This window comes from Panicum virgatum, chromosome 2K (genome assembly GCF_016808335.1).
Source record: "Panicum virgatum strain AP13 chromosome 2K, P.virgatum_v5, whole genome shotgun sequence".
Taxonomy (NCBI): domain Eukaryota; kingdom Viridiplantae; phylum Streptophyta; class Magnoliopsida; order Poales; family Poaceae; genus Panicum; species Panicum virgatum.
In genome coordinates, this window is record NC_053137.1 from 35,273,185 (window position 1) to 35,345,273 (window position 72,089).

Sequence of the window (72,089 nt, forward strand, 5' to 3'; positions counted from 1 at the left end):
ATATCGAACGTGGAGGATTACTAGGGCTCGAACAGGGCTGTCACCACCCGCCGGCTACCTCTACAAATCGTGGGTATAGTTGACATCAAGCATCTCTTAACTAATCTAGACACCATGTCTGCACTAGTAAGCGATACTCTAGTGTCCCGTGTGGAGCCCCCACCCTCCAGATGGACAGATATCACACTAGAGCAAACATATGAATATTGGAGCAGTTGATAGAGTTCTAAGGCCGATATGTTAACCATCGCAAGCACAGGGCGATAATGCAATGCAAGCATTGAACAATAACACAACCAGATCAATAAGCATATATCCGATAACTCAGAACATACTTCGAGCAGATATCGGTAACCATAGTCTAATTCTATTACAAACAACCGAATATTACAAGAGAGAGCTAGAGATGAACCCATACCAGAACTCTCGAGCAATTCCGGTGAGTCTATGACTCCTAGACTTCTCCTAAACTCCACTAAGCCTAAAGACTATACAAGATGAGCAAGAGAGGAGAGGTAAGTGGTGTGTGTGTGTGTGTTCCAATCTCTACCCCCTTGTATTTATAGCAGGGAGCCACGGGGTGAGACCCTTGCAACTGACCTAAGGGACCTATGAGGAGGCGACACATGGCATGGTTGAGGTGGTGCGGCCCACGGGCCTGGTCGGCCAATGGTCCAGGGGCGCCAACCGCCCCCAACTTCGCCCAGCAGGCTGTCCTAGGTCTCCTTGTTTGGTCCGTGTTGGTCTTGGTCTGTCTTGGCTTGTCTGAGCTGGGTTCTTGAGCCACTTTTGGTCCATTTGAGCCTGAATCGATGCTCTAATATTTTCTGTGATTTTATGTTGGGCCAAAGTGTGCTTGCAACCTGCATATTAGCTCAAAAACACAACTTGCATTTCCTAGTAGGTGAAGTGTGGTTTAGGGACTTTATTGGATAAAGATGCGTGTAAGAAATGCAAACTCTCATGATTTTCTGATCAAGTTGACACCTAGAAATGGTCATTAGTGAGCGTCAACAACGATCACTACCTGGTCATGCCGGGTCGTCGTCCTTCTGGCGAGGACGGTCGGCTGGGTCGCGGCGATCCTTGTGGCGGCGATAGGCGTGCTCGGCGTCCTCCATGTCGGCGTTCTTGTTGACAACGGCCATCATGTCAGAGACAGTCTTGGGGTTGCTCTCGAACATCTAGCTCCGTAGTTCGATGCTATGCAGGCCTTGGTGGAAGTGGTGGATCGTGTCCCTGTCATCAACCTCCATAATCGTGTTATGGTTAGCAAAGTACCTCTTGTTGTAGTCACGCAAGGACTCAGAGGGAAGCTGGGAGACGCTGGCCAGATCCCATCTAGTTTTGGGACCTGGGCAGGCTAACTGGTAGTACTGGATTCATACGGTGCAGAGGTCCTGCCAGCTGTTGATCGAGCCGGCTAGAAGGGCTTCCAACCTGTTGAGAGCCTGGCGGCTCATCATGACTGAGAAGTATGCCGCCATAATGTCATTGTTGCCATTAGCATCTTGAACAGCGATGGAGTAGGTGCGCAGCCACATCTTGGGGTCGGACTCGCTGTCGAATTTCTCGATAACGACCGGCTTGAAGGTCACGGCCCACTGGTTGTAGTCGTTGCCGCGAGGTTCGTGATCGCGGTTGTTGCGGTTGGCTCCGATACGCCGTACTCCTCATCGTAGCGGCGGCATCGCTCCTGCTCGGCAGCGTCCCGCTCTGTAACACCCTAATTTAATTTCCAACATTTATTAATAAATTTAATTGGCTTTATTTGAATTTCTAAGGTTTATTATGTTTAGTCTTGCATTTACTCTAATTTTGTTCCTCAAGTAATTAAAATTTTATCTAGGTTTAAATATTGTTGTTGCATTCATGCTGATGCATAGTTTTTAATTGAGTGATTGTGGTTTGAATTCAAACTTGTATTTGAATTCAAACATGTTTGTTTGTTTTAGAAATAGAATAGAAAAGAAATAGAAAGGGAACCAGCCCAAAACCCACACTGACCCGGCCCAAGAACCCCACCGGCCTAGTCCTTCCCTCTCGCACCTCCCTCACTCGCGCGGGCCCAGTCCGCTCTCCCCGCTCGGCCCGCACCCGGCAGCCCGAGCCGGCCCAGCATGCGCCCCGCCCTCCACGCGCAGCCCAGCCAGCGCCACATCGCCTGTCTCGCTGACCAGCCGGGCCCGCTCGTCAGCGGCCTCCCCTCCACCTTCCTTCTTCCACCTCACGCCCGAACTCCTCTGCTCCGCTCCGCCCGCACCCCCTCGCTGCCCCGTGGCCCTGCTCCGCCCAGCGCGCGTGCCCGAGGTCCACTGGCCAGCCCCTCCGAGCGCCCTTCTCTTCTAGAAGTTTCCCCCACACGAGCCGGATCGAGCCAGAGCCGTTGCCGTGATCCCCGCCCGTAAACCTCGCCGGTTTCCTACCTTGGCACGGATGCCGAGATCTCCGGCGCCCCTCCTCTTTAAACCACCCCGCAGCTCCCTGGAAACCCATCCTCGTCCCCAATCCGCAGTCGTCGCCGCCAACCCCAACTCGCCGCGCCTCACAACTCCGCCCGGAGCAGAGCACCGCGCCGCCGGGGGTAAGTCTACCCGACCACTCGATTACTCGCCGCCGGTGGCCATTGGCCTGCCCTGACCCACCTTCCAACCTCGCAGCATGGCACCACATCATTTCGCGAGATCCAGGAGCACGGGGGGCGACCTGCAACAACTTCCTCCGCAAGCGCTGCCCAACGCCGCCTCCCGGATCCCGCCACCGGCACTGCTGCACCACGATTCCGCCCAATTCTGAGCCCGGTGAGCACCACCCCGATCCCCTCTTTCCCTTGCGCTAGCTCCCATAGCCCGTAGGTCACCCCTGCAGCGAGGACACCGACGCCGGTGTGCCGCCGTCGTACAGAGCCGCCGCGCCATGGCAAGCTTCCACGGCACTGCACGTCTAGCCCTGCAGAGCGCACCAGAGGGTGTGCCGCGCCTTGCGTGTGCTCCCTGCCCCTTTTGCACCCACAGCGCGACACTGGCACGGCCCGAGTGCCCTGCGCCGGCGAGCTTCGCCACGCAGCCCCGCCGCCGTTGTAGCGCGCGCCGCTCCGACCCTCCTCAAGCCCAGCATAGTGTCCAGGTGGATCACGCATAGCGTGTTGACCATCCCAGACCTGAAGCCGCGTCGATTTGAGCCCCGGAGCGGCCGATTTGGGCCAAGTCCGGCGAGCCCCGCCGCGGGAAGCCGTCTCCGGCGACCCAGCGCCGCCGCTCCGCGCTCCCTTCACCCTGGGCCGCCCGATCTGGAGGCAACGGCCCCGATTAGATCTAGAGCCCATCAAACCCGAGCCGTGTGATCGCGATCTAACGGCCCAGATCTAAACATACCGGTTCGCCCTGGCATTTTTATTAAAGAGACCCTGAGGTTTTCTTTATTCAACCCGCGGTCCCTGGTAGTTCAAAAATACTTCCAAACCGGTCCTGTTTTATTCACTTAGCCCCCAGTGCTCTTTAGAAATACAACTCACTGTCTAGAGCCGTCGGTTTTGCAGGTTAGCCCCTAAAACTAAGGTTTATTTATGTTTAAGCCCTTGGTTTCTGGGCAAAAACCCCCTGGAACTTCAGTTTTCTTACAAATAGGTCCCTGGAACTTGTTTTTGGCCTAGATTTTGCGTTTTAGCTCCATTTTAGGCGTTCATTATGTCCACGCGATCGTGGTAACGCGTAGAATAATTCTAGCCTAGTTTTGTGTGCTATTTTAATGTATTTTTGTACTGTTTCTTAGTTTTTGCTATTATTTGCATGTATGTTTATGTGTGTATTGTTTTTGGCTATGTGTTCGTGAGTAGACGTTGAGCTACCGGAGGAGCCCCAGTACCAGTACCCGGAGCAGCCGTCTTCCGACCACTTTGAGCAGCAGCAGGAGCAGTACGAGGAAGGCATGTATAACATGAACAACCTATAACTTTTAAATATATTTTCATACTGCATTTTAATACTGTATGCCTATAAGGACTTTCCTAGCCACTTTATATCCTTTATATATATCCTTGGGTTGCATTCTGGTTAGTTGTGCTAGGTGCCGCTCTAGAACACACTTGATCCAGTTTTAATTAATTTGATTAATGGTTTATGCAACTTAATTCTGAGAGTGGCCCTCTGTGTTGGCTTGAGTGGCTCACGTCTCGTTAAAAATTGGTTTTGTTAGAAACATGGTTTAGGGGGCCAGCATGGTGTTTAGTGCTTGGTTGGCCACTCTCCATAAGGACCGGTTCATAGAGCGACAACCTGGGACAACAGCGCTACCACAAGACTAGAATGGGACGGTCTTGGCTTACTAATTAGGTCTTTTTGGTTTGGAGTAACTTACCTGCGGGGCAAAGGGTGGTAAGCTTCAATGGTCCCTGCTCCTCCGGCTTGGTCTGTGCTTGGTTTGCGCACCTGTGCTTGTACCCCCGTGAGGTGGGCCCCATCGTCGCCGATCCAACTCTTCGCGGTTACGCCTTACCAACGAGATTCTTTGTAACGGCCTCGTAGTGAGTTTGCTAGCCATCTCACCTAAGGAAGTGTGATGAACAACTAGCGTAGCTCACGACTTGTGGGTAAAGATGTGCAACCTCTGCAGAGTGTAAAACTGGTATACTGGCCGTGCTCACGATCATGAGCGGCCTAGATCCTCCTTTTGATTAGTGGGGTTATCTTCCTTTGACGAGGCAGGTTTCCCCGGGTGGCTCGGTTCGGTTTGGTTCTCAGTAGTTTCTTAATTAATTCTGATTAATTACTATGTAACTAGGTTAATGGTAATTCATCAACTCGAAGTAAATAGCTTTAATAAAATTGTGCCAACACTTAAAAGCTAATGCAGTTGAGTAAGCCAACCTTAGAGCCTCATAGTTTGTGTTATACTTGTTGAGTACAAGTTGTGTACTCACTCTTGCCCCTTCTCTACTTTTTCCTCTTGAATACTCTACTGCTGCTCAGTTCCTGCTGACGCGAGGGAGTTGGCTCAGCGCTACCAGGACTACGAGGACTTCTAGGCATTCGTCTCCCAGGCAACGTCCCTGTGGCGCCCTGCTAAGCTTCGGAGAGTTTTTACCGTATTTGTACTTCGCTTCCGCTGTATCAGACATTTTTGTCATTAATGTAATAAATAACATTCGTACTCGCTTTATTATATCTTTTTACGTGATATGTGCTGTGATATATTGTTCATTCTGTTGTATATACGTGTGACTTGATCCTGGCACGTATATGATTGCTCGGTTTATGTCCTTTTATAAACCGGGTGTTACATAGTGGTATCAGAGCCATATCGACTGTAGGACGAAAGCCTAGATAGAACTGGACGAGTTTTTGGACTTCTTCTCTCCAATCCTTGCCTGCTGAAACTATTTTACTATTATACCCCTTGAATTCTATGACTTTTACTCGTCTTGCCTTGTTTTCTCTCTCTAAAGAATAGTTTTCGTAGATTTTGGCCTGAATCAGTCATCTGACCCCATAAGTATCAGCTAGGTGACCCTTTTATAATAATACGATAGCACGTTCTACGACGCGTTGTGTTAGTCGAGTCGTGTGTAAAACTCGGCTAAGTTGTGAATTTGTATGCTTGTTATTATGCTACATGTTTGATTTGGATTTTTTGGATGATTGCATAGTTTAGTAGTTAAATTTGTTTAATGAAAATCAGTCTTAAGTTAAAGTTAATTAATTAATAAAACAAGTTAAATCGTTGGGGGTAAAACAGTCCACTCTATCCTGTCTACTTAATCATGTCTGAGACTTTTTCCGCAAAGAGTTATCATATCCATCTGAAGTTATTCTTGCAATATCCTTACTCATGAAATCTTTTGTCCAAATCAGATGGTGAACACTAGGCGTGGTTTTGACCAGCAGGGGCAGAACAACCAGGGTACTGGGATCCCGATGCCTCAGCCTCTGACCCCGGAGCAGTACTTCCAGCTCCAGATGCAGATGATGGCTACCCTGAACAACACTGTTCAGGCACTTCAGCAGGCTCACACTCAGCCTCCGCCTCCTCCACCACCGCAGCCCCACGATAGGCGTGCCGAGTTCCTGAGGGGTCACCTGCCGATGTTCTCTCACACATCCAACCCTCTTCAGGCTGACGACTGGCTCCGTGCAGTGGAGCGCCAACTGGACATCGCCCAGTGCGTTGATCGGGAGCGAGTCTTGTACGCAGCAGGACAGCTACGGGGTGCAGCTTTGGACTGGTGGGAGTCCCACCCAGTTCAGGACCACGAGGCTCTCACCTGGCTCCAGTTCCGGGAGCGGTTCCGCAGCCACAACGTCCCCGTGGGCGTTATGAAGATGAAGCAGAAGGAGTTCCTTGCACTAAAGCAAGTAATCTCAGATATAATCATTCAACGTTTCCTTTTGAGCTAATACCCCCTTGTTCTATTCTTCTGAATCATGAGTTAATCTTTCGATATCTATCTGTCTTTTTCACTTCAGGGGACTATGACGGTCACGAAGTATCATGATCGATTCCTGCAGCTTGTTCGCTATGCCCCTGCCGATGTTGCGGATGATCGCAAGAAGAAGGAGGACTTCATGGAGGGTCTTGAGGACTACCTCTAGTACGCACTGCTCAACCTCCTCTTCGACGACTTCAACCATCTGGTTGACAGCGCGCTCAACACTGAGCGCAAGCACTTGGAGATGGAGGACAAGAAGAGGAAGATTGTCCCTGTTGCTTCCGGCAGCAACACCCGTCCTCGCCTCCAGCCACCTCAGCAGTACCGGCCTCCCCAGCAGTACCAGCAGAGGCCGCAGTAGTACCCACCTCGACAGCAGCAGCAGGCAGGTCAGGGCCCGAGGTTACCGGCACCTCCGGCTCGTGCGCTCCACCAGCTCCGCCAGCACCTCAGGCTCAACGGCAGGCAGCTCCTCCTGCCGGACATTAGGCTCAGGGACCCCCTCGCACTTGCTATCACTGTGGCCAGCCGGGGCACTACACCAACTCTTGCCCCCGGATGGTGCAGTGGGGACAGCAGGGGCGCCCAGCTCAGCCCAGGGCACCACTTCAGGGCAGAGTGAACCACGTGATGGCCAAGTCAGCGGCCGAGGCTCCCAACGTGGTTATTGGTACGTTCATGGTCAATTCATATCCAACTACAGTGCTTTTTGATACTGGTGCTACGCATTCATTCATTACTCAGTCTTTTGTCGAGCAACATGGTATTCATACTAGCACATTAAAGAGGTGCCTGTTAGTATCTTCACCGGGAGGACAGATGAGATCTCATACTTTCTGCCCCAGAGTTAGTGTATCCTTGAGGGGAGTAGAGTTCAGTACAGATCTGATGGTGCTAGACACCAAGGGCATCGATGTCATTCTGGGGATGGAGACTCTTGCTAAGTGGGGAGTCCGGATAGATTGTGCTCAGAGGACAGTCTTATTGTCGGCTTCCAGTGGCCAGGAGGTTACTATCAGTGCAGTGGAACCTTCTGGATTTCTTCATCAGATGGAGGCTAGACCCACGGATGGTATTCACGTGGTGTCTGAATTCCCGGATGTCTTTCCGGATGATTTGCCAGGTATGCCGCCTGAACGCGACATCGAGTTTTCTATTGATCTCTTGCCTGGCACAGCTCCTATTGCAAAGCGGCCCTACCGCATGGCACCTATAGAGCATGAGGAAGTCAAGAAGACTATTGATGAGTTGCTAGCCAAGGGCTATATCCGTCACAGCTTCTCTCCTTGGGCTTTTCCATTGTTGCTAGTAGATAAGAAGGATGGCTCGAAGAGAATGTGTGTGGATTATCGGGAGCTGAATGCAGTCACTATCAAGAATAAGCATCCACTGCCCCGTATTGAGGATCTCTTCGATCTGCTTCGAGGTGCTCGTATATTCTCGAAGATTGATCTGCATTCGGGTTATTTTCAGCTGAGGATCCGTCCTGGGGATATTCCGAAGACGGCATTCACTTGCAAGGACGGGCTATATGAGTACACGGTCATGTCCTTCGGCTTGACTAATGCCCCGGCTTTCTTCATGCACTTGATGAACATGGTTTTCATGGATTATCTGGATGTCTTCGTGGTGATCTTCATTGATGATATTCTGATCCTCTCCACGACAGAGGAAGAGCATGAAGAGCATCTGAGACTCGTGTAGCAGAGATTGAGAGAGCATCAGCTGTATGCTAAGTTCAGCAAGTGCGAGTTCTGGATTGACGAGGTTCCATTCCTCGGTCATATCATCTCCAAGGGAGGTATTGCAGTTGATCCGAGCAAGGTGAAGGATGTGCTCGAGTGGGAGACACCGCAGATAGTGAAGGAAGTCCGGTCATTCTTGGGCTTAGCAGGATATTATCGGAGGTTCATTGAGAATTTCTCCAAGATCGCAAAGCCCTTGACTTCCTTGCTAGAGAAGAATGCGGCATTTATATGGACTAATGAGCGTCAGATGGCCTTTGATGAGCTGAAGAAGAGGTTGACTACGGCGCCAGTTCTTACTCTGCCAGACTAGAGCAAGAGGTTCACGGTGTATTGTGATGCTTCGAAAGATGGTCTTGGTTGTGTACTGATGCAGGAGGGCAGAGTGATAGCTTATGCTTCACGGCAGTTACGTCGGCATGAGCTGAACTATCCCACTCATGATCTTGAGTTAGCCGCAGTTGTGCATGCTCTGAAGATTTGGAGGCATTACTTGTATGGGCAGCAGTGTGATATCTACACTGATCACAAGAGCCTCAAGTATATTTTCACGTAGAATGAGCTGAACATGTGGCAGAGAAGATGGTTAGAGTTGGTCAAGGACTATGACCTGGAGATTCACTATCATTCGGGTAAGGCCAATGTCGTGGCAGATGCTCTGAGCAGAAGAAGCTATGTCAACATGGCCGTTGCTTTCCAGATGCCTCCAGAGTTATGTGAGGAGTTTGAGCAGTTGAGTCTGGGTTTCTTGCATCATACTTCGAGTGTAGCATTCGAGGCAGTGCCCACTCTAGAGGCAGAGATCCGGCAGCATCAGAAGGAAGATGAGAAGCTGCAGGAGATCCGTGAGTTGCTCAAGAAGGGCAAGGCTCCTCATTTCAGAGAGGATGATCAGGGTACCTTGTGGTACAAGAACCGGATCTGTGTGCCAGATGTGAAGGATCTCCGGAAGTTGATTCTGAGTGAGGCCCATGATACAGCTTATTCTATTCATCCGGGCAGCACGAAGATGTACTATGATCTGAAGGAATGTTTCTGGTGGTATGGGATGAAGCGTTCAGTGGTAGAGTACGTGGCTATTTGTGACACCTGTCAGCGTGTCAAGGCTGAGCATCAGAGGCCAGCAGGTCTGTTACAGCATTTGAAGATTCCAGAGTGGAAATGGGAGGAAATCACTATGGACTTCATCGTTGGATTGCCTCGTACTCAGAAAGGGTACAACGCCATATGGGTAGTAGTGGATCGTCTGATGAAAGTTGCTCACTTCATTCCAGTGAACACTACTTACTCCGGTGCTAGACTTGCAGAGTTGTACATCTCTCGGATTGTCTGCTTGCATGGTGTGCCCAAGAAGATTATATCAGACAGACGATCTTAGTTCACTTCACGGTTTTGGGAGCAGCTTCATGATTCTTTGGATACGAAGCTACGATTCAGCACCGCCTATCATCCTTAGACAGATGGGCAGACAGAGAGAACCAACCAAGTGTTGGAAGATATGCTGAGAGCTTGTGCCATTCAGTACGGTACTAGTTGGGATAAGTGCCTGTCATATGCTGAGTTCTCATACAACAACAGCTATCAGGCCAGTCTGAAGAAATCCCCCTTCGAGGCATTGTATGGCAGAAAATGCAGGACTCCTCTCTATTGGGATCAGATTGGTGAGAAGCAGCTCTTTGGCCCTGATATTATAGAAGATGTAGAGCAGATGGTACAAGCTGTGCGGGAAAATCTGAGGATTGCACAGAGTAGGCAAAAGAGCTATGCAGATGGCAAACGGAGAGACCTGACTTTCAGTGTTGGTGATCATGTATACCTGAAGGTGTCTCCGATGAGAGGAATCCGCAGGTTTAATGTCAAGGGGAAGTTAGCACCTCGGTATGTTGGTCCATTCAAGGTGCTAGAGAGAAAAGGCGAAGTTGCTTATTGCCTGGAGTTACCTCTCAGCCTCTCAGGAGTTCACGATGTCTTCCATATATCTCAGCTGAAAAAATGTCTGCGAGTACCCGAGGAGCAGGCACCACTAGATGGAGTAGATGTGCAGGAAGATCTGACTTATACTGAGCATCCAGTGAAGATTCTGGAGACATCAGAAAGGGTTACTCGGAACAAGCGCATCAAGATGTGCAGAGTTCAGTGGAGTCACCACAGTGAGGATGAAGCTACATGGGAGCGAGAAGATGAGCTGAGGAAGACATATTCAGATCTCTTTGCTAGCCAGCCCAGCTAAATCTCGGGGACGAGATTTCTTTAAGGGGGTAGGGTCTGTAACACCCTAATTTAATTTCCAGCATTTATTAATAAATTTAATTGGCTTTATTTGAATTTCTAAGGTTTATTATGTTAATTCTTGCATTTACTATAATTTTGTTCCTCAAGTAATTAAAATTTTATCTAGGTTTAAATATTGTTGTTGCATTCATGCTGATGCATAGTTTTTAATTGAGTGAGTGTGGTTTGAATTCAAACTTGTATTTGAATTCAAACATGTTTGTTTGTTTTAGAAATAGAATAGAAAAGAAATAGAAAGGGAACCAGCCCAAAACCCACACTGACCCGGCCCAAGAACCCCACCGGCCTAGTCCTTCCCTCTCCCACCTCCCTCACTCGCGCGGGCCCAGTCCGCTCTCCCCGCTCGGCCCGCCCCCGGCAGCCCGAGCCGGCCCAGCATGCGCCCCGCCCTCCACGCGCAGCCTAGCCAGCGCCGCAGCGCCCGTCTCGCTGACCAGCCGGGCCCGCTCGTCAGTAGCCTCCCCTCCACCTTCCTTCTTCCACCTCGCGCCCGAACTCCTCTGCTCCGCTCCGCCCGCACCCACTCGCTGTCCCGTGGCCCTGTTCCGCCCCGCGCGCGCGCCCGAGGTCCACTGGCAAGCCCCTCCGAGCACCCTTCTCTTCTAGAAGTTTCCCCCACACGAGCCGGATCGAGCCAGAGCCTTTGCCGCGATCCCCGCCCGTAAACCTCGCCGGTTTCCTACCTTGGCGCGGACGCCGAGATCTCCGGCGCCCCTCCTCTTTAAACCACTCCGCAGCTCCCTGGAAACCCAACCTCGTCCCCAATCCGTAGTCGCCGCCGCCAACCCCAACTCACCGCGCCATACAACTCCGCCCGGAGTAGAGCACCGCGCCGCCGGGGGTAAGTCTACCCGACCACTCGATTACTCACCGCCGGTGGCCATTGGCCTGCCCTGACCCACCTTCCAACCTCGCAGCACGGCACCACATCGTTTCGCGAGATCCAGGAGCACGGGGGCGACCTGCAACAACTTCCGCCGCAAGCGCCACCCAACGCCGCCGCCCGGATCCCGCCGCCGGCGCTGCTGCACCATGACTCCGCCCAATTCCAAGCCTGGTGAGCACCACCCCGATCCCCACTTTCCCTTGCGCTAGCTCCCGTAGCCCGTAGGTCACCCCTACAGCGAGGACACCGACGCAGGTGTGCCGCCGTCGTGTAGAGCCGCCGCGCCATGGCAAGCTTCCACGGCACTGCACGTCTAGCCCTGCAGAGCGCACCAGAGGTGTGCCGCGCCTTGTGCGTGCTCCCTGCCCCTTTTGTGCCCACAGTGCGACACTGGCACGGCCCGAGTGCCCTGTGCCGGCGAAATTCGCCACGCAGCCCCGCCGCCGCTGTAGCGCGCGCCGCTCCGACCCTCCTCAAGCCCAGCATAGTGTCCAGGTGGATCACGCATAGCGTGTTGACCATCCCAGACCCGAAGCCGCGTCGATTTGAGCCCCGGAGCGGCCGATTTGGGCTAAGTCTGGCGAGCCCCGCCGCGGGAAGCCGTCTCCGGCGACCCAGCGCCGTCGCTCCGCGCTCCCTTCACCTTGGGCTGCCCGATCTGGAGGCAACGGCCCCGATTAGATCTAGAGCCCATCAAACCCGAGCCGTGTGATCGCGATCTAACGGCCCAGATCTAAACATACCGGTTTGCCCTGGCATTTTTATTAAAGAGACCCTGAGGTTTTCTTTATTCAACCCGCGGTCCCTGGTAGTTCAAAAATACTTCCAAACCGGTCCTGTTTTATTCACTTAGCCCCCTGAGCTCTTTAGAAATACATCCCGCCATCCAGAGCCATCGGTTTTGTAGGTTAGCCCCTGAAACTAAGGTTTATTTATGTTTAAGCCCTCGGTTTTTGCCCAGAAACCCCCTGGAACTTCAGTTTTCTTACAAATAGGTCCCTGGAATTTGTTTTTTTCCTAGATTTTGCGTTTTAGCTCCGTTTTAGGCATTCTTTATGTCCATGTGATCGTGGTAACGTGTAGAATAATTCTAGCCTAGTTTTGTGTGCTGTTTTAATGTATTTTTGTACTGTTTTTAGTTTTTGCTATTGTTTGCATGTATGTTTATGTGTGTATTGTTTTTGGCTATGTGTTCGTGAGTAGACGTTGAGCTACCGGAGGAGCCCCAGTACCAGTACCAAGAGCAGCCGTCTTCCGACCACTTTGAGCAGCAGCAGGAGCAGTACGAGGAAGGCAAGTATAACATGAACAACCTATCACTTTTAAATACATTTTCATACTGTATTTTAATACTGTATGCCTATAAGGACTTTCCTAGCCACTTTATATCCTTTATATATATCCTTGGGTTGCATTCTAGTTAGTTGTGCTATGTGCCGCGCTATAACACACTTGGTCCAGTTTTAATTAATTTGATTAATGGTTTATGCAACTTAATTCTGAGAGTGGCCCTCTGTGTTGGCTTGAGTGGCTCACGTCTCGTTAAAAATTGGTTTTGTTAGAAACATGGTTTAGGGGGCCAGCACGGTGCTTAGTACTTGGTTGGCCACTCTCCATAAGGACCGGTTCATAGAGCGACAACCTGGGACAACAGCGCTACCACAAGACTGGAATGGGACGGTCTTGGCTTACTGATTAGGTCTTTTTGGTTTGGAGTAAATTACCTGCGGGGCAAAGGGTGGTAAGCTTCAATGGTCCCTGCTCCTCCGGCTTGGTCTGTGCTTGGTTTGCGCACCTGTGCTTGTACCCCCGTGAGGTGGGCCCCATCATCACCGATCCAACTCTTCGCGGTTACGCCTTACCAACGAGATTCTTTGTAACGGCCTCATAGTGAGTTTGCTAGCCATCTCACCTAAGGAAGTGTGATGAACAACTAGCGTAGCTCACGACTTGTGGGTAAAGATGTGCAACCTCTGCAGAGTGTAAAACTAGTATACTAGCCGTGCTCACGGTCATGAGCGGCCCAGATCCTCCTTTTGATTAGTGGGGTTATCTTCCTTTGACGAGGCAGGTTTCCCCGGGTGGCTTGGTTCGGTTTGGTTCTCAGTAGTTTCTTAATTAATTCTGATTAATTACTATGTAACTGGGTTAATGGTAATTCATCAACTCGTAGTAAATAGCTTTAATAAAATTTTGCCAACACTTAAAAGCTAATGCAGTTGAGTTAGCCAACCTTAGAGCCTCACAGTTTTGTGTTATACTTGTTGAGTACAAGTTGTGTACTCACTCTTGCCCCTTCTCTACTTTTTCCTCTTGGATACTCTACTGCTGCTCAGTTCCTGCCGACGCGAGGGAGTTCGCTCAGTGCTACCAGGACTACGAGGACTTCTAGGCGTTCGTCTCCCAGTCGACATCCCTGTGGCACCCTACTCAGCTTCGGAGAGTTTTTACCGTATTTGTACTTCGCCTCCGCTGTATCAGACATTTTTGTCATTAATTTAATAAATAACATTCGTACTCGCTTTATTATATCTTTTTACGTGATATGTGCTGTGATATATTGTTCATTCTGTTGTATATACGTGTGACTTGATCCTGGCATGTATATGATTGCTCGGTTTATGTCCTTTTATAAACCGGGTGTTACACGCTCGCAATGGCGGTTGTTGATGCGGGGTCGAAGATTGCGGTGATCGAGGCAGGCAGGAGAATCTGGCTAGTCGACCTCTTCGTCCTGGCGGTGAGGGTGTACCGAGCGGTTGGAGCTCGATTGCGCCCGGTAGTTGGAGTACTCCTTCCTCAAGCCCTGAGTTTGGGCTGTTGCAACATGGAGACGAGCACGGGCTTTTGCAATCTCAGGAGTTTGAGGAAGATTCTCGATTACCTGGAATACGGCGGCCATGTTTGCAGATGGCGTGGCGAAGACTTCATGGCCGTTGTAGTCTAGGACGAACTGATTCTCGAGGTTCCTAGGCCTTGGTGGAGATCTGCATAGTCGTGCAACCCAGGGGTTGCAATGCTTGTAGTTCTCGAGGTCTTCTTCACCCCGGAGGATGGCATCATCATTGGCCTAGCGCTCGGCACGGAGAGTGTTGCGGCGAAGGCAATCTTCCCGATGTTGATCGTCCTCGCCGTCGAAGGACTCAGAGTCAAGCGAGACGACTGAGATCTGGCGCCGACCGTCGGAGCTATTGCAATTGGGAGGGAGGGTGAAGACGACGACCTGATATTCGGCCTCAGGGTGCGAAGGGGAGTCAGATCGGATCTATTCCGAGTCGAACTGATCCAACTCGGTGATGCGCACATTACCCATGCGTACTCGGACCAGGTTCGAGTACACTACCGAGTTGTTGTAGAGATCGTAGGGCGCGGAGGCCAGATCGCATGGATGACCCAGCACGTTCTTGCCGAGTTGAATGCACTCGGCGATGGATCTGGTAATGCGATCTATCCCAGAGATGAGATCGTCGTTGGAGATGATAGGGCGACATGTTGCCCTGGGGCGAACGACTGGAGGATCGTTGATGTTGAGATCGGAAACTCGATGAGCGATGGAGCTTTGCGCCGTCAGATCAGATCTGACGCTTGTGGAGTTGCCGCTTTCGGTGCTCGAGGGGCTGGTGGGTGGGTTCCTGAGAACCGTAGTTTCTGGGAAACTACCGAAGGTGAAGGAGAATCTGGTGGCAGCCTACATCTGGATGCTGACACTGGTGGAGAAGAAGACGCCGGATCTTGATGCCATCGAACTCGCTGCAAGGACTCTTGAGAAATCTCCCCTACCTGGCACGCCAACTGTCGGATTGCTTATCTGGCAAGTCCACCAGGGGTATGCCCGGCGGTAGATTTGTAGGTGAAGAGGGTATTCCGGAGCCAAGAGTCAGATAGTTGCATGATGACACTAGGGTTTAGACAGGTTCGGGCCGCTCAAGAGCGTAATACCCTACGTCCTATGTTTTGTGTATTGTATGAGCTAGACGACGATGAATTGATGATCTATTCTCTATGGGTCTCCCCATGACCCCTTTATAGGCTTGGCGCCGTGGGTTACAAGTAAGGGTGGATATCTACTCGAGTTGTTACATGGAATCCGGTCAATTGAGATCCCTAGATATCCGAAATCCTTTTCCGCGCATTGATCCTGATCCTTGGAGAAACCTTTCGACATCCAGCCGAGTGCCTGTCTGCCAGGTAGTCATGCAGAGTGGTCTGGCCGAGTAGGTACCCAGTCGGGAGATAACTACTCGGCTGGGAGGTACCCTGGTGTACATCCGTCCAGCCGCCGAGTACTAGAGGGCTGAGTTGAATCCTGATGGCCGACTTGTTGCGAAGTTCTTCAGTACTCAAATGATGAATCTTGTCCCTCTTTAATCTTCAACGGGATGCGCTCCTGGGCGCACCTGTTGGGTGCAGCCCCCGATCCTCAGAAGGTTTCGAAGAAGCTTTTTGAGGGTCAACAAAGAAGTCTTGATCCTTTGGAACACCGAGTTGTGAAAGCACTCGGGCTTTCATGCTGCCTTATCGTATTCCCAGTCATACATCAGACCAGATTTGATTCTAAAGTCACAACATCCAGCCCCTGAGCAGGGATGCTGGCGGAGTCGCGAAGACACGCCGGGTAGTTTGCGGCGCCCAGCCCCCGAGCAGGGTCGTTGGCGGAGTCACGGAGACACGCCGAGTAGTTAGCGGCACCCATCCCCTGAGCAGGGTTGCTGGCGGAGTCGCGGAGACATGCCAGGTAGCTTGCTGCGCCCAGCCCCCGTGCAGGGTCGCTGACGGAGTCGCGGAGACACGCCGGGTGTCAGATTGCTTATCCGGCAAGTCCACCAGGGGTATGCCTGGTTGTAGATTTGTAGGTGAAGAGGGGATTCTGGATCCAAGACCTAGATGGTTGAGAGACGATGCTAGGGTTTAGACAGGTTCGGGCCGCTCGAGAGCGTAATACCCTACGTCCTGTGTTTTGTGTATTGTATGAGCTAGACGATGATGAATTGATGATCTGTTCTCTACGGGTCTCCCCATGACCAATTTATAGGCTTGGTGCCGTGGGTTACAAGGGTGGATATGTAACACCCGGTTTATAAAAGGACATAAACCGAGCAATCATATACGTGCCAGGATCAAGTCACACGTATATACAACAGAATGAACAGTATATCACAACACATATCACGTAAAAAGATATAATAAAGCGAATACGAATGATATTTATTATATAAATGACAAAATGTCTGATACAGCGGAAGCGAAGTACAAAATACGAAAACTCTCCGAAGCTGAGCAGGGCGCCACAGGGACGTCGACTGGGAGACGAACGCCTAGAAGTCCTCGTAGTCCTGGTAGAGCTGAGCGAACTCCCTCGCGTCGGCAGGAACTGAGCAGCAGTAGCGTATCCAAGAGGAAAAAGTAGAGAAGAGGCAAGGGTGAGTACACAACTTGTACTCAACAAGTATAACACTAACTATGAGGCTCTAAGGTTGGCTGACTCAACTGCATTAGCTTTTAAGTCTTGGCAAAATTTTATTAAAGCTAATTACTACAAGTTGATGAATTACCATAAACCCAGTTACATAGTAATTAATCAAAATTAAACATGTTACTACTGAGAACCAAACCGAAACCACCAAGGTAACCCCGAGAGGCACCCCCTCGTCAGAAGGAGTTAACCCCACTAATCAAAAGGAGGATCTGGGCCGCTCATGACCATGAGCACGGCTAGTATACCAGTTTTACACTCTGCAGAGGTTGCACATCTTTATCCACAAGTCGTGAGCTACTCTAGTTGTTCATCAAACTTCCTCAGGTGAGATGACTAGCGACTCACTATGAGGCCGTTACAAAGGACACGTTGCTAAGGTGTAACCGCTAAGGAATCAGGCTCCGCAACGATGGTAACCACCTCGAGGGGTACGCAGACCAAGCCTCGTAGCCTGGCCACCATTGAAGCTCACCACCCCCCATGCCCCGTCGGTAAGTTACTCCTGAACCAAAATGACCAAATTAGTAAGCCAAGACCGTCCCATTCCAGTCTTGTGGTAGCGCTGTTGTCCCAGGTTGTCGCACTATGAACCGGTCCTTATGGAGAGTGGCCAACCAGGCAGTAAGCACCGTGCTGGCCCCCTAAACCATGTTTCTAACAAAACCAATTTTTAATGAGAAGTGAGCCACTTAAGCCACACAGAGGGCCACTCTCATAATTAAGTTGCATATACCATTAATCAAATTAATTAAAAAGGACCAAGTGTGTTATAGCGCGGCACCTAGCAGAACTAACCAAAATGCAACCCAAAGGTATATATAAAGGATATAAAGTGGCTAGAAAAGTCCTTATAGGCATACAATATTAAAATGCAGTATGAAAATGTATTTAAAGTGATAGGTTGTTCATGTTATACTTGCCTTCCTCGTACTGCTCCTGCTGCTGCTCAAAGTGGTCAGAAGACGGCTGCTCCGGGTACTGGTACTGGGGCTCCTCCGATAGCTCAACGTCTACTCACGAACACATGGCCAAAACAAGGCACAACAATAAGCATACAAGCAATCACTAACAAAAGCTAAGAAACAGTACATCAATACCTAGAAACAGCACACTAAACTAGTCTAAATCTATTCTACGTGTTACAACGATCGCGTGGACATAAAGAACGCCTAAAACGGAGTTAAAACGCATATTCTAGGCTAAAAACAAGATTCAGGGACCTATTTGTAAGAAAACTGGAGTTCCAGGGGGTTTCTGGGCAAAACCGAGGACTAAAACATAATTAAAGGATAAATCTAGGGTCTAACGCATAAAAACAGCAGCTATGGATGGCGGGTTCTATTTCTTGAAAAACCAGGGGGCTTCGTGTAAAGTTCTGGGCCTTTTTGGGAATACTTTAACACTGAGCAGGACTGCAGGTTGATTTCGATGAAAGGCAGGGTCTCTTTTGCAAAGTGGCTAGGCAAAGGGGTAAGTTTAGATCTAATCCGCTGAATCTCGATCCGACGGCTCAGATCTGATGGGCTCGGGTTCTAATCACAGACGTCAATTTCAGATCGAGCGGCTGGAGTGGTTCGCGGTTGACGGCGGCGGCGGAACGCGCTGGCGACGACTCCCCGAGGTGGCGCGTGGCCGAACTTCGCCGGACTATCTCAATCCCAGCGCTCTGGGGCTAATTCGGCCGGAGTTTGGGGTCGGGGATGGACAACGCAACACGCGTAATCCAACTGGCCACTCAGGGGAGGGAGTTAGAGCGCGGGACGCCATGCGCGGCAGCGGGGGCGACTCTGCGCCAGGGCGCTTCGCCGGTGAGCGGTGCCAGGCCCACTGAGGAAATCGAGGCCTAAAGCATCTAGTGCAAAACAACCAGAGCGGAGAGTGGAAGCTTACCGAGGCTTGGATTGGAGTGGGGAGGCCGTGCAGGGTGGTCGTCCGCGGAGACCGGCGGCGAGGTCGACACGGGGTTCGTGGAGGAGGTCGGTGCAGAGGGGGTCCGGCCCTGATGATCCAATGGGAAGGTCCACGCTGGTCCTACGGAGGTGCGGAGGGGGTGAGGGATGTACGGGAAACGCCAGCGTGTTGGAATCGCACGGTGGACCAGAAACTCACTGGAGTTGGGTCTCGAAGGAATTCCCATTCGTGCAGAGCACACAGCACCGAGAAAAGGGGCCGTAGACGTTCTTGGTACACGGGCGAAGCAGCTGCGGAACCTTGCGGGAAGGGAGAAGCGGCGTAGCGGCTCGTCCACGGCGGGGCGGAACAGAGTAGTGGCGCTGGTGTTCTGGGCGGTGGCCGTGGTGATGTGGTGCGCTCAGGAGGGTCACGGGGCCAAGAAATAGAAGGAGGCCGTGATCTTCGGCACAGGACGATGGCAGGCGAGCCCTGGTGATCTCGGCGGGGTTCTGCGTGGGGAAAGCAGATCGCGGGCAATGGATCTCGCGATCCCGGGCTCTGGCTGCTGCGTCTAGAAGGCTGGAGCATGCTAGGGTGGATGGCCGGTGGGGCTACAGGGTGGGGCGGTCCACAGGGCAGCGGGATGATCCAGCGGGGCGGAACAGAGTTCTCGTTGAGGATCGCGGAGAGAGGAAGGGGAAGGATCTGACCTGCGGGTCAGGCCTGGAAGCGGGTGAGGCAAGAGGATGCGGTGCGGGCGAGCGCTCCGCGCGGGCTGAGGGTGAGGGGTGAGCTGGGCCGAGTGAGCGCGTGTGGGGTGAGCGACGCGCTCGCGTCTGGGCTGAGCGGGACATGGCGTTGGCGGGCTGAGTGGTGTGTATTGGGCTGGCGCAGTGAGCTGGGCCGCGGGAAGAGCCGGCTGGGCCAGACTGGGCTGATGGGTTTGGGCTCGGGTGGGTTTTATCTTTTCCACCTCTTTTCTATTTCTAAACAATTCAAATCTATTTCCATTCAAATTCAAATTTGAATTCAACACTAACACTCAAACAAATAAAAGAGATGCTCCAGCATGAATGCAACAAACAATTTTTAACCCTATGATAAATTTTAATTACTTAGGGAACAAAAATTGGATTAAATGCAAGCTAAGCAAATTAAATCCTTAGAAAATTAAATAAACCAATTAAATTTATTATTAACTAGGAAAATTAAGTTAGGTTGTTACAGGATTTCTACTCGAGTTGTTACATGGAATCAGTTCAGTTGAGATCCCTAGATATCCGAAATCCTTTTCCGCACCTTGATCCTGATCCTTGGAGGAACCTTCCGACGTCTAGCTGAGTGCCTGTCCGCCGGGTAGTCGTGCAGAGTGGTCTGGCTGAGTAGTTACCTAGTCGGGAGATAACTACTCAGCTGGGAGGTACCCTGGTGTACATCCGTCAAGCCGCCGAGTACTGGAGGGCTGAGTTGAATCTTGATGGCCGACTTGTTGCAAAGTTCTTCGATTCTCAAATGATGAATCTTGTCCCCCTTTAATCTTCAACGGGATGCGCTCCTGGGCACACCCGTTGGATGCAGCCCCCGAGCCTCTGATGGTTTCAAAGAAGATTTTTGAGGGTCAACAAAAAATTCTTGATCCTTTGGAACACCGAGTTGCCAAAGCACTCAGGCTTTCATGCTGCCTTATCGTATTCCCAGTCATACATTAGACCGGATTAGATTCTGAAATCACGGCGTCCAGCCCCGGAGCAGGGATGTTGGCGGAGTCGCGAAGACACGCCAGGTAGTTTGCGGCGCCCAGCCCCCGAGCAAGGTCGCTGGCGGAGTCGCGGAGACACGCCGTGTAGTTTGCGGCGCCCAGCCCCCGAGTAGGGTCGCTGGCAGAGTCGCGGAAACACACTGGGTAGTTTGTGGTGCCCAGCCCTCGAGCAGGAAGCTGGAGGAGTCGCGGAGACACGCCGGGTAGCTTGCGGCTCCCAGCCCCTGAGCAGGCTTGTTGGCGGAGTCGCGGAGACACGCCGAGTAGTTAGTGGCGCCCAGCCCTCGAGCAGGGTTGCTGGTGGAGTCGCGGAGACACGCCAGGTTGCTTGCCGTGCTCAGCTCCCGAGCAGGGTTGCTGATGGAGTCGCGGAGACATGCCGGGTGTCAGATTGCTTAACCGGTGTAACACCCTAATTTAAATTCCAGCATTTATTAATAAATTTAATTGGCTTTATTTAATTTTTCTAAGGTTTGTTGTGTTAGACTTGCATTTAATCTAGAATTTTGTTCCTTAAATAATTAAAATTTTGTCTAAGGTTAAAACTTTGTTGTTGCATTCATGCTGGTGCACATTTTGGTTAATTTGTTTGAGTGCTTGAGTGAATTCAAATTTCAAATTTGGATTCATTTGGGTTAAGTTTGTTTGAATTAGATTTAGAAAGGAAAAGAAATAGAAAGAGAAAGAAAACTCAAACCCAAAACAACCCAACCCAAACCCCATCCCGGAAGCCCACCAGCCCAAACCCGACCAGCCTGACCCCGCGGCCCACTTCCCCGCGGCCCAACTCTCTCCCTCACGCAGCAGCCCAGCGACTCACCCCCCCCCCGCGCGTCAGCGCCCGCAGCCCGCGTCGTCCGCCCGCGCACGCGTCGCTCTCGCTGAGCCCCGGGCCCGCCTGTCGGCCCCGTTCCTCCCCCACTGCCCGGCCGGACCCACACGTCGGGGTCATCTTCTTTCTCCGCCGCCGCACAACTGAACGCCGTGATCCCCGCCTGGGATCTCGCCGGCCTTCCAAACCGGGCACGCACGTCTAGGTTGGCCGCCGCCCAATAAGTAGCGCCCCGCGGACCCCCCTACTCCCCACCTCGCCTCACAATCGCCGCCAGAACCCCACGCTACCCCGCCTCGCCAAACTCCGCCGCACGGCACCCCCTGCGCCGCCGTGGTTCAGCCACTTCGCTGCCGCCCAGCTCCTACCAAGCTCGTGGCCTCGCCGCCTCAACTCCAGGAAGCTTCCTAGGGCCTCCTTGCTCGACCTCGACCGGTGTAGCGCCACAATTTTGGACCAAGATCGCCGCCGGTAAGACGCGCCGCCCGCTCGATTCCAAGCCGCCGGCGTGATTCAGCCCGCTTTGACCCTTTTATCCACTTCACAGTAGCACACCGAGTCGATCCGTGGGACTTCGAAGACCGGAGGAGCGCTCCACCGTCCGGACCACGAGCTCCGCCTAGCGCCGCCGCCCATCCTCGACGCCGGCCGCCCTGCGCAGCAGCTCCGGCCACCACAGGCCCTCGGTGAGCCTCACAACGATCCGCCCTTCCTTTTTGTGCTAGATTTTGGTAGGTGTAGTGCCGGGAAACCCCGAACCGCCCTGCGCCGGCGGTGCGCCGCCGCGCAGTCCGCCCCGCGCCGTGGCGAGCCCCAGCCGAGCCTCCCCGAGCTCCGTTTAGAGCCCAGGTGGACTACCCATGCCACGGCGGTGCTCCACGGCCAAACAACGGCCCAAATGAGCCCCCGGAGCGCCGGATTGCTCAACGCCGGCGAAGCCCCGCCGCGGGCACGCGTCTCCGGCGCTCTGCGCCGCCGCCCCAGCGCCCCCTTCTCCCTGGACCGCCCGATGAAGATCCAACGGCCCAGAACAGACCCGAGCCGAGTCAAACAGACGCGTACCGGTCAGCGCCTATCAGTTTTGCATATGAGCCCCTCCTTTTTCTGGGAATCAACCCGCCATCCTTCTTAGTTCAAAACTAATTCCAGTTAGGTCCCTGTTTTAACACTTTAACCCCTGAGCTTTGTAGATTTTGAACCCGCCATCCAGCCCCTGTCTTTTTGCGAGTTAGACCCCAGAACTACCCTTTAATTATGTTTAGACCCTCGGTTTTTGCAGAAAACCCCCTGGAACTTAGTTTTTCTTGCAGATAAGCCCCTGAACCTTGTTTTAGGCCTAGTTTATGTGTTTTAGCTCCATTTTTAGCGTTCTTTATATCCACGCGATCGTTGTAATGAGTAGAACAGTTTAGGCTTAGTTTTTCTTGCTGTTTTTGTGTATTGATGTACTGTTATTAGTTTTGGTTAGTGTTTGCTTGTATGCTTATTATTGTGCTTTGTTTTGGCCATGTGTTCGTGAGTAGACGTTGGTCCATCTGAGGAGCCCCAGTACCAGTACCCGGAGCAGCCGTCTTCGGAGCAGTTTGAGCAGCAGCCAGAGCAGTACGAGGAAGGCAAGTATAACATGAACAACCTATCATCTTTAAATACAATTTCATACTGCATTTTAATACTGTATGCCTATAAGGATTTCCTAGCCACTTTATATCCTTTATACATACCTTTGGGTTGCATTTTGGTTAGTTGTGCTAGGTTGCCGCGCTATAACACACTCTGGTCCTTTTTAATTAATTTGATTAATGGTTTACTTGAATTTAATTCTGAGAGTGGCCCTCTGTGCTTCGTGCTTGGGTGGCTCACGTCTCGTTAAAATATGGTTTTTGTAGAAACATGGTTTAGGGGGCCAGCACGGTGCTTAGTGCTTGGTTGGCCACTCTCCATAAGGACCGGTTCATAGAGCGACAACCTGGGACAACAGTGCTACCACAAGGCTAGAATGGGATAGACTTGGTGTAATAATTAGATCTTTTTGGTTTGGAGTAACTTACCTGCGGGGCAGGGGTGGTAAGCTTCTATGGCCCTCGTGCTGAGTGGCCTCGTCTGTGCTTCGTGTCTTGACGCCCACTAGACCTGCTCCATAGTCGCCGATCCACCCTCGCAGTTACTCCCTACCAACGAGATTCTTTGTAAAGGCCTCGTAGTGAGTCGCTAGTCATCTCACCTAAGGAAGTGTGATGAACAACTGGCGTAGCTCACGACTTGTGGGTAATGATGTGCAACCTCTGCAGAGTGTAAAACTGGTATACTAGCCGTGCTCACGGTTATGAGCGGCCCAGATCCTCCTTTTGATTAGTGGGGTTGTCTCCTTCCGACGAGGGAGGTGCCTCTCGGGGTTACCTTGGTGGTTTGGTTTTGGTTTGGTTCTCAGTAGTATCATGTTTAATCTTGATTAATTACTATGTAACTGGGTTAATGGTAATTCATCAACTCATAGTAAATAGCTTTAATAAAATTTTGCCAATACTTAAAAGCTAATGCAGTCAGTCAGCCAGCCTAGAGCCTCATAGTTTGTGTTATACTTGTTGAGTACAAGTTGTGTACTCACTATTGCCTCTTCTCTACTTTTTCCTCTTGGCTACGCTACTGCTGCTCAGTTCCTGCCGACACGAGGGAGTTCGTCCAGCGCTACCAGGACTACGAGGACTTCTAGGTGTTCGTCTCCCAGTCGACGTCCCTGTGGCGCCCTGCTTCAGCTTCGAAGAGCTTTTATCGTATTCGTACTTTGCTTCCGCTGTATCAGACATTTTTGTCATTAATGTAATAAATAACATTCGTATTCGCTTTATTATGTCTTTTTACGTGATATGTGCTATGATATACTGTTCATTCTATTGTATATACGTGTGACTTGATCCTGGCATGTATATGATTGCTCGGTTTGTGTTCTTTTATAAACCGGGTGTTACAGAGTGGTATCAGAGCCGTATCGACTGTAGGACGAAGCCTAGATAGAACTGGTCGAGTTTTAGGACTTCTTCTCTCCAATCCTTGTCTGCTGAAACTATTTTACTATTATACCCCTTGAATTCTATGACTTTTACCCGTCTTGCCTTGATTTCTCTCTCTGAAGAATAGTTTTCATAGATTTTGGCCTGAATCAGTCATCTGACCACCATGAGTATTAGCTAGGTGACCTTTTATAATAATACGATAGCACGATCCGCGACGCGTTGTGTTAGTCGAGTCGTATGCTAAACTCGGCTAAGTCGTGAAAATTGTCTGCTTGTTATTATGCTATATGTATGATTTGGATTTTTGAATGATTGCATAGCTTAGTAGTTTAAATTTGTTTGAAGAAAATCACTTTTATGTTAAAGTTAACTAATTAATAAAATGAGTTAGATCGTTGGGAGTAAAACAGTCCACTCTATCATGTCTACTTTATCATGTCTGAGTCTTTTTCCGCAAAGGGTTATCATATCCATCTGAATTTATTCCTGCAATATCCTTACTCATGAAATCTTTTGTCCAAAATCAGATGGTGAACACCAGGCGTGGTTCTGACCAGCAGGGGCAGAACAACCAGGGTCAGAACACTCAGGGGACCGGGATCCCGATGCCGCCACCTTTGACTCCGGAGCAGTACTTCCAGCTCCAGATGAAGATGATGACCACCCTGAACAACACTGTTCAGGCTCTTCAGCAGGCTCACACTCATCCTCCGCCTCCTCCACCGCCGCAGCCTCGCGACAGGCGTGCTGAGTTCCTGAGGGGTCACCCGCCGACGTTTTCTCACACGTCCGACCCTCTTCAGGTTGACGACTGGCTCCGTGCAGTGGAGCGTCAGCTGGACATCGCCCAGTGCGATGATCGTGAGCGCGTCTTGTACGCAGCAGGACAGCTGCGAGGGGCAGCTTTGGACTGGTGGGAGTCCCGCCCAGTTCATGACCGCGAGGCTCTCACTTGGCTCCGGTTCAGGGAGCGTTTCCGCAGCCACAACGTCCCCGCGGGCGTTATGAAGATGAAGCAGAAGGAGTTCCTTGCACTGAAATAGGTAATCTTAAATGTAATCATTCAGCGGTTTCTTTTGAGCTAATGCCCCTTGTTCCATCCTTATGAAATCTTGAGTTAATCTTTCAATATCTATTTGTCTTTGTCACTTCAGGGCACTATGTCGGTCACAGAGTATCGTGATCGCTTTCTGCAGCTTGCTCGCTACGCCCCTGCCGATGTTGCGGATGACCGCAAGAACCAGGAGCACTTCATGGAGGGCCTTGAGGACTACCTCCAGTACGCGCTGCTCAACCTCCGCTTCGACGACTTCAACCATCTGGTTGACAGCGCGCTCAACACTGAGCGCAAGCACTTGGAGATGGAGGACAAGAAGAGGAAGATTGTCCCCGTTGCTTCCGGCAGCAACACTCGTCCTCGCCTCCAGCCGCCTCAGCCGTACCAGCAGCAGCAGTACCGGCCTCCCCAGAAGTACCAGCAGAGGCCGCAGCAGTACCCACCTCGACAGCAGCAGGCAGGTCAGGGCCCGAGGTTACCGGCACCTCCGGCTCGTGCTGCTCCACCAGCTCCGCCAGCACCGCAGGCTCCACGTCCGGCAGCTCCTACCGGACAGCAGGCTTCGACACTTGCACGCGTCTGCTATCACTGCGGCCAGCAGGGGCACTACGCCAACACTTGCCCCCGGAAGGCGCAGGCAGGACAGCAGGGCGCCCAGCTCAGCCCAGGGCGCCAACACAGGGCAGGGTGAACCACGTGACGGCCGAGTCAGCGGCCGAGGCTCCTAACGTGGTTATTGGTACGTTCATGGTCAACTCTCACCCCGCTACAGTGCTTTTCGATACCGGTGCTACTCATTCATTCATTTCCAAGTCATTTGCCGAGCAGCATGGTATACTGGTTTCTTGTATGAGGACAGCTATGGTAGTTACCTCACCTGGGGGTCAGATTCGTACATGTTCTATATGCTCCAGAGTTAGTATTGTCATAAAGGGGGTAGAGTTCCGCACTGGCTTGATAGTTATTGACTCCTCGGGGATAGATGTGATTCTGGGCATGGAGACCCTTACCAGATGGGGAGTCCGTATTGATTGTGCTCAGCAGACAGTTCACTTATCGGCATCTGATGGCCAAGAGGTGACAGTCAGTGCTTCAGAGCCTTCTGGATTTCTTCATCAGATGGAGGCTAGACCCACGGATGGTATTCGCGTGGTGTCTGAATTCCCGGATGTCTTTCCGGATGATCTGCCAGGTATGCCGCCTGAACGCGCCATTGAGTTTTGCATTGATCTCTTTCCTGGCACAGCTCCTATTGCAAAGCGGCCCTACCGTATGGCACCTATAGAGCATGAAGAAGTCAAGAAAACTATTGATGAGTTGCTAGCCAAGGGCTATATCCGTCGCAGCTTCTCTCCTTGGGCTTTTCCATTATTGCTGGTAGATAAGAAGGATGGCTCGAAGAGGATGTGTGTGGATTATCGGGAGCTGAATGCAGTCACTATCAAGAACAAGCATCCACTGCCCCGTATTGAGGATCTATTTGATTTGCTTCGAGGTGCTCGTATATTCTCGAAGATTGATCTTTGTTCGGGATATTTTCAGCTGAGGATCCGTCCTGGGGATATTCCGAAAACGGCATTCACCTGCAAGTACGGGCTATATGAGTATACGGTCATGTCCTTCGGCTTGACTAATGCCCCGGCTTTCTTCATGCATCTGATGAACATGGTTTTCATGGACTATCTGGATGTCTTCGTGGTGATCTTCATCGATGATATTCTGATCTTCTCCAAGACAGAAGAAGAGCATGAGGAGCATCTGAGACTCGTATTGCAGAGATTGAGAGAGCATCAGTTGTATGCCAAGTTCAGCAAGTGCGAGTTCTGGATTGACGAGGTTCCATTCCTCGGTCAAGTTATCTCTCAGGGAGGCATTGCTGTTGATCCGAGCAAGGTGAAGGATGTGCTAGAGTGGGAGACACCGCAGACAGTAATGGAAGTCAGGTCATTCTTGGGCTTAGCAGGATATTATCAGAGGTTCATTGAGAATTTCATCCAAGATCGCGAAGCCTTTGACTTCCTTGCTAGAGAAGAATGCAGCATTCTTATGGACTGATGAGCGTCAGATGGCCTTTGATGAGCTGAAGAAGAGGTTGACTACGGCGCCAGTCCTGACTCTGCCAGACCAGACGAAGAGGTTCACGGTGTATTGTGATGCTTCGAAGGATGGTCTTGGGTGTGTTCTGATGCAGGAGGGCAGAGTGATTGCTTATGCTTCACGGCAGTTACGTCGGCATGAGCTGAATTATCCCACTCATGATCTTGAGTTAGCCGCAGTTGTGCATGCTCTGAAGATTTGGAGGCATTACTTGTATGGGCAGCGGTGTGATATCTACACTGATCATAAGAGCCTCTAGTATATTTTCACGCAGAATGAGCTGAACATGCGGCAGAGGAGATGGCTAGAGTTGGTCAAGGATTATGACCTGGAGATTCACTATCATCCGGGCAAGGCCAATATTGTAGCAGATGCTCTGAGCAGAAGAAGGTATGTCAACATGGCCAGTGGCTTTCCAGATGCCTCCAGAGTTATGCGAGGAGTTCGAGCAGTTGAGTCTGGGCTTCTTGCATCATACCTCCAGTGCAGCGTTTGAGGCAGTACCGACTCTAGAGGCAGAGATCAGGCAGCATCAGAAAGATGATGAGAAGCTGCAGGAGATCCATGAGTTGCTTAAGAAGGGCAAGGCTCCTCATTTCAGAGAGGATGATCAGGGTACTTTGTGGTACAAGAACCGGATCTGTGTGCCAGATGTGAAGGATCTCCGGAAGTTGATTCTGAGTGAGGCCCATGATACAGCATACTCTATTCATCCGGGCAGCACGAAGATGTATTATGATCTGAAGGAACAGTTTCTGGTGGTATGGGATGAAGCGTTCAGTGGCAGAGTACGTGGCTATTTGTGACACCTGTCAGCGTGTCAAGGCTGAGCACCAGAGGCCAGCAGGTCTGTTACAGCCTTTGAAGATTCCAGAGTGGAAATGGGAGGAAATCACTATGGACTTCATTGTTGGATTGACTCGTACTCAGAAAGGGTACAACTCCATTTGGGTAGTAGTGGATCGATTGACGTAGGTTGCTCACTTCATTCCAGTGAACACTACTTACTCCGGTGCTAGACTTGCAGAGTTGTACATCTCTCGGATTGTCTGCTTGCATGGTGTGCCCAAGAAGATCATATCTGACAGAGGGTCTCAGTTCACTTCTCGATTCTGGGAGCAGCTTCATGATTCGTTGGATACGAAGCTGCGATTCAGTGCGGCTTATCACCCTCAGACAGATGGGCAGACAGAGAGAACCAACCAAGTGTTGGAGGATATGCTGAGAGCTTGTGCCATTCAGTACGGTACTAGTTGGGATAAGTGCCTGTCTTATGCTGAGTTCTCATATAACAACAGCTATCAGGCCTAGTCTGAAGAAGTCCCCCTTCGAGGCATTGTATGGCAGAAAGTGCAGGACTCCTCTCTATTGGGATCAGATTTGTGAGAAGCAGCTCTTTGGCCCTGAGATCATAGATGATGCAGAGCAGATGGTTCAGGCTGTGCGAGAAAATCTGAGGATTGCACAGAGCAGGCAGAAGAGCTATGCAGATGGCAAACGGAGAGACCTGACTTTCAGTGTCGGTGATTATGTGTAATCTGAAGGTGTCTCCGATGAGAGGAATTCGTAGATTCAATGTCAAAGGGAAGTTAGCACCTCGGTATGTGGGGCCATTCAAGGTGCTAGAGCGGAAAGGCGAAGTTGCTTGTCGCCTGGAGTTACCTCTCAGCCTCTCAGGAGTTCATGATGTCTTCCATATATCTCAGCTGAAGAGATGTCTGCGAGTACCCGAGGAGCAGGCACCCCTTGGATGGAGTCGATGTGCAGGAAGATCTGACTTATACTGAGCATCCGGTGAAGATTCTGGAGACATCAGAGAGGGTTACTCGGAACAAGCGCATCAAGATGTGCAGAGTTCAGTGGAGTCATCACAGTGAAGCTGAGGCTACATGGGAGCGAGAAGATGAGTTGAAGAAGACCTATCCAGATCTCTTTGCTAGCCAGCCCAGCTAAATCTCGGGGACTGAGATTTCTTTAAGGGGGTAGGGTCTGTAACACCCTAATTTAAATTCCAGCATTTATTAATAAATTTAATTGGCTTTATTTAATTTTTCTAAGGTTTATTGTGTTAGACTTGCATTTAATCTAGAATTTTGTTCCTTAAATAATTAAAATTTTGTCTAAGGTTAAAACTTTGTTGTTGCATTCATGCTGGTGCACATTTTGGTTAATTTGTTTGAGTGCTTGAGTGAATTCAAATTTCAAATTTGGATTCATTTGGGTTAAGTTTGTTTGAATTAGATTTAGAAAGGAAAAGAAATAGAAAGAGAAAGAAAACTCAAACCCAAAACAACCCAACCCAAACCCCATCCCGGAAGCCCACCAGCCCAAACCCGACCAGCCTGACCCCGCGGCCCACTTTCCCGCGGCCCAACTCTCTCCCTCACGCAGCAGCCCAGCGACTCACCCCCCCCCCCCGCGCGTCAGCGCCCGCAGCCCGCGTCGTCCACCCACGCACGCGTCGCTCTCGCCGAGCCCCGGGCCCACCTGTCGGCCCCGTTCCTCCCCCACTGCCCGGCCGGACCCACACGTCGGGGTCATCTTCTTTCTCCACCGCCGCGCAACTGAACACCGTGATCCCCGCCTGGGATCTCGCCGGCCTTCCAAACCGGGCACGCACGTCTAGGTTGGCCGCCGCCCAATAAGTAGCGCCCCGCGGACCCCCCTACTCCCCACCTCGCCTCACAATCGCCGCCAGAACCCCACGCTACCCCGCCTCAGCCAAACTCCGCCGCACGGCACCCCCTGCGCCACCGTGGTTCAGCCACCTCGCTGCCGCCCAGCTCCTGCCAAGCTCGTGGCCTCGCCGCCTCAACTCCAGGAAGCTTCCTAGGGCCTCCTTGCTCGACCTCGACCGGTGTAGCGCCGCAATTTTGGACCAAGATCGCCGCTGGTAAGACGTGCCGCCAGCTCGATTCCAAGCCGCCGGCGTGATTCAGCCCGCTTTGACCCTTTTATCCGCTTCACAGTAGCACACCGAGTCAATCCGTGGGACTTCGGAGACCGGAGGAGCGCTCCACCGTCCGGACCACGAGCTCCGCCTAGCGCCACCGCCCATCCTCGACGCTGGCCGCCCTACGCAGTAGCTCCGGCCACCACAGGCCCTCGGTGAGCCTCACAACGATCCGCCCTTCCTTTTTGCGCTAGATTTTGGTAGGTGTAGCGCCGGGAAACCCCGAACCGCCCTGCGCCGGCGGTGCGCCACCGCGCAGTCCGCCCCGCGCCGTGGCGAGCCCCAGCCGAGCCTCCCCGAGCTCCGTTTAGAGCCCAGGTGGACTACACATGCCACGGCGGTGCTCCACGGCCAAACACCGGCCCAAATGATCCCCCGGAGCGCCGGATTGCTCAACGCCGGCGAAGCCCCGCCGCGGGCATGCGTCTCCGGCGCTCTGCGCCGCCGCCCCAGCGCCCCCTTCTCCCTGGACCACCCGATGAAGATCCAACGGCCCAGAATAGACCCGAGCCGAGTCAAACAGACGCGTACCGGTCAGCGCCTGTCAGTTTTGCATATGAGCCCCTCCTTTTTCTGGGAATCAACCCGCCATCCTTCTTAGTTCAAAACTAATTCCAGTTAGGTCCCTGTTTTAACACTTTAACCCCTGAGCTTTGTAGATTTTGAACCCGCCGTCCAGCCCCTGTCTTTTTGCGAGTTAGACCCCAGAACTACCCTTTAATTATGTTTAGACCCTCGGTTTTTGCAGAAAACCCCCTAGAACTTAGTTTTTCTTGCAGATAAGCCCCTGAACCTTGTTTTAGGCCTAGTTTATGCGTTTTAGCTCCGTTTTTAGCGTTCTTCTTTGGGTTAGTTGGATCCATGCCACTACAATTTCACGAAGTTGGATTTCATGTTGAAATCCATGCCATTGAGTGGCATGATTTTCAACGTGAAACCCAATTTCACGGAGTTGTGGTGGCATGAATCGAATTTTCCCTTCTTTCTTTATATCCACGCGATCGTTGTAACGAGTAGAACAGTTTAGGCTTTGTTTTTCTGGCTGTTTTTGTGTATTGATGTACTGTTTATTAGTTTTGGTTAGTGTTTGCTTGTATGCTTATTATTGTGCTTTGTTTTGGCCATGTGTTCGTGAGTAGACGTTGATCCATCTGAGGAGCCCCAGTACCAGTACCCGGAGCAGCCGTCTTTGGAGCAGTTTGAGCAGCAGCCAGAGCAGTACGAGGAAAGCAAGTATAACATGAACAACCTATCATCTTTAAATACAATTTCATACTGCATTTTAATACTGTATGCCTATAAGGATTTCCTAGCCACTTGATATCCTTTATACATACCCTTGGGTTGCATTTTGGTTAGTTGTGCTAGGTTGCCGCGCTATAACACACACTGGTCCTTTTTAATTAATTTGATTAATGGTTTACTTGAATTTAATTCTGAGAGTGGCCCTCTGTGCTTCGTGCTTGGGTGGCTCACGTCTTGTTAAAATATGGTTTTTGTAGAAACATGGTTTAGGGGGCCAGCACGGTGCTTAGTGCTTGGTTGGCCACTCTCCATAAGGACCGGTTCATAGAGCGACAACCTGGGACAACAGTGCTACCACAAGGCTAGAATGGGATAGACTTGGCGTAATAATTAGATCTTTTTGGTTTGGAGTAACTTACCTGCGGGGCAGGGGCGGTAAGCTTCTATGGCCCTCGTGCTGAGTGGCCTCGTCTGTGCTTCGTGTCTTGACGCCCACTAGACCTGCTCCATAGTCGCCGATCCACCCTCGCAGTTACTCCCTACCAACGAGATTCTTTGTAAAAGCCTCGTAGTGAGTCGCTAGTCATCTCACCTAAGGAAGTGTGATGAACAACTGGTGTAGCTCATGACTTGTGGGTAAAGATGTGCAACCTCTGCAGAGTGTAAAACTGGTATACTAGCCGTGCTCACGGTTATGAGCGGCCCAGATCCTTCTTTTGATTAGTGGGGTTGTCTCCTTCCGACGAGGGAGGTGCCTCTCGGGGTTACCTTGGTGGTTTGGTTTTGGTTTGGTTCTCAGTAGTATCATGTTTAATCTTGATTAATTACTATGTAACTGGGTTAATGGTAATTCATCAACTCGTAGTAAATAGCTTTAATAAAATTTTGCCAATACTTAAAAGCTAATGCAGTCAGTCAGCCAGCCTAGAGCCTCATAGTTTGTGTTATACTTGTTGAGTACAAGTTGTGTACTCACTATTGCCTCTTCTCTACTTTTTCCTCTTGGCTACGCTACTGCTGCTCAGTTCCTGCCGACACGAGGGAGTTTGTCCAGCACTACCAGGACTACGAGGACTTCTAGGTGTTCGTCTCCCAGTCGACGTCCCTGTGGCACCCTGCTTCAGCTTCGGAGAGCTTTTATCGTATTTGTACTTCGCTTCCACTGTATCAGACATTTTTTTCATTAATGTAATAAATAACATTCGTATTCACTTTATTATGTCTTTTTACGTGATATGTGCTATGATATACTGTTCATTCTGTTGTATATACGTGTGACTTGATCCTGGCATGTATATGATTGCTCGGTTTGTGTTCTTTTATAAACCGGGTGTTACAACCGGCAAGTCCACCAGGGGTATGCCTGGCGGTAGATTTGTTGGTGAAGAGGGGAATCCGTAGCCAAGAGCTAGATGGTTGCGAGACGACGCTAGGGTTTAGACAGGTTCGGGCCACTCGGGAGCGTAATACCCTATGTCTTGTGGTTTGTGTATTGTATGAGCTAGACGACGATGAATGATCAGATGTGTTTTCTATGGGTCTCCTCGTGGTGCCTTTTTAGGTCAGGTGCCGTGCGTTACAAGTAAGGGAGGATATCTACTTGGGTTTGTTACATGGAATGAGGTTGGTTGAGATCCCTAGATATCCGGAATCCTTATCCGTGCCTTGATCCTAATCCTTGGAGGAACCTTCCGACGTCCAGCCGAGTGCCTGTCCGCCGGATAGTCGTGCAGAGTGGCCTTGGCCGAGTAGGTACCCAGTCGGGAGATAACTACTCAGCTGGGAGGTACCCTGGTGTACCTCCATCAAGCCCCCGTGTGATGAAGGGCTGAGCTGAATCTTGATGGTTGACTTGTTGCGAAGTTCATTGGGACTCAAATGATGATTCTTATCCTCCTTTAGTCTTCAACGCGATGCGCCCCTGGGCGCACCCGTTGAGCCCCCGAGCCTCGGAAGGTTTCGAAGAAGCTTTTCGAGGGTCAATAAAAAAATCTTGTCTGTCTGGATTCCCAAGCTGGCTAAGCGCCCAGGTTGCCTGTTGCCTTAACATTTTCCCAGTTGTTCATTAGACTAGATTCATTTGACCCTGGAGTCATGTCGCCCAGCCCCTGAGCAGGGTCACTGGCAGAATCATAGAGACATGCCGAGTAGTTACGGCACCCAGCCCCCGAGTAGGGTCGCTGGCGGAGTCGCTGAGACACGCCGAGTGCTTACAACGCCTAGCCCCCGAGCAGGGTCACTGGCAGAGTCACAGGGACATGCCGAGTAGTTGTGGTGCCTAGCCCCCGAGCAGGGTCACTGGAGAAGACACGCTGAGTAGTTACGGCGCCCAGCCCCCGAGCAGGGTCGCTGGCGGAGTCACGGAGACGTACCGAGTAGTTGCGGCGCCCAGCCCCCGAGCAGGGTCACTGGCGGAGTCGCGGAGATGCGCCGAGTAGTTACTATCATATTTCTTATCCAGCAAGTCCACCAGGGGTATGCCCCGCGGTAGATTTGTAGGTGAAGGGGGGATTCCGGAGCCAAGAGCTAGATAGTCGCGAGATGACGCTAGGGTTTAGATAGGTTCGGGCCACCTCGTCATCAAGCTCATACAATACACAAAACACCCTATGTCCTGTGTTTTGTGTATTGTATGAGCTTGATGACGATGAAGATGAATGCGTTCTATGGGTGTCCTCACATCACCTTTATAGGCCAGGTGCCGTGGGTTACAAGTAAGGGAGGATATCTACTCAGGTTGTTACATGGAATCAGGTCGGTGGAGATCCCTAGATATCTGGAATCCATATTTGTGCCTTGATCCTGATCCTCGGAGGAACCTTCCGACATCCAGCTGAGTGCCTGTCCGCCGGGTAGTCGTGCAGAGTGGTCCTGGCCAAGTAGGTACCCAGTTGGGAGATAACTACTCGGCTGAGAGGTACCCGGATGTACCTCCGTCAGTTACAGCGCCCAGCCCTCGAGCAGGGTCGCTGGCGGAGTCGCGGAGACACACCGAGTTGTATAGCCATCCTGGTAATTCGTATTTTAACTATTGGCTTTGACGGCAACGGGCAGAAATTTACCGTTGGGGGCCGCTCCTAGCCTAGTACGACTCAGGCAGTTTCTGGAAAGTCGATTCGAATTTCGCGCGATCTTCGGGGTTACCGTTGTACATGCGTCTGATCCTCTTTATATGGGGAAGGGCCCAGCCCACGGAGGGCAACCCGTTCCCTGGCCTTCATGTACTCGCCTTCTCACCTCCTTGCCATCAGTCGCCTTCTCCATTCTTCTGTAGATCCAATCCGCACGCGGCCACCTGGAATGGCCTACGCCTCACCGAAGTCTTCCTCCTCCGCATTGGGGAGCGCCAGCGATGTGCCGCCACCTTCAGAGGCGTGGGCACTGAGCACCATGTGGGAGGAGGACATTCAAGATCTGGTGGTGCGCGGCCTCCTTCCCTAGAAGGAGATCTTGTGGTGGAAGTGCTGCTACGGAGAGGACTTCCCGACGGAGGACCGAACGGAGATGGTGGTCTTCCGGTCCTACGAGAAGGGCTTTGCCTTGCCCGTGGGGGCCTTCTTCCGCGGGCTGCTTTTCTTCTACGGGCTTGAGGTAACGCATCTCAAGCCGAATTCCAATGCGCAGATCGCGATCTTCATCCATCTGTGCGAGGCGTACCTGGGTATCGCCCCACACTTCAACCTATGGTGGGCACTGTACCACCTGAAGGGGTACCCGTCCAACGCCCGCCGCAGCGTAGTGGACAGTGCCACCATCTCCCTACTCTAGGGTCGTTCGTATTTGGCCCTGGAGCTTCGTGATAGCAACAAGGGGTGGAACAAGGAGTGGTTCGTGGTGTTGAACCTAGCTCCCTTTCTGCCTGCTCGCACTGGCCGCGCACTGGAGTACCGCGCGTGTGTTGACATTTCTTAGCGCAATCACTAGGAATGGTTAATCCTTAGCAACAGCGCCAGAAATGCCTGTTGGCAGTCCTTAGTGCAATCACTAGAAATGAGGGCGCCAAACCCATCCTAGCAACTGCACCCAAGGGGTGCCACTCTCGTGGTATAATCAATACGATTACAGATGGATCCACAAGGCCATGGATATACCATTGTAGCATTTCACCCGGAGAGTAAGTGTATCGTCATTTATTTGTGTCCCAAAGGACGGCTGCGGCAAAGGTATTGTGCTCAACATTAACCATGACATTGTGCCTCAAGCAATAGGTAATACTCTAACAGGGGTAAGTACAGATAAAGAATAAGCAAGGGTAATGCGACACAGCACACATCCACACTCCAAGATGAAGGAATAAAGGAGAGAAACTATAAAACAAAGAACTACTCTATCCTACATCAAGTCAGCTGGAGCTTAGGCTAGGTTAGGTGTCCTAGTGCTTCTATCCAAAGCTGGGGTCATGTTAGATCATGGTTAGGACTGCAGGTGCCAGGAAAATAGGATAGCGGGGAGAAGGTCCAGCACTGGAGTACATCCAACCCCGTTACCTCTTTGCATGAACTCCTACACCGAACCCGAACGTCGGGGAGTACGCTAAACGCAACCCCGCTGTTACATCGGACGGACAGGGCTGTCACCAACTGCCGTCTACCCCAGTCACACCATGGAGCACGGTCATATCCAAAGGATCCCGCATACCCGAGCACCACACTCGTGTATGAAGTCACTACTCTAGTGCCCCCAGGTCTCCCACCCTTCGGATGGACGAGTAAAACACTAGAGCAAGCCCGAAAGCACAAGGAACCTCTATCCGTACCCGGAGCATCTGGCCTAACCAAGACCGTAGCATAACTTATGAACGAACTAAGCATGGATTGATAAACTATGAAGATAGTAAAGCAACCATGGCAAAACTCTATATTATGAATAGAAGTCTGACAAGTCGGATACAAAGCCATACCAGGAGCCGAGGATTGCTCAACGACCCCGCGGACGACTTGCTCGCTAAAGAGAACTAGCCTAGCTCCACTACCTAGCTAAGAGAGCAAGAGAGAGGAGAGCCTTCTTGGAGAGAATGGAATGAAGTGTGTGTGTGTGTGTGTGTGTGTGTGTGTGTGTGAGAGGGGTGAGAGGGGGCCCTATTTATACTAGTGGAGGTCGGTTCACGCCAAATGCACGTATGGAAGGTAATCAGGAGATTTGGGGTCGACACCTCCTCGAAATGCACCTGAACGGGAGGCCGGCCAGGTTCAGCCGACCCAAGGGGTCGGCCAGCCCCACCTGGCCACCTCTCGTCCTTATCCTACTCTGGCACGCTGACATGTGGGCCCTGATATCTTTCCTTGTATGCATTATGCGTGGCGCGCCCGTTTGCTCTGCCAGATGGGCCCTCTTTGTAAGTGGGTGATGCCGGACATGATATTCTGTGTAGTTGTATGGTGTCTGCTGTGTGTTTTCGTCTTTTTCCGCTCCTGCTCATCTGAAATGTACAAAACTCGAAAACAACTGTAGAGCAAGGTTAGTGATACAAATATGCGAGTAAGGCATGTAGTTTTCCTTTATTATTGAGTATAGTTGATGGGTGAAAATGGCACTTAAGCACCATCAACAACTCCCCCAAGCTAGCCCTTTGCTCGTCCCGAGCAAAGTTTTAGACTTAGGTTGTTGATCAGGAGTTGCTAGAATGTCGCATTCCTGACTTATGCCCAGGGCACAACCGAGTGATCTTACCTTTATTCTGAATAAGTTGGCCTTGTTCGCACCTTTTACCTTACTCCTGTGGGGCTTATAGCATCATCCTCATCTTTGGCGGTTGATGGTCAGAACGGCTTGTAGAGTACCACTTACCACTCCTTTGTTCAACCGTCAATCCGGAGGTTTTATAAAGTTTTTGAAAAGAAATATTGTAGTTCCTCGGGTGATCTCTCAGATCGCTCAATGTGTTTCATTCCTCACCTAGGCCTTTTTATGTGCCTTTCTTTTTCCACCCTACTTCTAATGGCTTCTTTTTGGTGGATCTATAGGTATGGAGGATATGATGGCAATCTTGCTTCTCATATTTTGCTAAGTCAAAGACCGGATCCAAAGGAGAAACAAGTCATAAGCCTTGATCAAGATGTGCAAGTGTGTGGATATTTTTGGTGGATGATGGATGAGAACTACTTTATTTGAATTCTCTTTCCCTTGTAATGTTTTTGGTATGAGCTATATTTTCTTTTTCTCTCTCTTTTTTTTGACACACCTTGTGGGTGTGTGGCATACCTTCTTTGGGTATGCATCTTTTCTCTTTTTTTTGACATGCCTTGTGGGCATGTGGCATACCTTCTTTGGGGATGCATCTTTTATTTCTTTTTGTATAGCCCATACATTATGATGATAACTTTGGAGAGAGATAAACATGATACAACATGGAGTTTTATTTGTGGATGGATGGATGTACTTGCTATCTTCCAGGTGTTAGAAGTATAGCATGTGAGTGGTCGTGTACGTGATCTTGATCATGGGCGTATGAAGTGATTCTCACAAAGGGTCACAACAATTTGACAAAGCTCAATGAGAAGACAAGTTGCATATGTGGAAAGGCTGTTCAAACTTGTAACTCATATGGCTCTGGATGGGAATTGCATATCACGGAGGAACTTTTATTTTTATTTTTGTATTTTTAAAAAGAAATACTCCGGATATCAAGCATCACGTAGGAGAAGATCATAGCAACTCTTTTCAGCCATATCATAACTCACAACAACCTAGATTAGAATTCTGCTTTTTCGCTACCCACAAGTTTCAAGCTGAAGGTTTGAACATCTAGCCACCAAACTCATAACTTAGGGAGAGCACAAGGTTGTAACTAGGCATATGAAAGGAACTAACAGAGCAACTATTCATCATCTCAATAAGGAAAAACTACACATGCTTACTACACATACTGGAAAGCAAGTAAATATTTTTGGGTTTTTAAAGGTTTTGCCAATTTTTATTTGATTTTAGTTATGCAAATTTTTATGAATTTTCAGAATTTTGCAAATTTTTGTTTGGTTTCATGCAAGGTTTTGAAAGCAGTAAAGATAGAGTTTGATACAAGGTACCTCACATGGGGGTCCTCCCCCAAGCTAGCTTCAGGCTCACTGCTGTTGGTTGGGGTTAAACCCAGCCCAACGGTAGTAGGACCTCCACTCCTCCTGGGTTTGCTGCTATTGCTGCTCCAGGTTGAGGATCCTCTCGCCTATGTATCGCTGCCAGTTTTGAGTTGACTCGATGTGCTGGCCCAGCGACTCGTTGATGTTGGTAGTGCGCACGTTCAGCTCGCCCATCTGCCGAGTCAAAGTGGCGAAACATCTGGACGAAGCTGTACGTCGCGGAGGACCACTGGAGCTAGAACTGGTGGACCGGTGCCCTGAGGCCTGCTGTGCCCACTCGGTGGAGCTGGCACTCTGCCATGACGAAACTCCAGCCTCATATTGCTGTGGTTGAGGCTGAGGTTGCTGCTGCATGAATTCCTCCCTTCTGGCCCTGCTTCTTGTAACACTGCCAGGAAGACCAGAAACACTATGCCGGCGGCTGAGGTTAGCAAACAGCAGTAATACAAATGATACCCCGCGTTTGGCAACGGGATTTCATTTGCATAACCAAGCGAAAAGAAAATCAAGAAGTCATCTGGGCCTTTCTTGAGCGTGTGGCCTTGAACCAAGTACGCCTCATCTATCATAACACGGGGCTCCTCAATGAAGGGAACGGGGTTCCCATCTAAGATTCCCATGTTTGATGCGATGCGGGTAACCAAAGAAGTGCATTCAATAGGATCCGTCATCCGAAAATTTGTGAGCCATTGCTTAACCATTGCTTGTGCGGGGGAGATTCGGATTTTGTTGACCATGGCGTATAATATCATCAACTCATTGTTGCGCACTGGTCATGGATCATCTCTTGGAAAGAGAGTGATAGCCACCCACTTGTGCATCAAACGAAGAGTCGGGTTTTGAATGTCATTGCACCGAGGTGCAAACTTGCCATGAACAACTTGACCCGAAATCAAACCCCAAAACTCATGTCGATCAAAACCGCGGCAAGCTTTTGCAAGGGAAATTGGCAAGCGCGCCCTAAAACCAAGGAGGTGACTGAAATTTCTCCAATTAAAATAGCATTCAACTCCAAAAAGTCGGAAAGAAACACCATCGTCCACCTCCCGAAGAGTGCAAAGAAAATGGATGGTGAAGAGACGAGAACAATTCTCCTCAACGGGCACAAAACCATCCCATCCAACCGCATGCCAAACAGAAGCGAAGTCAACGTCCATACCTGTTTTTTCGGGAAGGTCCGGATCGAAGGCTCTGGTATGACCAAAGCTTCGATTCTTGATCATGGCGTAGGCTTGACACTCGCGGTCATCTTGCAAGTTGAGGTATGGTGCATCATCTTCATCTATCTCCATGTCCTCGGCTTGCGGTTCTACAGCTTGCTCCTCGAACTGTTCTTCTTGTTCGTCTTGCTCATAGTCCATTGTAGTCGGTGTTGGTACAGGTTTGGGGGAATGATGAGAGCTCGACTTTCCCTGCGAATGGGACGAACCCAACCTCGTCATCCTCTTGAGAGCTCCGGAAATTTTTCGCCCTGCACCTCTCATGCTTGCAACAAGAACGAACGAGAACAACTCGATTCGGGTTACGTTAGTGAAATGAAAATGAAACTCTTACCCAAAAGTTGTTCCTCCAAATATGTGATCAATCTTGCAGCTAAGAAATGAGATAGAGAGTGTTCTTGCAATCAAACTTGAGTCAAAATCCAAATGAAACCCGAGCAAGAATGTGTGAGAGGGAGTGAGAGTGGAGAGAGTGAGCATGAGAGCTCATCACCCTTCTCTCGGCCTCTATTTAAAGGAATTTGGGCGAGTGCACCCGAGGAGGAGCCAGGCACAATGGTCAGTTAGCCGTTGGAGAAGGTGGGGCCTAGGAGCCGTTGGTCCTAGGTCGGCCGACCTGTGGGGTCGGCCGGCCCCAGGGTGAGCCCCCTGGTGCCCCCCTTTTGCCAAATGCTTTCTCAACGGTTATGAACTTTGGAAATATGGTGCACGGCCAAAAGTTTGCTCGAAAAGATGTCCAAATTATTTTTCCCAAAGGATTTTAAAACTCAAAAAATATTTTTGGTCTTTTTGTAAAAAGTGAAAAGTGCTAGAAAAATTCCAGCATGTAGAAAACAATTTTGAAAATTTCAAACATGCAGTAGAGAAAAACAAATAAGGTGCAAAGAAAATGTTGAAAAGAGGATGAAACAAACATGAGATAAATACCAATTTACCTTTGGCAAGGGCGCGTCATTTAAAGTCTGACGTGCATGACTCCTCTTTGATTATGACTGAGCACCCGTCCTAGGAGGAGCAGTGACGGATTGCTGTGCTTTCTCCGCTTTTTTCACTCTTGATGAGTAGGGTTGATCTTGTGGAGTAGTCTGGACTGGTATTACCACTTCTTCATGCTCACCCTCCTTTATGACTTCTTTCACGAGGCTGACCATGTTGTCCTTCTTTCATGGTGTTACCACGACTTCTTGTATGCCTCGTGAATTTTGCCCAAACTTGATTTTGATCATAGAGCATTGCTCAACCTTGGGCTGAAATGGGAACCTTTCTTCCTTGCCGTTGATATTGAAGCGGATTTCTCCAGCTCCAACATTGATTTGTGCCCCCGCAGTGCTTAGGAATGGTCTTTCTAGAATAAGTGGTGTATCCTTGGAAATGTCCATGTCCAGCACCACAAAATCGACAGGGATGAAGTAGTCCCTAACTTTTACCGGTACGTCTTCTGCAATCCCCTCTAGATACCGTACCGAGGAGCCTGCCAGCTGGAGATGCAATGGGGTTGGTGTGAGGGGTGTGAAGTTTTAGCTTGTTGTAGACGGCTTTTGGCATCACGCTGACACTTGCTCCTAAGTCAAGTGTTGTGCCCCGATTGAACACGTGATTGTGGGGCATCCTGGATCTTTCTTCTTCTCCGGGGGTTGGTTGAGTATAGCTGCGCTACACTCTTCCGTGAGCTTGACAACTTCTGTGGTGGGCAGCGGCCGTTTGTTGTTGTTGATGTCCTTGATATATAGTGTGTAGATCGGTACATGTATTACGTCCAGCAGAGGGACGTTAACATGTATCTTCTGGATCATCTCAACAAAATGGGTAAACTGCTCATCCACGGTTGCCTTCTTGTTACGGGTGGGGAACGACAAGAAACTGGTGTCAATATAATCCTGTGGAGCCATTCCCTGGTTTCTTCTTGATCTGTTGGTTGTTTTTCTTCCTGGGTTGCCGGTGTTTTTCCTGCATGGTTAGGGTGTGGTGGATCACGAGTGGACTTACCACCCCTCGTGGTCACCGCTTTAACATTCTCAGAGACAGGAATAGAAGCAGCTATTTGAGCAAAAAGAGATTCAACCTTTTTCTTGAAACTTGACTGATTTTTAAGAGTAGAAGACAAAGTTTCAAGCTTGACATTTAAACTTTCCAGGGATTTGTCATTGGCCAAAAGCTTTTTATTTATATTTTCGTTGATTTTAACTTGGCCAAGAACAAGTTCTCTCAAGGGAGGTTGGTTTGAATTGAAATTCGAATTAAAAGAAGAGTTGTAATTATTACCTCCCTGAAAAGGTGGACGTGGCTGGTTCCACCCCAGGCCTCCTTGTGGTGGACGGTACCCGTTGTTGTTGTCGTTGTTGAGGTATGCGCAGTCTTCATGGGTTTCGGGGCAATCATTCTCCGAATGTCCATAATTACCGCAGACTTCGCACGTGAAGTGCGATCCCATGGTGTAAACGGGAGCATGGATCGGTTGTTTGCTTCCTTCCTCCATCTTCTTGATTAGGAGGTCCAGCTTTGCGGCAATCATATCTGTCTCTTTGACGGTATGCATGCCTTTTGTACGGGGTTGGACTCGTTCATCGCTCCACCTCTGATTGGATACCATCTTCTCGACCAATTCTTTTGCTTTGGCGATAGTCAGGTCGAGGAAGGCTCCTCTAGCAGCAGCATCAATGTTGGCTCAAGATGTCGTTGTGAGCCCGTTGTAGAAGCTTTGCAGGACGATCCACTCGTCCATGCCGTGACGAGGACAGGCCAGGATGTATTCCTACAGTCTCTCCCAAGCTTCTGGGATGGATTCCATCCCTAGCTGCTGGAAACTTGAAATTCTCCCGCGTAGGGCATTTGTTTTGCCCAGCGGGAAGAATTTTGCGAGGAACGACTTGGAGCATTTGGCCCAGGTGTCGATGTCCTTTTCTTTATAAACCCACTGTTTCGCCTTCCCCAGGAGGGAAAAGGGAAACAGATGAAGCTCGACAACGTCGGCGGCGACACCCCGTATAACAACGTTGTCGCAGAGCTCTAGAAAATTCTGCAAATGTGCATTTGCGTACTCATTTGGCTTGCCACAGAATGGGCTAGCCTGCACCATGTTGATGAGGCTTGATTTGAGCTAGAAGTTCACGTCCCCGACATTGATGTTGGGGCCAGTGGCCACATTGTCGGTGGAGGGGACGGAGAACTCGCGGAGAGTCTTTTCAGCCATAGCCTCAAGAATGAGTGGTGCTTCCGAAATGGGTTCCTGTACCGGGAGGATAGCGAGAGGAGGAACGACGCGAGGTCGTGCCCTTCTCACGAGCCTCTCTAGATTGTTTGTGTAGTTTTCCGGCAGGGAGAAACCGGTCATACACTACCCCTGTCTTCTTTCAAATCAAAAATAAAAGAAGACATAAAGTAACATTAGCTTGAAAGTGCAAAGACTATATCCTGAGTATAAGGTCTAAGTTAATATCAGCACAATATCTTTGTTCACATGCCGTCCCCGGCAATGGCGCCAGAAATGCTTGTTGACATTTCTTAGCGCAATCATTAGGAATGGTTAATCCTCAGCAATAGCGCCAGAAATGCCTATTGGCAGTCCTTAGTGCAATCACTAGAAATGAGGGCGCCGAACCCATCCTAGCAACTGCACCCAAGGGGTGCCACTCTCGTGGTATAATCAATACGATTACAGATGGATCCGCAAGCGCATGGATATACCATTGTAGCATTTCACCCAGAGAGTAAGGGTATTGTCATTTATTTGTGTCCCAAAGGACGACAGCGGCAAAGGTATTGTACTCAACATTAACCATGACATTGTGCCTCAAGCAATAGGCAATACTCTAACAGGGGTAAGTACAGATAAAGAATAAGCAAGGGTAATGCGACACATCACACATCCACACTCCAAGAGGAAGGAATAAAGGAGAGAAACTATAAAACAAAGAACTAATCTATCCTACATCAAGTCAGCTGGAGCTTAGGCTCGGTTAGGTGTCCTAGTGCTTCTATCCAAAGCTGGGGTCATGTTAGATCATGGTTAGGACTGCAGGTGCCAGGAAAATGGGATAGCGGGGAGAAGGTCCCACACCGGAGTACATCCAGTCCCGTTACCTCTTTGCATGAACTCCTACACCAAACCCGAACGTCGGGGAGTACGCTAAACGCAACACCGCTGTTACGTCGGACGGACAGGGCTGTCACCACCTGCCGTCTACCCCAGTCACACCATGGAGCATGGTCATATCTGAAGGATCCCGCATACCCGAGCACCACGCTCGTGTATGAAGTCACTACTCTAGAGCCCCCAGGTCTCCCACCCTTCGGATGGACGAGTAAAACACTAGATCAAGCCCGAAAGCACAACGAACCTCTATCTGTACCCGAATCATCTGGCCTAACCAAGATCGTAGCATAACTTATGAACGAACTAAGCATGGATTGATAAACTATCAAGATAGTAAAGCAACCATGGCAAAACTCTATATTATGAATAGAAGTCTGACAAGTCGGATACAAAGCCATACCAAGAGCCGAGGATTGCTCAACGACCCCGAGGACGACTTGCTCGCTAAAGAGAACTAGCCTAGCTCCACTACCTAGCTAAGAGAGCAAGAGAGAGGAGAGCCTTCTTGGAGAGAATGCAATGAAGAGTGTGTGTGTGTGTGTGTGTGTGAGGGGTGAGAGGGGGCCCTATTTATACTAGTGGAGGTCGGTTCCCGCCAAATGCACGTATGGAAGGTAATCAGGACACTTGGGGCGGACTCCTCCTCGAAATGCACCTGGACGGGAGGCCGGCTAGGTTCGGCCGACCCAGGGGGTCGGCCAGTGTGGCAGAACCACCTGAATTATCCCGGCTCAAGTGCGCAGGCCTTCACCAGAAAGGCAACACCGGCTCAAACGCACTTCAAACGGAACAATTCTTGGTCTGTCGGGTAACGTCCCGATACAACCACCGGTTCTCGGATCGAACAAGCATACCCCGCACGAAGGCGAGTCTAGAGATATTACAACCACAAGTTTACAACATAGGCAAAGTAGAGATTACAAACCAGTTCAAACCATTATTACAAAACCAAACTTAGTAAAACAGTTATACAAGCCTTAAGTGTAAAACTTCAGAGTTTAACAGCGGAAGATAAAACACGACGGCTACAACACGTCGCCAAAGTATACCAGGCTAGCCCAAGCATGGTATTACTCGTCAAAGTCATTACCGGCCGAAGACGTATCCCACTCTACGGACCAGCCAGGAGGCAAAGAGCTGGGATAGGTCAAGCTAGCGATTTGCTCCTCAAAACTCATACCTGAAAAGATTTCCAACAGCAAGGCTGAGTATTCTAATACTCAGCAAGACTTAACCGTCAACGGGTATACTAAACCCACTTTAGCTAGACTATGCAGGGTTTGTGAGGCTCTGGTTACCTTTTTGCTGAAAAGCATTAAAGAGTAGGTCCTTATTTTCCAATTTTAGCTTTCCAGATTCTAGTTGATTAACCATTCTATGTAAGCAACTACTATCCAATCAAGGTAGATCTTTAAGCAAACATCAAGATTGATCATAGTATTGTTGCTCTTATTACTCTGTGTGGCAAAGAGATCAAGTAGTCCCAAACTGTGGGAAGCAGACGATTCGAATCAAATTTCTTAACCTGGCCAGGCAGACCTAACACACACGTTTGGAACACCGTCGGGTCGTTCCCAAACAACTGTTGACCTTTCTTTCCGGCTTGTGGATAGGGTCACTCTCCCCGACTACAGGGCTCCAAGCTCCACCCTTGTACGAGGTCCACCCTTGTCCCTTGAAGTCGCAGTGTTGATCAACAATAACATTTAAAAACCTATCTCTAAAGAGAGAGTGATAGGTATATCCACTCCCCGGTCCAATCGGCTACTAGGCTTACCGCGTACCATATTTACAGCATGTGGCTAGTACGTTCAAAAACTTAACCAGCACTACCACACACCGCGACCTTAGCAAGTTCATCAATACAGACCCCAAAGGTCATGATATCAAACACGACCCCGTCCGTCGTCCTTATATTGATAACAGAAAGTAAACAAGCAATTCCTATAAAGCTCGCGAGTGACAGGCAATCACTCGACTTTTACCGGTCCTGTAAGCTTAGCAATTAATCGAACTTAGGTCTAGTGTTCAGTACATGGGTTCCTAGGATCATGCATCTAGGGTTTCAATTCAAATCCTAAGAACTGTAAATGCACAAGTAAATAATAACAGTAAATGATAATAATTTGAAATATAGGTTATGTCCGGGGCTTGCCTTCTCGGTAGTCACTAACTATTTCAGCCCTAGGCTCTTCCGAACTTTGGTCTGGGGCTTCAGTTAGTACGGCGGTGTTCGCTTGAGCTTCGAGATCACCTCCGTCAGACTCCGGGATCAGCTCGTACGTCCCATCCGATAAGGTAGTCGTATCTATATGTAATGCAAGAATAGTATTATAAACACACATGGGCAATCGTTTATAGAGTAGTAACTCAACAAATTTAATTACACAAGGCATCATGATCAACAGCACAAGAAGGTTAAACTAACTTCATAAAGTGAGTGGTGGTTGATTCCATAGCAATTAAATCTAGGTTTGCTACTAAATTAACAACTCAGAGCATGATCAGTAATAAATTTAGCAAAAATTATCCTAAACAGAGTAGGCTACCCTGTAACATGTAGCCAATTATTCACAACAAAACAATCATTCAGATCACACCTAAAACAAGATTGAATTACACAGTTTAAACTAAAGCAAAACAGAAGCTCAAAATTTAACAGCAGGCCTAAACAGGGATGAATTAGCTACTTTGAATTTTTCATGATTTTATCTACACAGAATTAATTCTGAGAAAATAAACAAAACAGAACAACAGATTAGCAAGATTCATTTTTAACTCCTATTCCATTCATGAACTAGGGCTCAAACTTTATTTACAAGCTAAAATAATCCAAAATAACACTCAAGAATACTTTCATGATTTATCATCAGCACAAACTATTTATAAAAAATAAAGTCTACTAAACAAGGATTAAATCAAATAAATAGCTACACAAGGGAACTGAGCACGAAATTTTTATAGCAAAACTAGTGTTACAAGAACAAGCTACCATAAAAAATTCACTGTAGTACAAGGCTTCAATCATCAGTTAAGAAAAAAGATGAAACATCTAGTCTTTATGTACCTAGTGACACAAATTAACTTGTACAGCAACAACTTTCAACAAAAGCCTAACATATTATGATTCTACTACATAGAGCTTTACACAAGGATTCCAGAACATCAAGATTTTCTATTTTAAGAATTTCCTACGAATTTCTACTGAATTTCAAAATTCACTGAAAATCATAACAAAGAAGTCCTTAGAGCACTATTCAACTGAGTCTATGGCTATTCAAAGAACCCCCAGGGTTTTCTCGAATTCAAAACCGAAGTCCCTGGGTCGGGTCAGAGGGGGAGCGCGGGGTTTGACCGGCCTTTACCGGTGCCTAGGACGAGGCAAAGCTATTGGTGGGGGCTGTAGGGGTGGAGCTGCTCTGGAATGGCGGGTCCGCGGTGGGGGTGAGCTCGTCGGAGTTCACGCGGGGCGGCGGCGATGTTCTGCAGCTTTGGGGTAGAGAGCGAGAGAGAGGGCGAGTGGATTGCGATGCTGGGTCTCCAGGGGTGCTGAGACGCGCGCAAGGTGGGAGGCCAAGGCACTGCAGAGAGCCCTCCACGGCGGCGTTGCGGTGGCAGCCGGCGGAGCTCACTGGGGCGCGTGGCACGGGCTGGAGAGGTACAGCGCGATGGCAAAGGGCGGTGGAGAACTCAGGCGCGATGCGTGGGCTAGCAGGCAGGAGGTGGCGCGGGGAGGTAGCTCTCCACGGCGGGCGGGCGGCGCTCTGCACAGCGGCGGCTGGGAAAAAAAACAGAGGAAGGAGCTGGAGGAAGGGGAAAAGGGCTATTTTGCAATTTCTGAAAATTCCAGGGACCAAACTATAAAGCAAAGATAACTTTTAAAATAAAGCTCAAATGAAAAAGTGTCCAACATGAAAGTTGTTCAATTTTTCCAGATCTACAACTTTGATGTTGTGCAAAAATTTATTTGATCAAAGATTCAAGAGCTATTTTTGAAAACATAGAAGGGATTTTGAATTTAAAGGAAACTTGTCTTTTTCAAGGTAATTTCACTTTAAATTTAGACTTAAAAGCAAAAATTGCTGCCATGTAGTAAATGCACTGAATTTTGCAAAAACACCCTCCACAAAAGCAACAAATACACATTCAATTCAAATAAAACTCTAAGAATGACCCTACATTAATTCAAAATTATACAAAGGCCCTTATAAATTTAAATTAAGCCCTTGTTCAAACAATTCACACATGAAGCATAGCAAACAAATGCAGTTTTTATTGTGCAGACACCTAGGGTGTCACAGCCGGCCCCACCTGGCCACCTCTCGTCCTTATCCTTCTCTGGCAGGCTGACATGTGGGCCTTGATATATTTCCTTGTATGCATTATGTGCGGCGCGCCCGTTTGCTCTGCCAGATGGGCCCTTCTTGTAAGTGCGTGACGTCGGACGCGATATTCTGCGTAGTTGTATGGCGTCTGCTGCGTGTTTTCGTCTTATTTCGCTCCTGCTCATCTGAAATGTACAAAACTCGAAAACAACTGTGGAGTAAGGTTAGTGATACAAATATGCGAGTAAGGCATGCAGTTTTCCTTTATTATTGAGTATAGTTGATGGGTGAAAATGGTACTTAAGCATCGTCAACAGCGTGCTAGGAGGAGCTGCCGATTGAGGAGGAGATGGTCCAGGTGACGCTTCTCCTCGACGAGATCGCCGGCCTGTCCGCCCAGGGGCTGACAGGCGCTGTGGTGGCCCTGTCCTTCAGTATGCGGCTGGTGCAGCCAATTCAGGACAGGGTGCACCCCGACTTCGAGTACTAGGGTCGCCAGGACCCCACCCCGGGGATAGAATTAAAAGGTCCCCCGGGATGAAGCTTCGAACCGGGTCGCCCGCATGATGCAGGGGCTGATCCGCGATAAAGGGTGCCCAAAGGCACATTGCTTGAAGCTGCCGACCAGAGCCATAAGTATTCTCCACTTTTCCGAGCTGTTCTGCTTTTATTTCGAGTTGTTTTCGCCATGCTTTCCGTATACGGCACACCCAGTGGGTTGTAACAAACTCGGAATGTCTTCTATCTTGCAGGCAAAAGTTCTGGTGTACTGGTCCCCCGATCCCCTGCCAGATGGGGATGCTGGGAAGAACGCCACCACCTCGGCCAATCTGAAGGAGCTGGAGGCAGCCGATCTGGAGGTGTCGTCCGACTCGTCTGTTGGGGGTGAGTCAGATGTTGAAGTGATAGGGGCCTCTGCCCCCCCCCCCCGTAACCCGTCTGCGCCAGGACGGCGGAGGAGGAGGCAGGCCATTCGAAAGGTCTCGGCCTCAAAGGCTGGCATGAGGGGAGCCCTGCCAAAGGGCACCCTTGTCGCCGCCTCAAGGTTGTGGAGAGAAGAGCCGGGGATGGAGGACGCCCCCGAGTTGTCCGGCGAGGGCGCCGGTGGTGGCGCCACTCGCTCGGAGGGGGAGGCGGTGCTGGGGCTGATGCGCATGGGGACCATCGGGTCCCCCCTGCTCGTCGCCCGGTCGCAGCCGCCTGCCGCGCCGTTGAACCTGACTTTCAACGTGCGCCACAGCGCTGGGTGCGTAGATCGCAGTTGCAGTCCCTTTCATTTGTTTTGAATCTTGAATTGCTCCTTGATGCTGAGGAATTGTTGACTTCACAAGAAGAGGAAGGTGGAGGAGTCTGCTGATGAGACCCGCCGGGTCGAGGCGGCTACATCCCCTCCGTCGGTGGGTAGCCCACCATGGACCCACGCTCGCCGGGAGGCGGCGCAGGGTCTGGAAAGAGGTGGCCGAGGAGGTCGGGTGGTCCACGGCTGAGAATGCCGCGTCGGCGGGGGAGATGCAAAAACTGCCCACGTCACCGCCGAGTCCGCCGAGAGTCCGGCCAGGGAGCTATTCCCTACTGGCCAGGACCAAGCGCTGCTCGGGGATGACCCCGTGGAGCAGCTGGAGGCTGGGCGTGAATAGGCCGCTGGGTTGGCGGAAGATCTCCTCACCGCCGCATGCCGGGCGACGGAGTCGACCAAGGTGAGATAATATTCTCTTGCGATGTAGTTTTCCTGTGCGAACATTTCTTTATTGCTGATTGCATTTTTCTTGTTAATCCCTGGTCGGGTTGAGCCAGCGAGTCACCGAGAGGCTGCGGGGGGCGCCGGCCGCAGACGGCCGACTCGAGCAGCTGGAGTCTCGGTTGGCCGAGCTGGAGGCACAGAACCGCCTACTGGAGAAGCAGCGGGCGGAGACTGAGAAGGAGCTCGCAAAGGAGAAACGCGGTAAGCAACGTGCCATGTTCTACACCAACTCTTTTGCGTTCGGGCTAATCGGTAACCTCTTAGGGCTAGAGAAGGATGTTCGGGCCCTGAAGTGCGACCTAGCGTCCTGCGTGCCGACCTACAGAAAGGTCAGGATGCCGCGGAGGCGAGGGAGGGTGCCACCGAGGGCAAGCTCCGCTTGAAGCACCAAGCGCACGAAGGTATGGCTTGGAAACCACCCTGTTTTCCTTTTTGAATGAACTCGAATGGAGTTGAATTGTGATTTTCTTGACATGGGGGGAGGCTTAGCTGGCCGAGGCGCTCGTAGACCTAGGGCGGTTCACCGGCATGGTAGACGCCATCCTCGCCGCCTTCGAGCAGGGTGGCGCGGCCGCGGCGGAGGACATGGAGGCACGACTGGAGGTGGCGCGTGGGTGGCTAGAGGGCTTCGTCCTGGAGGGTTGCCGAAGACACGGCCCAGTACACCCTGGGACACGTGAAGTCCCACTTCCCGGAGGCCGAGTTGGAGCCGGTGGGTGATGGAGTGGCGCAGGACAGCTCGGACCTTGCCTGGTCCGACTACCTCACCAGCGCCAGGCCAATCGCGGAGCACGTGGCGGCCAACCACAACCTGTGACTGTAGAATCTAGGGAAAAATGGTCAGCGGATGGCCAAAAAATAATATTTCTTTTGTATGTAAATAAATTTGCATGTGTTTGTGGTTTAGTCCGTAATCCGAGAGGTTGCCGAGTAGTTAGGAAAGACGACCCTGCGATGTGCCTTTACTTGCCAAGTTGAGAGCTGGTCATCAAGCGCACAGAAGTAAGAGGTGAAGCAGGGTGGTCCCAGGACTAACAGGGTTGTGTTAGCAACAGCTGGTTACGTTGGGGGGTGTCTATGCTGAGTAGACTTGGGCAGATAGGGCTGGCTGAGCCTAGCCCCCGAGTGTGGTAGGCGACTCGGGCTGACCGACGCGCAGCCCCCGAGTGTGCTGAACAAGTCAAGGAGAAGAAAAGACAAGTACAAGTAACTGAAAACTTTGAACTTTATTAATAACTGATGGGTTGATTGCATAGCTTTGTTTATTGTTCTTCTACGGATAGAAGCGACGAAGGTGTTTGATGTTCCATGTTTTGCCCACGTCCGTTCCATCTTTGCGCTAGAGCCTATAGGTTCCTGGGACGACTACACTGCTCACGATGAAGGGGCCTTCCCATGGGAAAGTTAGCTTGCCTCCAGGGGACTGGACCCATCGGAGTACTAGATCGCCGATGTTGAAGTCGCACTGCTGGACATTTTTGTTGTGATAACGACGGAGCTACTGCTCATACCGGGCGTGCTGGAGGGTTGCCGTTAGACGATGCTCCTCAGCCGAGTCGAGGTCGGTTCGCCGAGTTGTTTCGGCCTCGCCTTGGTCATAATTATGGGTGTGCAGAGCACCAAAGGCGATATCCGTAAGGAGGATAGCCTCAGAACCGTACACCATGAAGAAGGGGGAGTAGCCGGTGGCCCGACTTCTCTGCGTGCGCAGCCCCCATACTACTCCTGGGGTAGTTCTTGAATCAATTTGGAGCCATATTTTTTGATCGTGTCGAATATTCTGGCTTTGAGCCACTGAAGGATCAAGCCGTTGGCGCGTTCCACCTGGCCATTGCACCTTGGTTGAGCCACGGAGGCGTAGTATACGTCGATACAATTGTCCTAGCAGAAATCCTGGAACTCAGATCCGATGAAGGAGGAGCCCAAGTCCGTGATGATCCGGTTGGGCACTCCAAACATGTGTGTTATTTCATCGTGAACTCGGCTGCCAAGGCGGCCGATGTTGTTGAGACCGACTTCACCTCAATCCACTTGGTGAATTTGTCGATAGCAACAAAGATGTAGGTGTAGCCGCCTTGTGCCGCCCTAAGTGATCCCATCGAATCGAGTCCCCACCAAGCGAAAGGATAGGATGGAGGGATCGTCCGCAGGGCCCGAGCCGGGACGTGTTGTAGCTTGGAGAAGAACTGGCAGTCGGGGCATCGTCTGACGATGACCAGGGCGTCGGCTAGGGGCGTCGGCTAGTAGAAGCCTGATCTGAAAGCTTTGCCAACTAGGGTTGACTCTCCTGCGTGGTTTCCGCAGATTCCCGAATGGATCTCACCAAGGAATCGGACTCCATCTTGCTGGGAGGTGCACTTGGAGAGGATTCCTGAGGAGGCCGAGTGCCTGAACAACTCAGTTCCAATGAAGATGTAGTTTGCGGCTCGGTGGGCGAGTCGCTCGTGCTCCTTGTCCTTCGGATAGGACTTGTTGTTGATGATGAAGTGGAGTATCGGAGCTCGCCAATCTGGATCGGTGATGAGTACTTCCTGGCCTAGGGTTGGCGCTAGGTCAGGATTAGTCAGAGGTTCTTCTTCGATCTTCACTGTGGGGGAGTTGAGACCTGTACGAAGACTCCGGCTGGGACGAGTGCCCGCTTGGAGCCCAGCTTGGAGAGTACGTCGGCTGCCACGTTGTAGTCCCGGAGGACATGGTGGAACTCTAGGCCGTAGAAGTGGGCCTCGAGCTTGCATATCTCCTTTGTAACACCCTAATTTAAATTTCAGTATTTATTAATAAATTAATTGGCTTTAGTTAAATTTTCTAAGGTTTATTGTGATTAGTTGGCATTTAATCTAATTTTTGTTCCTTAATTGATTAAAATTTATCATAGGTTTAAATTTTTGTTGCATTCATGCTGGTGCATAATTTTATTTGAGTGTGGTTTGAATTCAAATTCAAATTTGAATTCAAACTTTGTTTGAATTAGAAATTAGAAAGGAAAAGAAATAGAAGAAGAAAAAGGAAAGAAACCCAAAACCCTCAACCAAACCCAAACCCCACTCTAACCCGGCCCAAAAAAACCCACCAGCCCAAGCCCATCCTCCCTCTCCCTTCCCGCGGGCCACTTCGGCCCAGACTCCCCCGCACGGCCCGCCCCACGGCCTGCCTTCGCGCTTGGCCCACGCCGCCAGCGCGTCGCCTCTCCCCCGCCTCACTCCGCTGGCCCAGCCGGCCTCTCCGCGGGCTCAACGCGCGCGCCCGTTCTCAGCCCGCTCGCCCCAGCGCGTCACCCTCTCCCTCACCGCGCCCCCGGGCCCACCTGTCGGCACCTAACCCCGCAACGCCCGCACGCGCCCGCTGCCGCTGACGCCGTGGCCCCACACGCCAGCCCCCTTCTTCCCCGCCGCGCTGCCGAGATCCTCGCCGCAGTTTTCGCCGGCTTCCCAACCGCGTGCGCGTACGCCAAGGCCTCCGCCGCCCTATAAGTAGCCCGCGCCGCACCCACCCTGCTCCCCCATCCGCAGCCGCCTCCCCACAAACCCTAGCGCCGCCGCCTCCGCGCTGCTCTGTTTCGCCGCGCCCCTGCTCCGCCGTGAGCCCACCGCTCCGCTGCACCGCGAACCTCCGCAAGCCCCGAAGTAGACTCGCCGTAGCCCCGGGGAGCTTCCCAAGCTCTCTGCCCCGAAGCCCAGGCCCCACCCCGCCGGAATTTCACCCGAAGTCATCCCCGCGGGTGAGTGGCCCGCAGCCCGAATTCCTCGCCGCCGGCGACTCCTGAACCTCCCCTGACCCGTGGCACCTTTGCAGCATCCCCCGGAGTCAGCCTGTGGGACCAGGACGCAGGAAACCGCCCGTCTTCGACCGCGTCACCACCCCCGACCGGCCGGCTCCGCTCGACCTCGCCGGCGACCCCCTCTTCCACGACGCCCCGCTGTCCCAAGACCCGGTAAGAATACCTCCGGCCGCGCTTCTTTTTTGGCCTGTTAGTGTAGTCTGTAGCCCCTCTAGCGGCCCGAACCCCGTGCTCCGGCGTTCCCCGCCGTCTAGATCCGCCATGACCGCCGAACTCAGTGCTCTGAGCCTCCCCGGGCCCAAATAACCCCCCAGGTGGACAACGCACATCGCGTACACCCCCACGATCAAACCGCAGGCCTAATCGTGCCCCGTAGCGGCCAATTTGGCCGATTCCGGCGATCCCCCGCCGCGGAGAACGCCGCCGGCGAGCAGCGCCGCCACCCCGCACCCCTGACCGCCCGATCCGCTTTGGACGCCCAGGATTAGAAGCGCGTACCCTTTCGATCTGATCCATTAGATCGTGATCCAGCGGCCCATATCCTTAGATAACGGTTCGGCCTGGCAATCTTTCTAAAGAACCCCCCAACTTTCCAGAAATAAACCCGCCGTCCCTGGTAGTTCAAAAACAATTAGATCCAGGTCCGGTTTTTAGCACTTAACACCCTGAGCTTCCTGGTTTTCAAACCCGCCGTCCAGAGCCGTTGGTTTTGCACGTTAGCCCTTAGATTTAATGTTTATTTATGTTTTAGCCCTCGGTTCTAGCAGAAAAGCCCCTGGAACTTCAGTTTTATTACAAATAAGCCCCTAGAACTTGTTTTTGGCCTAGTTTATGCGTTTTAGCTCCGTTTTTAGCGTTCTTTATATCCACGCGATCGTTGTAACGCGTAGAATAGTTCTAGAATAGTTTTGTGCGCTGTTTTCATGTATTGATGTACTGTTTCTTAGTTTTTGTTAATGTTTGCCTGTATGCTTATTTGTGCATTGTTTTGGCCATGTGTTCGTGAGTAGACGTTGATCCATCTGAGGAGCCTCAGTACCAGTACCCGGAGCAGCCGTCTTCGGAGCACTTTGAGCAGCAGCCAGAGCAGTACGAGGAAGGCAAGTATAACATGAACAACCTATCACCTTTAAATACATTTTCATACTGCATTTTAATACTGTATGCCTTTAAGGATTTCCTAGCCAGTTTATATCCTTTATATATACCTTTGGGTTGCATTTTGGTTAGTTGTGCTAGGTTGCTGCGCTATAACACACTCTGGTCCTTTTTAATTAATTTGATTAATGTTTTACTTGAACATAATCCTGAGAGTGGCCCTCTGTGTGGATGAGTGGCTCACGTCTCGTTAAAAAATGTTTTTGTAGAAACATGGTTTAGGGGGCCAGCACGGTGCTTACTGCCTGGTTGGCCACTCTCCATAAGGACCGGTTCATAGAGCGACAACCTGGGACAACAGCGCTACCACAAGGCTAGAATGGGATAGACTTGGCGTAATAACTAGATCTTTTTGGTTTGGAGTAACTTACCTGCGGGGCAAGAGTAGTAAGCTTCAATGGTCCCTGCTCCTCCGGCTTGGTCTGTGCTTGGATTGCGCTCCTGTGCTTGTACCCCCGGAGGTGGGCCCCATCGTCGCCGACCTAACTCTCGCGGTTACGCCTTACCAACGAGGTTCTTTTTAAAGGCCTCGTAGTGAGTCGCTGGCCATCTCACCTAAGGAAGTGTGATGAACAACTGGCGTAGCTCACGACTTGTGGGTAAAGATGTGCAACCTCTGCAGAGTGTAAAACTGGTATACTAGCCGTGCTCACGGTTATGAGCGGCCCAGATCCTCCTTTTGATTAGTGGAGTTATCTCCTTCCGACGAGGGAGGTGCTTCTCGGGGTTACCTTGGTGGCTTGGTTTTGGTTCTCAGTAGTATCATGATTAAATTTGATTAATTACTATGTAACTGGGTCAATGGTAATTCATCAACTCGTAGTAAATAGCTTTAATAAAATTTTGCCAACATTTAAAAGCTAATGCAGTTGAGTCAGCCAGCCTAGAGCCTCATAGTTTGTGTTATACTTGTTGAGTACAAGTTGTGTACTCACTCTTGCCTCTTCTCTACTTTTTCCTCTTGGCTTCGCTACTGCTGCTCAGTTCCTGCCGACACGAGGGAGTTCGTCCAGCGCTACCAGGACTACGAGGACTTCTAGGTGCTTCGTCTCCCAGTCGACGTCCCTGTGGCGCCCTGCTTCAGCTTCGGAGAGCTTTTATCGTATTTTGTACTTCGCTTCCGCTGTATCAGACATTTTGTCATTAATGTAATAAATAACATTCGTATTCGCTTTATTATATCTTTTTACGTGATATGTGCTATGATATACTGTTCATTCTGTTGTATATACGTGTGACTTGATCCTGGCACGTATATGATTGCTCGGTTTATGTTCTTTTATAAACCGGGTGTTACAGAGTGGTATCAGAGCCGTATCGACTGTAGGACGAAGCCTAGATAGAACTGGTCGAGTTTTAGGACTTCTTCTCTCCAATCCTTGACTGCTGAAACTATTTTACTATTATACCCCTTGACTTCTATGACTTTTACCCTTCTTGCCTTGATTTCTCTCTCTGAAGAATAGTTTCGTAGATTTTGGCCTGAATCAGTCATCTGACCACCATGAGTTAGCTAGGTGACCTTTTTATAATAAAACGATAGCACGTTCCGCGACGCGTTGTGTTAGTCGAGTCTTTTGCTAAACTCGGCTAAGTTGTGAAAATTGTCTGCTTGTTATTATGCTACATGCTTGATTTGGATTTTTGACTGATTGCATAGCTTAGTAGTTTAAATTTGCTTAAAGAAAATCACTCAGATGTTAAAGTTAACTAATTAATAAAATGAGTTAGATCGTTGGGGGTAAAACAGTCAACTCTATCCTGTCTACTTTATCATGGCTGAGTCTTTTTCCGCAAAGAGTTATCATATCCATCCGAATTTATTCCTACAATATCCTTACTCGTGAAATCTTTTGTTCAAATCAGATGGTGAACACCAGGAGCACCGGTTCCGGTTCTGGCCAGCAGCAGGGTCAGAACAACCAGGGTACTGGGATCCCGATGCCTCCACCCCTGACTCCGGAGCAGTACTTCCAGCTCCAGATGCAGATGATGGCTACCCTGAACAACACTGTTCAGGCTCTTCAGCACGCTCACACTCAGCCTCCGCCTCCTCCACCGCCGCAGCCTCGCGACAGGCGTGCTGAGTTCCTGAGGGGTCACCCGCCGACGTTCTCTCACACGTCCGACCCTCTTCAGGCTGACGACTAGCTCCGTGCAGTGGAGCGTCAGCTGGACATCGCCCAGTGCGATGACCGTGAGCGCGTCTTGTACGCAGCAGGACAGCTGCGAGGGGCAGCTTTGGACTGGTGGGAGTCCCACCCGGTCCATGACCGCGAGTCTCTCACCTGGCTCCAGTTCAGGGAGCGCTTCCGCAGCCACAACGTCCCCGCGGGCGTTATGAAGATGAAACAGAAGGAGTTCCTTGCTCTGAAGCAGGTAATCTTAAGTATAATCATTCAGCGTTTTCTTTTGAGCTAATGCCCCTTGTTCTATCCTTATGAATCCTGAGTTAATTTTCCGATATCTATCTGTCTTTGTGAATCCAGGGGACTATGTCGGTCACGGAGTATCGTGATCGCTTTCTTCAGCTGGCACGCTACGCCCATGCCGAGGTTGCGGATGACCGCAAGAAGCAGGAGCACTTCATGGAGGGTCTTGAGGACTACCTCCAGTACGCGCTACTCAACCTCCGCTTCGACGACTTCAACCATCTGGTTGACAGCGCGCTCAACACTGAGCGTAAGCACTTGGAGATGGAGGACAAGAAGAGGAAGGTTGTTCCCGTTGCTTCCGGCAGCAACACTCGTCCACGACTCCAGCAGCCTCAGCCGTACCAGCAGCAGTACCGGCCTCCTCAGCAGTACCAGCAGAGGCCACCGCAGCAGTACCCGCCTCGACAGCAGCAGGCAGGTCAGGGCCCGAGGTTACCGGCACCTCCGGCTCGTGCTCCACCAGCTCCACCAGCACCGCAGGCTCCACGTCCGGCAGCTCCTACCGGACAGCAGGCTCAGGGACCTCCTCGCACCTGCTTTCACTGCGGCCAGCCGGGGCACTACGCCAACGCTTGCCCCCGGAAGGCGCAGGCGGGACAGCAGGGACGCCCAGCTCAGCCCAGGGCGCCAGCACAGGGCAGGGTGAACCACGTGACGGCCGAGTCAGCGGCCGAGGCTCCCAACGTGGTTATTGGTACGTTCATGGTTAATTCATATCCAGCTACAGTGCTTTTTGATACTGGTGCTACGCATTCCTTCATTACTCAGTCTTTTGTCGAGCATCATGGTATTCATACTAGCACATTAAAGAGGTGCCTGTTAGTATCTTCACCGGGAGGACAGTTGAGGTCTCACACTTACTGCCCGAGAGTCAGTATTTCCTTGAGGGGAGTAGAGTTCTGTACTGATCTGATGGTGCTAGACACCAAGGGCATTGATGTCATTTTGGGAATGGAGACTCTGGCCAAATGGGGAGTTCGTATAGATTGTGCACAGAGGACAGTCTTGTTATCAGCTTCCAGTGGCCAAGAGGTTGTTATCAGTGCAGTAGAGCCTTCTGGATTTCTTCATCAGATGGAGGCTAGACCCACGGACGGTATTCGCGTGGTGTCTGAATTCCCGGATGTCTTTCCGGACGATCTGCCAGGTATGCCGCCTGAACGCGCCATTGAGTTTTGTATTGATCTCTTGCCTGGCACAGCTCCTATTGCAAAGCGGCCCTACCGTATGGCACCCATAGAGCATGAAGAAGTTAAGAAGACTATTGATGAGTTGCTAGCCAAGGGCTATATCCGTCGCAGCTTCTCTCCTTGGGCTTTTCCATTGCTGCTAGTAGATAAGAAGGATGGCTCGAAGAGGATGTGTGTGGATTATCGTGAGCTGAATGCAGTCACTATCAAGAACAAGCATCCACTGCCCCGTATTGAGGATCTCTTCGATTTGCTTCGAGGTGCTCGTATATTCTCGAAGATTGATCTTCGTTCGGGTTATTTTCAGTTGAGGATCCGTCCTGGGGATATTCCGAAGACGGCATTCACCTGCAAGTACGGGCTATATGAGTATACGGTCATGTCCTTCGGCTTGACTAATGCCCCGGCTTACTTCATGCATCTGATGAACATGGTTTTCATGGACTATCTGGATGTCTTCGTGGTGATCTTTATTGATGATATTCTGATCTTCTCCAAGACAGAAGAAGAGCATGAGGAGCATCTGAGGCTCGTGTTGCAGAGATTGAGAGAGCATCAGCTGTATGCCAAGTTCAACAAGTGCGAGTTCTGGATTGACGAGGTTCCATTCCTCGGTCATGTTATCTCTCAGGGAGGCATTGCTGTTGATCCGAGTAAGGTGAAGGATGTGCTCGAGTGGGAGACACCGCAGACAGTGAAGGAAGTCAGATCTTTCTTGGGCTTAGCTGGATATTATCGGAGGTTCATTGAGAATTTCTCCAAGATCGCGAAACCTTTGACTTCTTTGCTGGAGAAGAATGTGGCTTTTGTATGGACTGATGAGCGTCAGAGGGCCTTTGATGAGCTGAAGAAGAGGTTGACTACGGCGCCAGTCCTGACTCTGCCAGACCAGACGAAGAGGTTCACGGTATATTGTGATGCTTCGAAGGATGGTCTTGGGTGTGTTCTGATGCAGGAGGGCAGAGTGATAGCTTATGCTTCACGGCAGTTACGCCGGCATGAGCTGAATTATCCTACTCATGATCTTGAGTTAGCCGCAGTTGTGCATGCTCTGAAGATTTGGAGGCATTACTTGTATGGGCAGCGGTGTGATATCTACACTGATCACAAGAGCCTCAAGTACATTTTCACGCAGAATGAGCTGAACATGCGGCAGAGAAGATGGCTAGAGTTGGTCAAGGACTATGATCTGGAGATTCACTATCATCCGGGCAAGGCCAATGTTGTAGCAGATGCTTTGAGCAGAAGAAGTTATGTCAACATGGCCGTGGCTTTCCAGATGCCTCCAGAGTTATGCGAGGAGTTCGAGCAGTTGAGTCTGGGCTTCTTGCATCATACTTCCAGTGCAGCATTTGAGGCAGTACCGACTCTAGAGGCAGAGATCCGGCAGCATCAGAAAGATGATGAGAAGCTGCAGGAGATTTGTGAGTTGCTTAAGAAGGGCAAGGCTCCTCATTTCAGAGAGGATGATCAGGGTACCTTGTGGTACAAGAACCGGATCTGTGTTCCAGATGTGAAGGATCTCCGGAAGTTGATTCTGAGTGAGGCCCATGATACAGCTTATTCTATTCATCCGGGCAGCACCAAGATGTATTATGATCTGAAGGAACGTTTCTGGTGGTATGGGATGAAGCGTTCAGTGGCAGAGTACGTGGCTATTTGTGACACCTGTCAGCGTGTCAAGGCTGAGCATCAGAGGCCAGCAGGTCTGTTACAGCCTTTGAAGATTCCAGAGTGGAAATGGGAAGAAATCACTATGGACTTCATTGTTGGATTGCCTCGTACTCAGAAAGGGTACAACTCTATTTGGGTGGTAGTGGATCGTCTGACGAAGGTTGCTCACTTCATTCCAGTGAACACTACTTACTCCGGTGCTAGACTTGCAGAGTTGTACATCTCTCGGATTGTCTGCTTGCATGGTGTGCCGAAGAAGATCATATCTGACAGAGGGTCTCAGTTCACTTCTCGTTTCTGGGAGCAGCTCCATGACTCGTTGGATACGAAGCTGCGATTCAGTACGGCTTATCACCCTCAGACAGATGGGCAGACAGAGAGAACCAACCAAGTGTTGGAAGATATGCTGAGAGCTTGTGCCATTCAGTACGGTACTAGTTGGGATAAGTGCCTGTCTTTTGCTGAGTTCTCATATAACAACAGCTATCAGGCCAGTCTGAAGAAGTCTCCCTTTGAGGCATTGTATGGCAGAAAGTGCAGGACTCCTCTCTATTGGGATCAGATCGGTGAGAAGCAGCTCTTTGGCCCTGAGATCATAGATGATGCAGAGCAGATGGTTCAGGCTGTGCGAGAAAATCTGAGGATTGCACAGAGCAGGCAGAAGAGCTATGCTGATGGCAAACGGAGAGACCTGACTTTCAGTGTCGGTGATTATGTGTATCTGAAGGTGTCTCCGATGCGAGGAATCCGCAGATTCAATGTCAAAGGGAAGTTAGCACCTCGGTATGTGGGGCCATTCAAGGTGCTAGAGCGGAAAGGCGAAGTTGCTTATCGCCTGGAGTTACCTCTCAGCCTCTCAGGAGTTCATGATGTCTTCCATATATCTCAGCTGAAGAGGTGTTTGCGAGTACCCGAGGAGCAGGCACCACTGGATGGAGTCGATGTGCAGGAAGATCTGACTTATACTGAGCATCCGGTGAAGATTCTGGAGACGTCAGAAAGGGTTACTCGGAACAAGCGCATCAAGATGTGCAGAGTTCAGTGGAGTCATCACAGTGAAGCTGAGGCTACCTGGGAGCGAGAAGATGAGTTGAAGAAGACATATCCAGATCTCTTTGCTAGCCAGCCCAGCTAAATCTCGGGGACGAGATTTCTTTAAGGGGGTAGGGTATGTAACACCCTAATTTAAATTTCAGTATTTATTAATAAATTAATTGGCTTTAGTTAAATTTTCTAAGGTTTATTGTGATTAGTTGGCATTTAATCTAATTTTTGTTCCTTAATTGATTAAAATTTATCATAGGTTTAAATTTTTGTTGCATTCATGCTGGTGCATAATTTTATTTGAGTGTGGTTTGAATTCAAATTCAAATTTGAATTCAAACTTTGTTTGAATTAGAAATTAGAAAGGAAAAGAAATAGAAGAAGAAAAAGGAAAGAAACCCAAAACCCTCAACCAAACCCAAACCCCACTCTAACCCGGCCCAAAAAAACCCACCAGCCCAAGCCCATCCTCCCTCTCCCTTCCCGCGGGCCACTTCGGCCCAGACTCCCCCGCACGGCCCGCCCCACGGCCTGCCTTCGCGCTCGGCCCACGCCGCCAGCGCGTCGCCTCTCCCCCGCCTCACTCCGCTGGCCCAGCCGGCCTCTCCGCGGGCTCAACGCGCGCGCCCGTTCTCAGCCCGCTCGCCCCAGCGCGTCACCCTCTCCCTCACCGCGCCCCCGGGCCCACCTGTCGGCACCTAACCCCGCAACGCCCGCACGCGCCCGCTGCCGCTGACGCCGTGGCCCCACACGCCAGCCCCCTTCTTCCCCGCCGCGCTGCCGAGATCCTCGCCGCAGTTTTCGCCGGCTTCCCAACCGCGTGCGCGTACGCCAAGGCCTCCGCCGCCCTATAAGTAGCCCGCGCCGCACCCACCCTGCTCCCCCATCCGCAGCCGCCTCCCCACAAACCCTAGCGCCGCCGCCTCCGCGCTGCTCTGTTTCGCCGCGCCCCTGCTCCGCCGTGAGCCCACCGCTCCACTGCACCGCGAACCTCCGCAAGCCCCGAAGTAGACTCGCCGTAGCCCCGGGGAGCTTCCCAAGCTCTCTGCCCCGAAGCCCAGGCCCCACCCCGCCGGAATTTCACCCGAAGTCATCCCCGCGGGTGAGTGGCCCGCAGCCCGAATTCCTCGCCGCCGGCGACTCCTGAACCTCCCCTGACCCGTGGCACCTTTGCAGCATCCCCCGGAGTCAGCCTGTGGGACCAGGACGCAGGAAACCGCCCGTCTTCGACCGCGTCACCACCCCCGACCGGCCGGCTCCGCTCGACCTCGCCGGCGACCCCCTCTTCCACGACGCCCCGCTGTCCCAAGACCCGGTAAGAATACCTCCGGCCGCGCTTCTTTTTTGGCCTGTTAGTGTAGTCTGTAGCCCCTCTAGCGGCCCGAACCCCGTGCTCCGGCGTTCCCCGCCGTCTAGATCCGCCATGACCGCCGAACTCAGTGCTCTGAGCCTCCCCGGGCCCAAATAACCCCCCAGGTGGACAACGCACATCGCGTACACCCCCACGATCAAACCGCAGGCCTAATCGTGCCCCGTAGCGGCCAATTTGGCCGATTCCGGCGATCCCCCGCCGCGGAGAACGCCGCCGGCGAGCAGCGCCGCCACCCCGCACCCCTGACCGCCCGATCCGCTTTGGACGCCCAGGATTAGAAGCGCGTACCCTTTCGATCTGATCCATCAGATCGTGATCCAGCGGCCCATATCCTTAGATAACGGTTCGGCCTGGCAATCTTTCTAAAGAACCCCCCAACTTTCCAGAAATAAACCCGCCGTCCCTGGTAGTTCAAAAACAATTAGATCCAGGTCCGGTTTTTAGCACTTAACACCCTGAGCTTCCTGGTTTTCAAACCCGCCGTCCAGAGCCGTTGGTTTTGCACGTTAGCCCTTAGATTTAATGTTTATTTATGTTTTAGCCCTCGGTTCTAGCAGAAAAGCCCCTGGAACTTCAGTTTTATTACAAATAAGCCCCTAGAACTTGTTTTTGGCCTAGTTTATGCGTTTTAGCTCCGTTTTTAGCGTTCTTTATATCCACGCGATCGTTGTAACGCGTAGAATAGTTCTAGAATAGTTTTGTGCGCTGTTTTCATGTATTGATGTACTGTTTCTTAGTTTTTGTTAATGTTTGCCTGTATGCTTATTTGTGCATTGTTTTGGCCATGTGTTCGTGAGTAGACGTTGATCCATCTGAGGAGCCTCAGTACCAGTACCCGGAGCAGCCGTCTTCGGAGCACTTTGAGCAGCAGCCAGAGCAGTACGAGGAAGGCAAGTATAACATGAACAACCTATCACCTTTAAATACATTTTCATACTGCATTTTAATACTGTATGCCTTTAAGGATTTCCTAGCCAGTTTATATCCTTTATATATACCTTTGGGTTGCATTTTGGTTAGTTGTGCTAGGTTGCTGCGCTATAACACACTCTGGTCCTTTTTAATTAATTTGATTAATGTTTTACTTGAACATAATCCTGAGAGTGGCCCTCTGTGTGGATGAGTGGCTCACGTCTCGTTAAAAAATGTTTTTGTAGAAACATGGTTTAGGGGGCCAGCACGGTGCTTACTGCCTGGTTGGCCACTCTCCATAAGGACCGGTTCATAGAGCGACAACCTGGGACAACAGCGCTACCACAAGGCTAGAATGGGATAGACTTGGCGTAATAACTAGATCTTTTTGGTTTGGAGTAACTTACCTGCGGGGCAAGAGTAGTAAGCTTCAATGGTCCCTGCTCCTCCGGCTTGGTCTGTGCTTGGATTGCGCTCCTGTGCTTGTACCCCCGGAGGTGGGCCCCATCGTCGCCGACCTAACTCTCGCGGTTACGCCTTACCAACGAGATTCTTTTTAAAGGCCTCGTAGTGAGTCGCTGGCCATCTCACCTAAGGAAGTGTGATGAACAACTGGCGTAGCTCACGACTTGTGGGTAAAGATGTGCAACCTCTGCAGAGTGTAAAACTGGTATACTAGCCGTGCTCACGGTTATGAGCGGCCCAGATCCTCCTTTTGATTAGTGGAGTTATCTCCTTCCGACGAGGGAGGTGCTTCTCGGGGTTACCTTGGTGGCTTGGTTTTGGTTCTCAGTAGTATCATGATTAAATTTGATTAATTACTATGTAACTGGGTCAATGGTAATTCATCAACTCATAGTAAATAGCTTTAATAAAATTTTGCCAACATTTAAAAGCTAATGCAGTTGAGTCAGCCAGCCTAGAGCCTCATAGTTTGTGTTATACTTGTTGAGTACAAGTTGTGTACTCACTCTTGCCTCTTCTCTACTTTTTCCTCTTGGCTTCGCTACTGCTGCTCAGTTCCTGCCGACACGAGGGAGTTCGTCCAGCGCTACCAGGACTACGAGGACTTCTAGGTGCTTCGTCTCCCAGTCGACGTCCCTGTGGCGCCCTGCTTCAGCTTCGGAGAGCTTTTATCGTATTTTGTACTTCGCTTCCGCTGTATCAGACATTTTGTCATTAATGTAATAAATAACATTCGTATTCGCTTTATTATATCTTTTTACGTGATATGTGCTATGATATACTGTTCATTCTGTTGTATATACGTGTGACTTGATCCTGGCACGTATATGATTGCTCGGTTTATGTTCTTTTATAAACCGGGTGTTACATCCTTGCAGTAGGCACCCATCTTTTCCTGGGAGCACTCACAGTCCTTGTTGACTTGCTGTATGACGACTTTGGAGTCGCCGTAGGCGAGAAGCCTCTTGATGCCAAGAGAGGCAACGATCCTGAGACCATGGATAAGGGCCTCGTACTCGGCTGCATTGTTGGTAGCCTTGAAGAGTAGCTACAAGACATATTTTAGCTGCTCACCTCTCGGAGAGATGAAGAGGATGTCTGCAACGGCGCCATCAAGGTTGAGGGCGCCGTCGAAGTACATGACCCAGTGCTCGGGTCGTTCATTGGGTGGAGGGTCCTGGATCTTCATCCATTTGATGATGAAGTCGGACAGGGCTTGTGACTTGATCGTGGAGTGGGGAAGGAACTCGATGGATAAGGCCCCAAGTTCCACCGACCACTTGACGACCCGGCCATTGGCGTCTCTGTTGTGAAGTATATCGCCGAGTGGAAAGGAGGAGACCACCTTGACGTTGTGCAACACCCGGTTTATAAAAGGACATAAACCGAGCAATGATATATGTGCCAGGATCAAGTCACACGTATATACAATAGAATGAATAGTATATCACAGCACATATCACGTAAAAAGACATAATAAAGCGAGTACGAAAGTTATTTATTATATTAATGAAAAAATGTCTGATACAGAGTATGCGGAAGCGTATAATACATATACGAAGTCTCTCGGAAGCTGGGCGCCACAGGGACATCGACTAGGAGACGAACGCCTAGAAGTCCTCATACTGCTGGTAGCTCCGGGTGAACTCCCTCACGTCGGCAGGAACTGACCAGCAGTAGAGTATCCCCAAAAAGGACAAGAGGAAAAAGAGTAGAGAAGGCAAGTGTGAGTACACAACTAGTACTCAACAAGTATAACACAAACTATGAGGCTCTAAGGTTGGCTGACTGACTGCATTAGCTTTTAAGTCTTGGCAAAATTTTATTAAAGCTAATTACTACAAGTTGATGAATTACCATAGCCCAGTTACATAGTAATTAACCAAAATTAATTATGATACTACTGAGAACCATACCAAACCAAGCCACCCGGGGAAACCTGTCTCGTCAAAGGAAGATAATCCCCACTAATCAAAAGGAGGATCTGGGCCGCTCATAACCGTGAGCACGGCTAGTATACCAGTTTTACACTCTGTAGAGGTTGCACATCTTTACCCACAAGTCGTGAGCTACGCTAGTTGTTCATCACACTTCCTTAGGTGAGATGACTAGCAAACTCACTACGAGGCCGTTACAAAGGATCACGTTGGTAAGGTGTAACCGCTAAGGAATTAGGCTCCGCAACGATGGTGACCACCTCGAGGGGTACGCAGACCAAGCCTCGTAGCCTGGGGACCATTGAAGCTCACCACCCCTCCTGCCCCGTCGGTAAGTTACTCCCGAACCAAAATGACCAAATTAGTAAGCCAAGACCGTCCCATTCCAGTCTTGTAGTAGCGCTGTTGTCACAGGTTGTCGCTCTATGATCTGGTCCTTATGGAGAGTGGCCAACCAGGCAGTAAGCACCGTGCTGGCCCCCTAAACCATGTTTCTAACAAAACCAATTTTAACGTGACGTGAGCCCCTCAAACGGGTCACTCTCAGAATTAAGTTGCATATACCATTAATCAAATTAATTAAAAAGGACCAAGTGTGTTATAGCGTGGCACCTAGCACAACTAACCAAAATGCAACCCAAAGGATATATAATAAGGGATATAAAGTGGCTAGGAAAGTCCTTATAGGCATACAGTATTAAAATGCAGTATGAAAATGTATTTATGGTGATAGGTGTTGTTCATGTTATACTTGCCTTCCTCAAACTGTTCCTGCTGCTCGACTTGCTCAGAAGATGGCTCCTGGTACTGGGGCTCCTCAGATGGATCGACGTCTACTCACGAACACATGGCCAAAAGCAAGGCACACAATAAGCATACAAGCAAACACTAACAAAAGCTAAGAAATAGTACATCAATACATAAAAACAGCACACTAAACTAGTCTAAAACTATTCTACGCGTTACAACGATCCCGTGGACATAAAGAACGCCTAAAACGGAGCTAAAACGCAAATTCTAGACCGAAAACAAGGTCCAGGGGCTTTTCTGCAAGAAAAACTAAGGTTCTGGGGCTTTTCTGCAAAAACCGAGGGTCTAAACATAATTAAACATTAGGTCTAGGGTCTAACATGCAAAAACAGCAGACTGGACGGCGGGTTCAATTTTAAAGGAGCTCAGGGGGGTCCGTGTAAGATTTTGGGCTAAACTGCAAATACTTTTGAATGACACAGGACTGCGGGTTGAATTGGCAAAAGCCCGAGGGCTCTTTAGCAAAACGGCCAAGGCGAAGTGGTATGCGCGGCTCTGATCCGTCTGATCGGGATCTCGTGGCTCAGATCTGCTGGGCTCGGGTTCTAATCGTGACCGCTGGGCATCGATCGATGGATCAGGGCGTTTGGGCGCGCGGGCGGCGGCGCTGGCCACCGACGGCTAGCATCTATGGTGGCGGGCAGCGGCGCTTGCACTGGACTTCACCGAGTTAGGTGCTCCGGGCCTCAAATCGACCCGTGCTTGGGTCAGGCGGGTTCGGCGCAACGCGCGTAACCCACCTAGGGTTACAGCGGGGCTCGCCGAGGCTCTGGGAGGCGAGCGTGAGGGCGGCGGCGGGTCTGCACGGCATGACTCGCCGGCGTGCGCCTGCTCCAAGGGTTCCAGGGGCTACGGCCCGTCCAAGCTAGCGCAAAAACGACATAGGGGAGTTGGGGGACGCTTTCAGAGGGTCGGGACGGGCTGGTGCGGCCGTGCGGGGCGCACGGCGATGACGTCGAGCGGTGGGTCGCGGGCGGTGCTTGCAGAGGTGGCCGCTGAAGGGGTGCGCCGGGCCTGCTGACCCATGAAGGAGGTCCGCACGGGCCCTGTGAAAGTCTACAAGGGGTCAGAAGGGCTTGGGCTTCGCCAGCGGCAAGCAATCGCGGCGCGGACTAAACTCACCGGAGTTGGAGCTCGGGCACGATTCCGGCGAGGCAATGGCCTAGGGCCGATGCAGGGGGCTCGAGGAGCTTCACCGAACTCTGGCGATGCTCTTGCGCGGGTCATAGTGGTGCGGAGTGTTAACGGAACGGCGACCATGGCGGCGCAGAGCAGGGATGAGGCGGAGCAAGCTAGGTTCGGCGGCTAGGGTTTTCGGGCGAGGTTGCAGGGGAAAGGTGGGCTGCGGGATGGTTTAAAGAGGGCGCCGTGATCTCGGCGTGGAGCAGTGGGATAAGGATCCCGGCGACCTCGCCGGTGATCTCGGGCGGCTGTTGCGCGGAGCCGGAAAGGATGTGGAGGGGAAGGTGCTGACGCGTGGGCCCGGCGTGGCAGCGGGTGAGGCGAGCGCGTGCGGGTGCGGGCGCTGCCGCTTTCGCTGGAGGGTGGGCCCGAGGGAAGGAGGTGGGTGGAGCGTGTGCTGCTGGCGGGTGGGCCTGCGTGTGTGCGGCGCAGCGCGGAGGGGGGAGTTGGGCCGCGTGCGGGGGATGGAAGCGAGCGTGCACTGCGGGAGCGGGTGCTGACGTGCGGCCCAGAGCAGCGAGGACGACGCGCGCGCGTGATGTGGGCTGAGCGGGGAGAGGGAGTGAGCGGGCCGTGGACTGGGCTTAGCAGGAAAAGAGAAAGGGGAGGCGGGCTGGGCTCAGGGAAAAGAAACGGGCCATGAGGAGAGGGAGAACTGGGCCGGGGTTTTGGAACCAGCGCCGCTGCCTTGCTCCGCTCCGCCGTGCCCAGTGCGCTGCGCCACCGTGGGCCGGCCGTCCCGCTACAGCTCCACCCCGGCAGGCCCTCGGTTTAACTCCGCATAGTCGCACTGAAGCCCACCGAGTTTCCTGCTCGCGACTCCGAAGCCCGCCCGCTCGGGAATTCCACCGGACCCGCCACCGCAGGTGAGATCGGGTTCGAGGAATTACCTCGCCGCCGGCCACTCTCGGACCTCCCTGACCATGTGGAACCATCGCAGGAGCACCCCGAGCCGAACTACGGGGTCCAGGCGCCCGGAGAACCGCCACAGAACCCCCTCCGCAAGCGCTGCCCCTGCTCCGCCGCCGGTCAGCGACGCCGTCGACTTCACCCGGCCATCTTCTTCGATCCAAAGCCCGGTGAGCATCCGTAGCACTTCTGCTGTCTGTTGCGTTCGTTACCTTGGCTAGTAGCACCCTCTAGGAGCCCGGGCGTTGCACGTCGGCGAGCTCCGCCACAGCCGAGTCACACCCTTCGCGGACCCTCACAACCCCCGCAGGTGGACTACCCGTTCGACTCTGATCCTCCACAGACAAATTCCAGGCCAAGCCGAGCCCTGGAACCCCAGAAGCACCACACACCAGCGATCCCCCCGCAGCGGGAGCACGCCGCCGGCGCGTTCCGCCGCCGCCCCGCGCCCAAACCCTCCTGAACCGTCAGATCCCGCGTGGACGCCCCCGATTAGAACCCGATCCGAATAGATCTGGACCACCAGATCGAGATCCAGCGGCCGAGAATCGTGCGTACCGGTTCGGCCTGTAACTTTCGTAAAGAGTCCCTGGACTCTTTGCTTTTCAACCCGAGCTCCGGCCAGTTCAAAAGAAATTAGAGTTAGGTCCTGTTTTTAGCACTTAACACCCTGAGCTTTTTAAATATGGAACCCACAGTCCAGCCCTGTCTTTTTCACGAGTTAGACCCCAGAACTAACCTTTAATTACATTTTAGTCCTCGGTTTTGCCTAGAAACCCCCTGGAACTCCAGTTTTCTTACAAATAGGTCCCGGGAACTTGTTTTTGGCCTAGATTTTGCGTTTTAGCTCCGTTTTAGGCGTTCTTTATGTCCACGCTATCATTGTAACGCGTAGAATAGTTTTAGACTAGTTTAGTGTGCTATTTTTATGTATTGATGTACTATTCCTTAGCATTTGTTAGTGTTTGTTTGTATGCTTATTGTGTGTCTTGCTTTTGGCCATGTGTTCGTGAGTAGACGCCGATCCAGTTGAGGTGCCCCAGTACCAGTACTTGGAGTAGCCATCTTCCGACCAGTTTGAGCAGCAGCAGGAGCAGTACGAGGAAGGCAAGTATAACATGAACAACCTATCACTTTTAAATACACTTTCATATTGCATTTTAATATTGTATGCCTATAAGGATTTCCTAGCCACTTTATATCCTTTATATATATCCTTGGGTTGCATTTTGGTTAGTTGTGCTAGGTTGCTGTGCTATAACACACTTGGTCCTTTTTAATTAATTTGATTAATGGTATATGCAACTTAATTCTGGGAGTGGCCCGTTTGAGGGGCTCACGTCTCGTTATAAAATGGTTTTGTTAGAAACATGGTTTAGGGGGCCAGCACGGTGCTTACTGCTTGGTTGGCCACTCTCCATAAGGATCGGCTCATAGAGCGACAACCTGGGACAACAGCGCTACCACAAGACTGGAATGGGACGGTCTTGGCATAATAATTAGGTCTTTTTGGTTTGGAGTAACTTACCTGTGGGGCTACCATAGTCGCCGATCCAATCCTCGTAGTGAGTTTGCTAGTCATCTCACCTAAGGAAGTGTGATGAACAACTAGCGTAGCTCACGACTTGTGGGTAAAGATGTGCAACCTCTGCAGAGTGTAAAACTGGTATACTAGCCATGCTCACGGTCATGAGCGGCCCAGATCCTCCTTTTGATTAGTGGGGTTATCTCCTTCCGACGAGGGGGGTGCCTCTCGGGGTTACCTTGGTGGTTTTGGTTTGGTTCTCAGTAGTAACATGATTAATTTTGATTAATTATTATGTAACTGGGTTTATGGTAATTCATCAACTTGTAGTAATTAGATTTAATAAAATTTTGCCAAGACTTAAAAGCTAATGCAGTCAGTCAGCCAACCTTAGAGCCTCATAGTTTGTGTTATACTTGTTGAGTACAAGTTGTGTACTCACTCTTGCCTACTCTACTCTTTTTTCCTCTTGGGGACACTCTACTGCTGCTCTGTTCCTGCCGACACGAGGGAGTTCGCTCAGCGCTACCAGGACTACGAGGACTTCTAGGCGTTCGTCTCCCAGTCGACGTCCCTGTGGCGCCCTGCTTCCGAGAGCTTCTCGTATATGTTTTTATGCTTCCGCATACTCTGTATCAGACATTTTGTCATTATTATAACAAATAACATTCGTACTCGTTTTATTATGTCTTTTTACGTGATATGTGCTATGATATACTGTTCATTCTGTTGTATATACGTGTGACTTGATCCTGGCACGTATATGATTGCTCGGTTTATGTCCTTTTATAAACCGGGTGTTACAGAGTGGTATCAGAGCCATATCGACTGTAGGACGAAGCCTATATAGAACTGGTCAAGTTTTAGAACTTCTTCTCTCCAATCCTTGCCTGCTGAAACTATTTTACTATTATACCCCTTGAATTCCATGCCTTTTACTCGTCTTGCCTTGATTTTCTCTCTCTAAAGAATAGTTTTCGTAGATTTTGGCCTGAATCAGTCATCTGACCACCATGAGTATCAGCTAGGTGACCCTTTTATAAAAATATGGTAGCACGTTCTGCGACGCGTTGTGCTAGTCGAGTCGTGTGTTAAACTCGGCTAAGTTGTGAAATTTGTATGCTTGTTATTATGCTACATGTTTGATTTGGATTTTTGGTTGATTGCATAGTTTAGTAGTTAAATTTGTTTAATGAAAATCAGTTTTAAGTTAAAGTTAAATTAATTATTAAAATGAGTTAGATCGTTGGGGGTAAAACCGTCCACTCTATCCTGTCTACTTTATCATGTCTAAGTCTTTCTTGCAGAAAAATATCGTATCCATCCGAATTTATTTCTGCAATATCCTTACTCATGAAATCCTTTGTCCAAAAATCAGATGGTGAACACTAGGCGTGGTTCTGACCAGCTGGGGCAGAACAACCAGGGTACTGGGATCCCGATGCCTCCGCCTCTGACCCCGGAGCAGTACTTCCAGCTCCAGATGCAGATGATGGCTACCCTGAACAACACCGTTCAGGCACTTCAGTAGGCTCACACTCAGCCTCCGCCTCCTCCACCGCCGCGGCCCCGC